The sequence below is a fragment of the Ranitomeya variabilis genome, chromosome 8 (genome assembly GCF_051348905.1).
Source record: "Ranitomeya variabilis isolate aRanVar5 chromosome 8, aRanVar5.hap1, whole genome shotgun sequence".
NCBI lineage: Eukaryota > Metazoa > Chordata > Amphibia > Anura > Dendrobatidae > Ranitomeya > Ranitomeya variabilis.
The window spans coordinates 63,503,375-63,561,390 of NC_135239.1; the positions used below are offsets into that span (position 1 = coordinate 63,503,375).

Genomic DNA, 58,016 nt, shown 5'->3' on the forward strand with positions numbered 1-58,016 from the left:
ATTTTAAAACGATGTGTAAATGACAGAGAACTGCTGTATGTAAAAGCTCATGTTAAAATTGCATTGCATGCGGATTGCATACGAATGTAATACGGATGTCATACAGATATTGCGATAAAAAATCACATTGACTTTGCATGACACTCGCTTGACAATCGCATATTTTACCTCCTTTTTTTCGGTCCGGAAATTGGACCATTTTTTTTTCTTGCAAATGGATATGAGGCCTAATCCTCATCCTCATCATCCATAAACATACGAACACCAAGGTGAACTTATTTCGTGATGCAAAAGTCACTCAATTTTTGTGCAAGGGTGTTTTTATGATGCCCGTTACTAATTTGAAACCAAAACAAATGTTACTCCCCCAAGGGAAAATGTCATAAAAATGAGATGTACGTATATTCTTCCCATTTATTCTTATATTTTCAATTTTTCCTATCTCTGAACCATCCTCTAGTGAGCTAGTGTATACCTCTACAATATAAAAATATAGAAATACTATTATATTATATTTTTATTTATATCCCTGTATCTGAGCTGTTGCTAGGGACCAACATATCTCGTTGGACACATTCTGGCTTCATATCTATGAACCTGTGTTTGCCCCTCCCTTTTGATATTTCCTTTCATAGGTGGATTCACATCCTTTATTCATTTGTTTGATTTCAGTATGTTTGATCATCAGTATGTCTCCTCATTCTCTGCCACTAGATCACCAGGGTTAACGTGTTCTTTGTTCTTTGCTGCTACAGCCAGTCCAATTTTTGACAAGGGTATCTATGATGCCCATAAAATATTTTTAAAAAATGTACCCCCCATGGGGAAATGTTTGTCAGCCCATGCACTTCGTGTATGAGCCTTACAAGTCTAGGAGACACGCTCCTTTACATTGGGCCTAGTTTTTAATGAGGCCTTCATCAATGTCTCATCATTCTCCACCACTAGAACACCATGGTGAACGTGTTCTGTGCTGCTACAGCAAGTCCAATTTTTGGCAAGGGTGTCTATGATGCCCATAAAATATTTTTTAAAAATGTACCCCCCATGGGGAAATGTTTGTCAGCCCCTGCACTTCGTGTATGAGCGTTACAAGTCTAGGAGACACACTCCTTTACATTGGGCCTAGTTTTTAATGAGGCCTTCATCAATGTCTCATCATTCTCCACCACTAGATCACCAGGGTTAACGTGTTCTGTGCTGCTACAGCAAGTCCAATTTTTGGCAAGGGTGTCTATGATGCCCATAAAATATTTTAAAAAAATTTACCCCCATGGGAAAATGTTTGTCAGCCCATGCACTTAGTGTATGGTCATTACGAGTCTAGGAGACACACTCCTTTGTAATGGGAATTTTTTTTTTATGAGGTACTCCTCCATGATTCTTCCAAGGGGAAATTGTGTTGCGTGCAAATTTGAGTCAAGGCAGCCCTTGCATTCCATGCATAAGAAAACAGTATGGCAGGACCAACTGAAGAATGTGAAGTGGGTTTTCCTGTGGCCATCCAGTACCTGGGTTCAAAGGCTTATTGGGGTGTATATGACTTGATAGCAGGGCAGGCCTTACATTCAATGCAACATTTTTTCTGGAAGCCCTCCTGTACCTCTCGTGAAATGGGTATTGGGGTGCGTTGTACTTGTTGGCAGCCCAGCCACTCACTGCATAGGCAATAACAGCATAGGAGACCCACTGTTTAATAATGGCCCTTTAAGAATATTAATGCCGCCTGATGCCCCTCTAAAAGTAGGCTTTGTGACTTTAAGAGTCCCTCCTTTATAAATGAAACAAGATGTGTCTCCTTATGTGTCACACACCACATGGCCAGCTAGGGTTGTTACATGTTACAATGACATTTCCCAGTGAATGCATATAAATGGTTGAAAGCAATGTTAAAGTTGAAAAACGCATCAAAAACGCTGCGTGTGGACATACCCCAAGTAGTGGAGGAACATTTTGGTCTGGGGTTAATTATTTTGCCTTATATACAAGTCATTACCCTGGAAAGGATGTACCTTAACATATTTCCCAGCAAAATCCATTTTGGTTTCGTTTTTGTATGTTTTTTGGTGCACCTGTAAAAATGGCGTGAAACTCTGACAACATTGTTTACAGATGTGACCTAGGGGTCAGAAATGTTTCCAGGGGCGATCCCCATGATGTTCCTGTGTCATTTGAGCAGTGTTTCCATCATTTTCTGATGTTTTTAGACCTTAAAATGACCCCCGGGGGGATCATGGTAAAAATACTCGGGTTTCCCATAGACTTACATTGGGCTTGTTGCTCAGGTCGAGTACCTGAGTATTCCAATTTGCTCGACCTGAGCAACAAGCACCCAAACATTTTAGCGCTCGCTGTTAGGGGTCAAGTTCCCATCCTTGCACAGGGGGAATCTCGGGCCATCTCTGCTGCGGTCTCCCATTCTTCTCCTGCCGCAGTGGAGTCTGCTCAGAGGAGACGTCGGTCCCAGCGTCTCGCTCAGTCTGACTCTGTACAGAGAGATGCTGCTGCTTTTCCTGCTTCTGCCATTGAAGTCAGTGCTGGGCAGCAGTGAGCAGACGTTTCTGGGACTAAGTCCTGCTTTTCTCGTTCTGAGCATGCCCAGAGTAAGATCTCTCAGTGGAGATCGAGGGTCACATGATCTGACACTGCAGCTAAGGTCCTGTAGGTGCTCACGCTCTGTGGCAGCCTCTCATTGGTCCTTCTTGGAAGGTCCTGTTCGTGCTGCAACTATTTAAGGCTCGCATGGCCGCACGGCCATGCGCTAGTATTGCTTTTATTTATGTAGTTTGCGCCAGTGTGGTCTTGCATGAGTGTGTTCAGGGACCCGGCTGAAATAAGCCCCTAGAATGCTGGCACCTCCGGCGAGGAGTTTGTATGCTTGTGTGTTCAGGGACCTGGCCGAAATAAGCCCCTAGAATGCTGGCACCTCTGGCGAGGAGTTTCGTGTGCATGCTTGACCACTGACTGCTCTTGTTTAGACAGTTAGCCTGTGCCTCTGTGGAGTCTAACAGTGCGCAGTGCTTTGAGTTCACGGCTGCTCTGTGAAGTAACAGAGTTAGCTAACACCGCCATTTAGTTCCGCTATTTGCTAGCAGCAGGTTCTCCTGCACGGTGGACCCTGGGCTGCGAACGCATCTATCCTAATAAAATATATACATTCATTAGGTGCGTTCTGCTAGCCCTAACATAATACTAGCGCCAGGGTCTGGCTAGTAAATGGCGGACATACAGCAATCTTTGCGGTATATCCAGCAGCTGGAGGGTAGGTTGGCGGCTCTCGAGAGCTCAACCTCAGCTGTGGATATTTCCGCAGTTGCTGTACAGGCTGCTAGCGTGGCTGCAGCAACCTTGTCCACTGACTTTGCACCTCGCTACTTGGGCCCTTTCAAGGTCCTCGAACAGGTTAACCCTGTGGTCTATCGTTTAGCCCTTCTGCCACGCCTTGGTATCACCGACACCTTTCATGTGTCCCTCTTGAAACCTGTATACATGTCCCGGTTTTCTGAGTCATCTTCCAGGACATCGGGTTTGTCTACGGACGATTACGAGGTAAACGCTATTTTGGGGTGCAAGGTGGTTCGTGGCAAAAAAATTTATTTGGTGGACTGGAAGGGTTACGGTCCTGAGGATAGGTCCTGGGAGCCTGCTGAGCGCATTCGGGCTCCGCAGCTCATTGCTGCCTTCGAGCGTGGCGAGGTCCAAGGAGGGGGGCCCTAGGAGGGGGGCTAATGTTAGGGGTCGAGTTCCCGTCTCTGCACAGGGGGAATCTCGGGCCTGTGCCTCTGTGGAGTATAATAGTGCGCAGTGCTTTGAGTTCACGGCTGCTCTGTGAAGTAACAGAGTTAGCTAACACCGCCATTTAGTTCCGCTATTTGCTAGCAGCAGGTTCTCCTGCACGGTGGACCCTGGGCTGCGAACGCATCTATCCTAATAAAATATATACATTCATTAGGTGCGTTCCGCTAGCCCTAACACTCGCTCATCACTACTCATCACTAGTAAGAAGCTGTCCTGCTGATTGTGAGAGTCATGCATAGAGAAACAATCCATTTACTTTTTCAGTTTAATAGAGGCATAGCACAGATATCTGTTAAAAGTGAAGTTTATCGCAGCTTACTGAACGGTGATAAATATCACTGTGAAGTGAGTGACTTATATCCTTCATACTGGTTACAGAATTGTGATTTTTGGGGCTAATCAGTAGTGATGAGCAAACGTGCTTGGTTCTTATCCAAGTGTCTTGGGTGTGCTCGTATATTATGTTCATGTCCCTGTGGCTGCATGATTTGCAGCTGTTAGACAACCTGAACACATGTGGGGATTGCCTGTTTGTTAGGGAATCCCCACGTGTTCCGGCTGTCTCGGGTAAGACGTTATCAGAGCACGTTTGCCCATCACTACTAATCAGCTATAAAAAGCTAATAACTAAATCCACAATTTATGCACTCATTAGAAAGTAGAGTGGTTGAAATATCCAAAATTCTGCAAAAAAGACACATCATTTATGTCATTTAGTGTAACTCATGGAACAGTGGAGCTGGATATGCTAGACAGCACGATAAAAAGCAGAACTGGATTTTCTTCACAACATGTGGAACAGCAGATTTGGATATGCAGGCAGCTTGGATCAGCACAGAGCCAGGTATGTGTACAGGCACCTTGGAATAGAAGAGCCAAGCATGCAAGCAGACACATAGCAACAGCAAAGCTGAGTATACAAACAGGCAGCTTGGAATAATAAAAATGAGTATGCAGATAGGCACCTCAGAAAAGCAGAGATGAGCGAGTGTACTTATATGTTGGGACAGAAGAGCTGAGTGTGCGGACAGGCACATTGGGACAGCCTAGCCAAGCGTGTCAACTGACAGAGATGACTTTGTCTTGTGGCACACAGTAAAAGAATCCAGGAACAAAGAGCTGTGTTAGCTGTGTGGCACACAGTAGTAGAATCTTGGGATGAAGCTAGACTCAGAACTACCTGAATACTAAGGCTTCATATCATGGCTTATAAGGTTATGCATGTGACTCCATAGGTGAACACTGCTGCACAGGGAGCTTGAAATTGTTGCTCAGGTAGTGACCAGGAAAGCCATTACTAATGTATGTTATATATCATATGGTAAGTGTGTTCTCTATTCCTTACATGATTACACTTGCGACATCGGCTCCTTGTCTTGCCTTGGGAGGAGGTAAACTATTTAATCCTATGCTGCCCTCTCCTGCCTTGTTTTGATATTACAACTTATAGTACTATGCTGCCCTCTTCTGCCTTAGTTTGGTATTGCAACATGTTTTTCTGATTTCAAGCTAAGTGACAGTTGGAGGTGGTGCGTGCGGGAGGAAGAGAACTTTATGGACGGTTTTGGTGGGGAGAGAAGGTAGAAAATTGGGGCTCCTGGATTGGGACAAATGGGGTGTACAAATAGCACCCTATTTGGAGTGCCCCGCGTCTTACAGCAGCAGAGTTCTGAGACAAGAGAAGGAACTGCAGAACTGCATAGCAGATTCCCTGGATACCCCCATCTGATTAAGATCAGTTTGATCCTCCCCCTTCATGCAGCACAGTTAAGGCTGAGTCACACATAACAATATCGTTAATGATATCGTTGCAATGTCACGCTTTTGGTGACGTAGCAACGACCCCGCTAACGATCTCGTTATGTGTGACAGCGACCAACGATCAGGCCCCTGCTGGGAGATCGTTGGTCATTAGGGAATGATCAGGACCATTTTTTGGTCGCTGATCACCCGCTGTCATCGCTGGATCGGCATGTGTGACGCCGATCCAGCGATGTGTTCACTTGTAACCAGGGTAAATATCGGGTTACTAAGCGCTTAGTAACCCGATATTTACCCTGGTTACCATTGTAAAAGTTAAAAAAAAACAGTACATACTCACATTCTGATGTCTGTCACGTCCCCCGGCGTCCACAGTGTTAAAACTGCTTTCGGCAAGAGCGCTGCTAATATGCACGCTCTGCTGCCGAGAGCTTCCCTGCACTAACTGTGTCAGCGCCGGCCGTAAAGCAGAGCACAGCGGTGACGTCACCGCTGTTACTGCCAGCGCTGATACAGTCAGTGCAGGGAAGCTCTCGGCAGCAGCGCTCTTGCCGAAAGCAGTTTTAACCCTGTGGATGCCAGCGGGGGACGTGACAGACATCAGAATGTGAGTATGTAGTGTTTTTTTTTTTAACTTTTACAATGGTAACCAGGGTAAATATCGGGTTACTAAGCGCGGCCCTGCACTTAGTAACTTGATGTTTACCCTGGTTACCCGGGTGCTGCAGGAGGACTTCGGCATTGTTGAAGACAGTTTCAACGATGCCTAAGTCGTTCCCCTGATCGTTGGTCGCTGGAGAGAGCTGTCTGTGTGACAGCTCCCCAGCGACCACACAACGACTTACCAACGATCACGGCCAGGTCGTATCGCTGGTTGTGATCATTGGTAAGTCGTTTAGTGTGACTTAGGCTTTAGTCAAATGAAAAGTTACCACCATCCTTCCAAGGCCAGGACCGAGAAAAGGCTTTGACCTTGATTGTAAGAAAAAATTTATCGGCTACCCATAACTGTTATATTGAAAAATATAAGGATTGTTACAAGTCTTCAGTAAAGTTAATCTTTCAAGTTTGCACGAGACCTCGGTGTATGCTTCTTTCGTCCGCAGCCTCATCCCTTGTGGGCATCAACATAACTTTTAGTCTCATATATCCGTCGTCTCCACCTTTATAATTGCCACCGAACCTAGGGATTGCTAGAGCCCTCAGAGTCACCGTGACTGAACCATCCTCTGAGATACTAAGCCCTGCATCTCACAAGGCGGTGTGTCATTCATAGCTTTTTTCTTTAATATTGGTAAAATATTTCTAGTGATCACTGATAATAATCTGCATGTAGAGTTGGAAGCCATAACTTTGTACTCCTCAGAGTCCAAATATTTTTAATTCAATATGTACATTTTGGCATTAATTTCAATGAGTATAATGGTTGCAGCAAATCAAGTTTATTCAACGCATAAAAAATAGTTTTCCAGTATACACTCTATATCAATTCATCATAGATGTCACCACCCGGCTGTAAACATCTGTGTTTGGACCTTCCATTAAAGTGAAAAGGGAGTTCTAGGCGCATTCCCATCTCCCATCTCATACTCACAGGATAGCCATAAATTTATAGTAGACGAGGATCCCACCAGAGGTAGTACACTAAAATGGGAAAGGAAATTCCAACCACCTCTTCACTGACATTAGCACCCATCACGGTCCGCTCTCTAGATAAATGTGGTTCCCATTGGTGGGACCTGCATCTACTATACATTTACGGCATATCTAGTGGATCAGTTATTATTGTATGAGATTGGAATACCCCTCTAGACATAAATGTCCAGCTCTATTTTCATAGTGGCTGCAGCACCAAGCAGGATGGATGTTGAGGACCTCTGTTCTGTAGATAGGTGCGAGTCACAGAATTGAGACCAGCATCTATAAGATGCGTATTGCTTATATACAGTGGGGCAAAAAAGTATTTAGTCAGTCAGCAATAGTGCAAGCTCCACCACTTAAAAAGATGAGAGGCGTCTGTAATTTACATCATAGGTAGACCTCAACTATGGGAGACAAACTGAGAACAAAAAATCCAGAAAATCACATTGTCTGTTTTTTTATCATTTTATTTGCATATTCTGGTGGAAAATAAGTATTTGGTCAGAAACAAAATTTCATCTCAATACTTTGTAATATATCCTTTGTTGGCAATGACAGAGGTCAAAACGTTTTCTGTAAGTCTTCACAAGGTTGCCACACACTGTTGTTGGTATGTTGGCCCATTCCTCCATGCAGATCTCCTCTAGAGCAGTGGTGTTTTTGGCTTTTCGCTTGGCAACACGGACTTTCAACTCCCTCCAAAGGTTTTCTATAGGGTTGAGATCTGGAGACTGGCTAGGCCACTCCAGGACCTTGAAATGCTTCTTACGAAGCCACTCCTTCGTTGCCCTGGCGGTGTGATTTGGATCATTGTCATGTTGAAAGACCCAGCCACGTTTCATCTTCAATGCCCTTGCTGATGGAAGGAGGTTTGCACTCAAAATCTCACGATGCATGGCCCCATTCATTCTTTCATGTACCCGGATCAGTCGTCCTGGCCCCTTTGCAGAGAAACAGCCCCAAAGCATGATGTTTCCACCACCATGCTTTACAGTAGGTATGGTGTTTGATGGATGCAACTCAGTATTCTTTTTCCTCCAAACACGACAAGTTGTGTTTCTACCAAACAGTTCCAGTTTGGTTTCATCAGACCATAGGACATTCTCCCAAAACTCCTCTGGATCATCCAAATGCTCTCTAGCAAACTTCAGATGGGCCCGGACATGTACTGGCTTAAGCAGTGGGACACGTCTGGCACTGCAGGATCTGAGTCCATGGTGGCGTAGTGTGTTACTTATGGTAGGCCTTGTTACATTGGTCCCAGCTCTCTGCAGTTCATTCACTAGGTCCCCCTGCGTGGTTCTGGGATTTTTGCTCACCGTTCTTGTGATCATTCTGACCCCACGGGGTGGGATTTTGCGTGGAGCCCCAGATCGAGGGAGATTATCAGTGGTCTTGTATGTCTTCCATTTTCTAATTATTGCTCCCACTGTTGATTTCTTCACTCCAAGCTGGTTGGCTATTGCAGATTCAGTCTTCCCAGCCTGGTGCAGGGCTACAATTTTGTTTCTGGTGTCCTTTGACAGCTCTTTGGTCTTCACCATAGTGGAGTTTGGAGTCAGACTGTTTGAGGGTGTGCACAGGTGTCTTTTTATACTGATAACAAGTTTAAACAGGTGCCATTACTACAGGTAATGAGTGGAGGAAAGAGGAGACTCTTAAAGAAGAAGTTACAGGTCTGTGAGAGCCAGAAATCTTGATTGTTTGTTTCTGACAAAATACTTATTTTCCACCATAAAATGCAAATAAAATGATAAAAAAACAGACAATTTGATTTTCTGGATTTTTTTTTCTCAGTTTGTCTCCCATAGTTGAGGTCTACCTATGATGTAAATTACAGACGCCTCTCATCTTTTTAAGTGGTGGAACTTGCACTATTGCTGACTGACTAAATACTTTTTTGCCCCACTGTATTGAGGATTTGCTATAAATGTCATAAATTGGAATAACTTTTTTAACGTTTATCCCATATTGGCACGGACAGTGCTGATGTTCTTATAGTCTCATTTCTGGATTTTTTTTCTTCCTCTGGCAGCTTACAATGCAGGTCGTAATACTTATAATGATGCAGATAGCGATGACTGTGGAACATACTATCAGTGTAATTATGGCTATATCCGGTCGATCTGAGCTGTCAGATGTAGGTACAACTGTAGCTGCGTTTGTTGGTGCAGTTGATGGTGCAGTTGTGGGAGCAGGTGTTGGTGGGATGACAAGTGCCGCCTGCGCTATGTTAGAAACATCTGATCTTTTATCAACTTTATCAATAGCAACTAAAGCAAAGAAAAGAATTGTTCCATTTTCTATTACGACATTTTCTGGCACAAATGAGAAGGTTTCTCTGTTTCCAGCTTCTTGTGGGGAGTAAGTGGAAATGTTTACTTGAGTTGTTCGATCAAAGTTGTCTCTAAGGTCTTTAGGGTTGAGGCTCATTCTTAAATCATAGTTTGTAGCTGGTGATAGAAATATAAAAATACATCAGATTCATTATTCCAAAAACATTGCATTAACAATTTATATTTACTCAGAAATTTGGTAAAATACATGAAAGACCCATCCATTTTCCATTTCAATCATGTGGCCAGACACAAGGACATGACTTTTCGTCTTTGAAAGAAATTACAGAAAATACTTCCTTGTCTGGGCATTTATGTAAAATGATATCATTTTCGTCTACCCTACCCAGTTCAGATGATTAGCATCTAAGCAATCAGCCTGAATCTTGGCAAATCATGTGCCATCAGCGTCTTGCTATAATTTGTCCATATCAACACTAGTGAAGTGACAAATCCTGTGCAGTTCTAGATTCCTTAAATTCCCTATTACAGTGCCTTGAAAAAGTATTCATACCACGTGAACTTTTCTACATTTTTGTCACATTACACGCACAAAGTGAAATGTATTTTATTGTTTTTTTGTTGACATACTAGCACAAATTACCAAGTATTTATGAATTGTAAAGAAAATGATACATGGTTTTCTAATTACTTTATGTAGTCTGATACCCTTAAATGAAATCCCGAGTGACTAATTGCCTCCAGAAATCACATAAATAGTAAATAGAGTCCACCTGTGAGTAATATTACAGCTGTTCTGTGAAGGCCTTGGAGGTTTGCTCGAGAACATTAGGTATGTTTGAGAACCGCATCATGAAAGCCAAGGCAGCCAAACTAACACCAGATAACCAAACCACCATCAGACAGGTCATGGATAAGGTTTGGTAGAGAGGAAAGCTAAGTTAGTTTATAAAAAAAAAAGCCCAAGCTCTGAACATCTCAAGAAGAACTGTTCAATTCATCATCCAAAAATGAAAGTAGTGTGGCACAACTGCAAACCTACCAAGACATGGTTGTCCAATTACACTGGCCTACAAAAAATGGAGAGCACTAATTAGAGAAACAGCCAAGTGGCTGCACTATAGAGGAGCTTCAGAGTTCCACAGCTCAGGTTAGAGAATCTGTCCAGAGAACAACGATTAGGCCGGGGTCACACTAGACCGTAATACGGACGAGTGCTATGCGATAAAAAATCGCATAGCACTCAGCCCAATGTTAATCTATGGTGCAGCTCCCATCATCCGATATTTTCTCCACCGTATTTCGGATCCGAGGGAACTCACATCAGGCTGCGATTGTCAGCGTATCTCGGCCGAGACTCGCCAATGAAAGTCTATGGGTGCGAGAAAAAATCGGATTACACACGGACCATGCGTGTGCATTGCGAGAAATACGCAGCGGTGTTCTATAGAAAAGCCGGTAATTCAATTGCCGGCTTCTCATTTCTCCTTCCCAAACCCGACAGGATATGAGACATGGTTTACATACAGTAAACCATCTCATATCCCCCTTTTTTTGCATATTCCACACTACTAATGTTAGTAGTGTGTATGTGCAAAATTTCTGCGCTGTAGCTGCTAAAATAAAGGGTTAAATGGCGGAAAAAATTGGCGTGGGCTCCCGCGCAATTTTCTCCGCCAGAGTGGTAAAGCCAGTGACTGAGGGCAGATATTAATAGCCAGGAGAGGGTCCATGGTTATTGGCCCCCCCGTGGCTACAAACATCTGCCCCCAGCCACCCCAGAAAAGGCACATCTGGAAGATGCGCCTATTCTGGCACTTGGCCACTCTCTTCCCACTCCCTGTAGCGGTGGGATATGGGGTAATGAAGGGTTAATGCCACCTTGCTATTGGAAGGTGACATTAAGCCAGATTAATAATGGAGAGGCGTCAATTATGACACCTATCCATTATTAATCCAATTGTATGAAAGGGTTAAAAAACACACACACATGATTTAAAAGTATTTTAATGCAATAAACACACAGGTTGTTTTAATAATTTATTGATCTCTCAATCCATTTTCAGACTCTCGCTTGGCAAAACAATAAACACACAAGATACATACCTTCTGATGTCAGATCACGTCCCACGAGGTAATCCATCTGGAGGGGTTAACTAATATTACAGGCACGAGCTGCGATAAACCACTCGCTCGTGCCTGTAATCCCCGGGTGCTGAAAGGAAAGCAGTGATCTATACTTACATTCAGTCGCGGTGATGCGCCCCTGCTGGATGTTCTCATGAACTGCAGCCTGGGAACTTTTTCCCACGCTCCAGGTCAAATGAGGACATCCACCAGGGGGCGCATCACCGCGACTGAATGTAAGTATAGATCACTGCTTTCCTTTCAGCACCCGGGGGATTACAGGCACGAGCGAGTGGTTTATCGCAGCTCGTGCCTGTAATATTAGTTAACCCCTTCAGATGGATTACCTCGTGGGACGTGATCTGACATCAGAAGGTATGTATCTTGTGTGTTTATTGTTTTGCCAAGCGAGGGTCTGAAAATGGATTGAGAGATCAATAAATTATTAAAACAACCTGTGTGTTTATTGCATTAAAATACTTTTAAATCATGTGTGTGTGTGTTTTTTAACCCTTTCATACAATTGGATTAATAATGGATAGGTGTCATAATTGACGCCTCTCCATTATTAATCTGGCTTAATGTCACCTTCCAATAGCAAGGTGGCATTAACCCTTCATTACCCCATATCCCACCGCTACAGGGAGTGGGAAGAGAGTGGCCAAGTGCCAGAATAGGCGCATCTTCCAGATGTGCCTTTTCTGGGGTGGCTGGGGGCAGATGTTTGTAGCCACGGGGGGGCCAATAACCATGGACCCTCTCCTGGCTATTAATATCTGCCCTCAGTCACTGGCTTTACCACTCTGGCGGAGAAAATTGCGCGGGAGCCCACGCCAATTTTTTCCGCCATTTAACCCTTTATTTTAGCAGCTACAGCGCTGAAATTTTGCACATACACACTACTAACATTAGTAGTGTGGAATATGCAAAAAAAAAGGGGATATGAGATGGTTTACTGTATGTAAACCATGTCTCATATCCTGTCGGGTTTGTGAAGGAGAAATGCAAAGCCGGCAATTGAATTACCGGCTTTTCACAGATATCGCGCTGAATGAAATATAAATACAGAATATATATATATGTGTCTCAATGACATATATATATATATATATATATATATATATATATATATATATATATACTGTATATATGTTTTCCCGAACATTTGAGCACATAAATCCATTAGATGTCGGTTTTGCAAGCTTGCGAGAAAATCTCGGCATACGGATGCCATACGGATGTCACACGGATCATTTGATGCGAGGAAATCGCATCCTCGCACTGCACACGGATCACTGTTTTTGAAACATTTGTGCGATTCTCGGCCGTGAAAAACGGACCGTTTTTTTATACGTTAAGTGTGTCCCCGGCCTAAGTCGTATACTCCACAAATCTCGCCTTTATAGAAGAAAGGCAAAAAAAAGCCATTTTTGAAAGCCATAGGAAGTCAATTTTCCAGTTTGCAAAAAGCCATGTATGGGACACAGCTAACATGTGAAAGAAGGTGTTCTGTGTACATGAGACCAAAGTAGATCTTTTTTGGATAAATGCAAAATGCTATGCGTGGAGGAAAACTAACAATGCACATCACCTTGAAAACACCATCACCACAGTCAAACATGGTGGTGGCAGCATCATATTTGGGTAAGCTTTTCTTTAGCAGGTAAATAAGCTGGTTTGAGCTGATGGGAAGATTGATGGAGCTAAATACAGGGCAATCCTGTGGAAAATCTGTTAGACAATTTAATGTTTTAGATTGAAGCATATTCGTGTGTGGCCCAGTCAAAGTCCAGACCTAAATCCTACTGAGAATCTGTGGCAAGATCTGAAAATTGCTGTTCACAGACTATCCCATTTTAATCTCACTGAGCTACTTTGCAAAAGAGGAATGAGCAAAACGTTTAGCTTATAGCAAAGCTGGTAGAGACATGAATACTTTTCAAGGCACTGTCAATTCACTGTTTAATAACTTAATCACTCATTTTCTGTACTAGGTTCCCTAAGGGAGGTCCCCATCATGCTTTTTAGGGATGTTTCACCTGTATTGTTTTTTACTAATTATAATCCGATAGTGAAACATTTTTCACTACCGGATTTTTTTCTACCAAAGTCTTTCTTAAGCTAAAACACGCATAGGGGTGGTCCTCATCTGGCATTCATGGCTTAGCTTGTTTTATAAGTGCTGTTTGTTTGCAACTCTTTCACATGCACTTTGTACATATACTCTGCCTGCTCTTAGTATACATATACACTAGGACTTTATGTTTAGCATATTTTGTTTAACTCTATGTTCATATATGAATAGTTATGTTATAATACAGTTTGGGCAACAGATGTCGCCCACGTTCTCCTGGATGAACCACACACTGCTGAATACTTTTACGTTTCTAATAACTGAATTGTGAAAAAAAGATTCACATATGTATGACCATTAGGCAATATTTACAACATTTTTTGAGTAAGTTTTTTGGAACAGATCATCTCCAAAATCCTCAAGTGGCACAGAGTAACCAGAAGAGGCTAGCACGCCAATACAGTTAAGCCACAAGGGAGAGTAGGGAGACATGGTCTCCTAGCACAGCTGTTCTCGGTTCTGTAGGCTTACTTGCGGTCTATAAAATGGCTGAGGTGGCAACACAGTGCAGTAAGCCAAACACTTGGCATGGTGACGTCATTGCGCCATGCAAGGACTCTGAAGTCCTTTGCGTGTGTCAGGGCTATGACACGGTGTTGGTCCACCTGAGCCTCACTGATGGAGCCGTCATGATATTGGATTAGGTGAGTGCATAATTTTTTAAAATTTTAATTAAGACATATGTGGACATCTTAAGCAATGGGAGACCCTGAAACACTGGCGGGGCTTCATACAGTATAGAGATTACTGTAATGTGGGGGCCCTCTTAACATTTGGGAGCTATTGTGGGGCCCATTATACAATACAGTATAGGAGCTAACATTTGGCCCATTATACAGTATAGTAGCTAATGTGGGAGCCATTATACAGTGTGGGAGCTAATACAGAAACAATTTGCAGTTTGGAGGCTAATATGGGGGCCATTATACAGTTTGGGGCTTACTGTGGGGGCAATTATAGAGTTTAAGGATTAGTGTGGAGGCTACTGTGGAGGCTGTTATACAGTGTGGGGGGCATTATACAGTGTGGGTGCCATTATACAGTGTTGAGGCCATTATACAGTGTGGGGGCCATTATACAGTGTTTATTCTACTGTGGGGGCTATTATACAGTGTGCTGGCTTATGTGGGGTCATTACACTGTGTTTTGGGGTAGCAGTTGAAACATCATACTATGTATGGAGGAGCTTTGGGCCATGTAAAATAATATCTGGAGGCAGAAGTTATCGTCTGGGCAACATGCACCCCATAGCCTGGAAGATGTCATTTACATAAAGTGATAAAAGCTGATTTCTCAACAGCAAGGCATCTAATATAAGACACACAGGGAGGTATTTTTTAGCAGTCTATAACCTGTATGCCTATATTAATAGTTTACATAGGACAAATGTGGTGACAGACTCCCTTTAAGGCTGGTGGTGAAAACAGTTTCCTACAGTTGTTGTGGCTGATTAAGGTAACTTGTTCTTCTTAATAATGTATCATGTATTTCATCATCAAATATGTTATTTATTTGTCTAGGCAAACCAATATATGAATACAGATGAGTTATAGTATCAATACACTGACTGATCATTTTTTATTTGCTATTAGCCCCGAAAAATAAAAGATATATTCTATGAAAATGCCTCACCAGTTCCTTGGTCCAGTTCATCACCAGTGGCTGTCCAGGATAAAGAAACACTTTCATCCACTATCTTTGCCTCTAAATCAGTTATTTTCTCTGGTTTAAAAATGTCTGAGGGAAGTCCAGTTGTTGGTATATTGGTTATCACAAAAGATCCACCCGATGCAGTTCTGCTAAATGTATCCACTTCAAGTTGTTCTTCATCGATTACTGGTCTTGGTGGATTCATAGACACCACTCCTAAATAAACCCAAAAGTACACGTGTTAGAGTTTTGATTTTCTTTTCATATTTTCATATTTTTTTCATTGCATATTAACTTTTAGCCTCATTAAAACATTTGTGCAACATGGTCCATCTATGGGCTGTGCTGCAGGGACTGGCAGAAAGTCTCCTGACCCAAACTTGACAGCCGCATAAGAATATATGGGGCTGTCAAGTTTGGGTCAGAAGACCCATTGTCACCATTCCACCCCTCAATCTGTCTAGTATGCAGTTACTGACAGCTCAGTCGTCCAGTCTGGTGCAGGGGTGTGCTAAGCTGTCGATGTTTTGATTGACGGCTCAGTTTGCAAATCTGAGACTAGGAGGTTCTGGGATGCCTTCAGGTGTTCCCTGTCCAAGGTGATTGCCCAGCTGCTTAACTAGGCTGTCAGTCCCAGATCTCTGACAGACATACATTCAGCCTGTGTGGCTTGTCTCTCTGTGTCTTATGTTCTGTTTGTGGATCTTTCTGCTGCCTGACCTTGGACATTGTTCTGACCATTTGCCTTGCCTACATTCTTTGCTCTGATCCGCTTTCCTCCTGGCATACTGACATCGGACCGTTACCTGACTATGCCTTTATCTCTTCCCTCTGTTTATGACATTCCCTCCTGGCTTTTGATCTTGGACCCCTTAACTACCCTGACTCTCAGCTTGTCTGCGAGAAGTGACTCAGTGGCACACCGATGGCCAGTTCTTGCATCACAGGTGCTACATGGACCATGTTGCACAGACGTCTGAATGAAGCTTTAGTTTTAATCAAAGACACCTATAAGGTTCCTTTAATTTTTCTGGATATTTTTGTGAAATGAAAAACGCTGTGACCAGATGTTATATGATAATAAATAAGTAATTCTGAAACACAATCCAAAAACCATTGTCATTTTTTGCTATGTTTTGTATAACTGCAGAAAACTCTAGGTGTATTGGAAAGGGTCAATTTAATGGTTCAGTTTGATTTCCCCACTTTAATATCCTTAGTTTCAGCTTTGATTTAGTGCTTGGGAAGGGAGTTACGAAGGACTACCAGGTATCACAACATTTCTTATCTTAGGACAAATGGACTCAGCACAAACATGTTATGATTCTGGAAAGGACTACGCCTACCTTAGTTCTCCATATACAGTATATTAGGAGAAGCTAAGGAGGTATCAAAGTTAGCGTTAGACAAAGAACAGTTAAGCCAAGATGAAATTGCATCCTACAAAAGGAAGAATACTCTCATTATCAATGTCTGAGCCTGCTATATAGCAGGAGGCTGCCCGAGATATGGATGTTGAGTATATAGTACATGTTTGTTATTGTCATGTATGCAGTTGATGATAATATGTTTTGATTTGTCCTTTTCATTCTAGTAAACTGTTATTTCTTTTAGCCATTTATTATGAATCCTTTTATTCTTGCAATTTTAAATCCATTGTAAAACAATAAGCCTCTTTTAAAGAAGGTTTTCAGATAGAAAGTTTAAGGGATTGTCCAGGTTTGTGTCGAAAGTTTGCAGTCACTTTATGTAATTACAGACTTCTGAATCCTCATAGCACGCACTGCACGCTGTCAGATTGAGAACAGGGGATCTATGATGTCAAGTATGCGATATGTATACTTTCGGCCACATTACGGCTAAACATGCGCGGCCTCACTGAATTCACTTGTATTGAGCAAGGCCGTGCACATTCCGGGGCACATCGCAACTCTTTGCTATGATTTAGTTGCTTGCTGCGAATGAAGGAACTACCACTAGGTCCAAGTGATTGATACATGAAGTGGCAAATTTGTTATATCATGCGAATGTTTGATTTATTCTTCAGCCTCTATTTGTCATTGTGGCTGGGGGACTGTAAACCATGAGAATATTTGATGTATAAGAAAAATACATTCATATTTCAGTATCTAAAATATAACAATATTAACATGTCTTCTTACCATTCTCCACATATCCTGGTACATAGAGAGCACGGTTTCGAGGAAGGACCAGACGAGCATTTTTTTTGCTGCTTTCGACACGCACTTTTAAGTTGTATCTTCCATCAACTGAGAAAGCTGTGAAGTACCTTGAGTAGATGCCATCATTTTTAGCGGTATCAGGACCTTGAGGGAAAATAGAATATTTTTAGTAGTACAATAAATAAAAGTACATACAGTAACTGTTTATAGAAATACTACGTAACCCCTTAAGAACCAGGCCTAATTTAGCCTTAATGTCTAAACATTGTTTTATGAGTTTACATCATTACATTCCAGGTGCCATCATTTTTGTACTTTTTGTCAACTTAGTTGTTTGAGGGCTTTTATTTTTGCAGAATAACTTGTGTTTGCCAGTGCCATCATTTTGGGGTATAAACAGCACAATATTTAACTTTTATTAACCCTTCAAAGGAAGAAATAGAAAAACACAGAGATTCTGTTGTTTTTTGGCATTATAAATTTGACGCTTTTTATTTGCTGAGCAAATATGATGTTGACTGAATTCTGTGGGTATTACCGGTAACTTTTTTCATGGTGATACCAAGTTTGTATCATTTTATTTACTGATCGGTAGAATTTCAAAGCGCTTGTAAAAATAATCAACTATGCAATTTACTTGCTATTAAAAATCTTCTCTGTTCTCAAGAGTGTAGAAGATTTCGAAATCTTATAGTTTACTGCTTGTTGCCCAGGTTACTGTCCACCACTGCTATCTACAGCGGTGGCCGTTCTCCTAGGCAAAGAGTAATGCTTACCAAATCTTTCAAGTAGCGATTGTAAGTACTTCTATTATGCTCCACAGTCGGATGATGATGATTGCAATGTATTAAGAGGGTAAGAACTTTGATGGGAGTGCTTCCTTAATTATAATATCCTAATATTTAAGCTATACAGCTGCGATTTAGACCTATATAATAGACTACTACACACCAAACCCTGTGTAGTCTTAGCCTGTAGTCTTAATGCCTACAATCTTCAAAGGAAACTCCCAATAAAATAAATCATATCGCAAAGAAGCAAATTAAATTGTAGTTATGTTTATAATATTGACTCAGAACAAAGCAAGAATTATCAGCTCTATATAACATAAATTTAATACAGACTATTAAACCAACTTTTACTGCATCAATAATGCTCCATTGGTCTTGAGAAACACCTGTCATTTTTCTACTTTTTTTATAGCCTGTTGTGACTAGTGAAAAATATTGTTTTATCTGAGGCTGCCAAGTCAGTCCAGACCTCAATCTAAAGGAGAATTTTTAGCTAGATTTTAAGTTTCTGTTCACTCAGTATCGCCAGTCTTATGCTTTGTTGAGCTGCTCATGCTTTGTCAAGAAGTGGCATTTCTATCTACATCAGCAAAGCTAATTGCCAACCTGATTTCTTCATTTTTTTTGTTGTCAATGTATCAAGAAATTAAGAACAGTCAACATTTTATGGACATATTGGAAATGCAGAACAAATAATGATTACAATAATTTATTACTACTATGGCACAGGATCTAAGTTTGATATTAACTTTTGCTCTTTTGGTTTTTTTTCCTCTTCTTTTAAGAGCTATAAGTTTTCTATTTTTCCATTGACAGAGCCATATGTTATCTCATGCTCTTGGGGATGATTCATAGTTTTGAACGACACTCATTTTACACATATAATGTACTGAAAAATTGTAAAAAATTATTCCAATTAAGGTCAGTTGGTACGATTATGGCGATACTAAACTTACATTTTGTTAGTGACCTAAAATATTGTGTTTGTGTTGCCATTTTCTGAGACCTATGACTTTTATATTCTTCTGTCCATGAACATTAATAAGGGCTTTTTTTTGCATGTGAAGCTGTAGTTTTTATTCTTACCATATGAGAATACAAACAACATTTTGATTGCTTTTTATTGTATACTTGAGGGAAGGTGCATCTACTCTACTAAAAAAACCCTTATGAGTTAAATAATTTTATGGGATAAATAATTTTATCTTTTCTAAGACCAGACTTACTTACAGATATCAAATATGTTTATTTTTGGATAAGGAAAATGGGTGATAAAAATTTTTATTTATTTTTTAAAATTGTATAAAACATTTTTGTAGTAAAACTCACCATTTCCTAGGAAGTCTAGGAGGCCTGGCAATGCATTGGCACCAACCTCCGATTGCTCAAACTGACTCCCCACCATAACTGCGCCACTCGAAAGGCTGCTGTCAAAGCTTGACAGTGACACATTCAAGTATTTAAACAGCAGAGATCTGAGCTAGCTCCAATCTCTGCTATTGGAGGAAGGTGTCGATAAGAGTTACATAGCCTATCCTGTCCATCTGAGTCCGATCTATACACTGGTACCTACTCCATGCTGAATGTACAGAATATGTCATGGAGCTAAAAGGGGTATACAACAATATTTATGGACACTAAGAAAGCTCTCAGTTTTAGGGTGCAGACAGACGTCCATACTACTCACACGAGAATCACGTCGCAGTCCTTGAACTGGCCATCGGTTCTACTGACCTGAGCCTGACAGCTGCATAGAAATACGTGCTGTCCCATTCTATTCAGAAGAGCCGACTGCCAGTCCGAGGATTGCAATGCAATCCTAGTGCTAGTAGTACATCAATCCGACTGCCCCCTTAATGGACTGTCCAGTAAACCTAACAATGTCTTTTAGGTCAGGTGCACACATTCAGTACTTGGTCAGTCTTTTACATAAGTATTTTTAAGCCAAAATCAGGAGTGGAAAAATCAGAGGAAAAGTGTAATAGAAATTCATGCACCCCTTCCTTATTTTTCACCCACTCCTTATTTTCTCTTACAAATACTGATATAAAATACTGACGAAATGCTGAAAGTATAAATGTGGCCTTAGAGTAAGGAGTGAAAAATCAAAAATCAATTACAACGTGTTAGATTATTGCAATGAATGTAGATCATTTTGCAGGGATCTGCTTTCCCGTTGACAATTAATACATTTCTTCTAAACGCTTCATGTAAATGTAATATTACCTGCTCCATTATCTAGAAGTTCTAAGGTGTGGGAATTTCCGCTCTTTTCTTCAATGATGGCGGTAACTTTTACATTAATCACTGGCAGTAGCCCTTGACTGACAGAGGCATAGACAACTATTGGGTTAGGGTAGGTAACGGTGTCTTGATTCATATGGGCATTTACAACAACAGGAGGAACATTGGCATCCACCGCTTTGGAGGTTACAGTTATTCCAATAGCTTGTGAAGATGAAAGACCATTACAAAGACCGTAATGCCAGGCGCCCATCTAGAAAGTAAAAACAAGCAGATGATAACACTGTAAAGTACTTTTGAATGAAGCTTCCACTATCAGTTTTTGAGGGTGCGTGTTTTTGCTGTCCAAAGAAACGCAGTGTTTTACAGTCACAGCAAAGTGGATGGGATTTATAGAAATCTTGCCCACTATCCTTTATTTTCATGCTGCAAAAACTGACCTGCGATGTGTTTTTGAAATCAGCAACATGTTAATTTCTCTGCTGAGTTTTCTAAGCAGATTTTCCCAATAAAATTGCATTTAATGTGGATAATCAACAGGTAAAAATGCATTTTAGTGCATTTCCACTGCAGGTATACACTAAAAAACACTAGAAAACAAAGCAGTTTAATTTAAAAGATGACATACCAAAAAGAGACAAAAACAGCAGCATCAAAATGCAATTAAAACGTAAAACTAGGCACTAACAAAAAAATACTATGAAAAAAACTACAAGTAATCCTAAATTAGCTAATAGTTGCAGAAATGCTACAGAATATCTACAGCATCAAAAACTCAACCTAAGGTTCATTCACACGTCAGTTTTTACGTACATATGTGCAGTTCATGGTTAGTGATCGAACCTGTAATAGTCTACGGGGCTGATCGCATGTCAGTGATTTTTTTTTTTTGCTGACTGAGTGGTCCATGCAAAATTGCGGAGACATGTCTGATATTAATCCGTGCTGGATAAAACTCGGCAATGAAAGTCTATGGGTCTGTCATAAACTCAAACAGTACTTGGAGGCCATCCGTGTGCTGTGCGTTTTTCACTGACTGATTATTAGGAGACGGAGAATTTTTTTGTTTCAACTGTGAAGAAACTGATGAAACTCGCACCAAACTCTGATGAAAATCATTGATGAAACTTGTCCCGTTTTACTCGTACGTGAAAAACACTGAAGTCTGAATGAGCCCTAATACTCATCTTGTGAATGTGACCTAAGGCCACGTTCAGTATTTGGTCAGTATTTGATTTACATCAGTATTTGTAAGTCAAAACCAGGAGTGGCACAATCAGAGGAAAAGTATAATAGAAACACGTCATCACTTCTGTATTTTTCACCCACTTCTGGTTTTGGCTTACAAATACTGATGCAAAATAGTGACCAAATACTGAATGTGTGAACATGGCCTTAAAGTTTTAGTTAAAGTTGATGTTGCCAGAATAATTCATCCTCATAGAAGATAACAGTTTTGAATATGTCATAAAGGATATTTATATTTATGTCTTTACACCTTGAGCGTAATAGCCATATACTTTCTATAATTCTAGGCTATATAATGATATGTGTAATTCTCGGTTATATAATTTCTAGGTTATGTCCCGATTCATATCCACATTTTTTTTTATTGTCACAATGTATTTACCTGCAGGTAATTAATTAGTGGATAGTTGAAAGAAGTTTAGGATCAGACAACACAGTTTATTGCTTGTCTCTTACCATAGGACATATTGGCCTGCTTTGGAGCCGCAAACAAAATATTAGGATGTTTTCACCAAGAGCTATTGCATTGTTCCATGAAGTCTCATTTTAGTTATGTTGGGACAATAATAATCAGCTTTTAAATTGACTTTCTTTAATCATTTCAAGGCTGGATCACTCTTTCCCATTTATGACCAGTCTTATTTTTTTCCTTTTGTTCATGCAGTATTAAGTTTTAAAAAATAAATCATTTGGATATGTAAGGAGATGGACATGCTGCCCATGTTCCCCCATGAAGAAACAAGTTAAATTTTATGTGGGGTAATTTGAAATGTGATGTATAACGTGAATTGTGATGTGCGTTAAAGGTGTTAATAATATTGATAGTGTGTATAGTTTGACAGTAGGGATAGTGAAAGTTAATGATTGGGATTAGCCCAGAGTGGGTTGGGGCTAAGTTGAAAGGAAAGTGTTAGAAATTTAGTCAGATAGAGCCTGGAGTGCATACAAAGAGGACCTATGTTCCAGTGTGAACAGTGCCTTATTCTAGGGGTGTCCCTAAAGTGAATGGAGACTAAAAGAAAGAGAAAGCGAGATCCAAAGCAGAAATGACTGAGAGATGGTGAGATCACCCTGAGATGGGTTCTGGGTGATGATGCGGGCAGAAAGGCCCAGAGTTTAAAACACCAAGAGGGTCAGTTACATGTGGCCTGCAGGGGCATAACGCTGTCAAAGCCCCAGTCCACACACCCAGTCAGGACCTCCACTTTCATGTAAAGTGCCAGGGTATAAGAGATAAGTACCTCACCCACAGTTACCGCCCCATGCCACATTACAGATATTCTGTAGTGGTTGGAAATGGCTTACCTCAGCTGTTCCTGGAATTTGAAGTCTGGAAGATTTGGTAGTTGTGTCACTAACAAAATCTGTTGATGTATATAGTTTCCCTTTGGGATCCTGTAAGTTAATGAGAGGCACTTGCGATTGCCAAGTGATCAGGAAGAATGTTTCATTCCCCACAGTTTTATCAATGAAAACAGTGCCGTTTAAGCAATTCTTACTCGTGAGAGTTGATGCTGTGCTCTCCAGCTGTATGAAAACATTAATATATATTAAAACATTAATGAAAAATTATTGAATTGACTTTATTTGTACGAATACAGCACCTAATATTAAACTTAATGAATGAGCTTTTACAGTGACAGTAATTATCTTGTCCATGTATTGGACAAGTGGAGCAGCTCTGAAGTCTCTGGCATTGGTAGACAAATCACATTTGAGCATTTAATACTCTGTGGACTAAATAGACGAAAGTTGAACTTTTTGGAAGGTGTGTGTCCAATTACATCTGGCATAGAATTAACACAGCATTTCAGAAAAGGAACATCATGCCAACAGTAAAAAGTGGTGGCAGTATGATGGTCTGTGGCTGTTTTTCTGCTTTAGCACCTGGAAAACTTGCTATGGTAAAAGGAACCATGAGTTCAGCTGTCTACCAAAGATTCCTGTAGGAGACTATCCGGCCACCTGTTTGTGACCTCAAGCTGAAGCGCACTTGGGTTATGCAGTAGGACAATGATCCAAAACACACCATCAAGTTCACCTTTCAATGGATTGAGAAAAACAAAATTAACACTTTGGAGTGGCCTAGTGAAAGTCCTGAACTTTTAATTTTGCCTCTCGCTTGCGAAAATATTAACAATGAAAGTATTTGGCACCTAGTAAGTTAACTTTAAGTTCAAATGGGTGTTTTAACTGGGGGTATGCACTTCTTCTCCCTGTATGAGTTGCTATATGATAATACCCACTTGGACTTAACCCATCAGGTGCCAAATACTTTTGAAAAAAAAGGCTTCTTCTGCTCTTTAGTAACTATTACATGTAGCATCCAGTTCAAAATGAAGCATTCTGTGAAAGGTTCTCTTTAGGTCCAACATAGGATCAGTTCATCATCGAGAGCCGACCCATATGGAAATAGGGTCATCCAAAACCAATACATACATAATCCATAGTTATTAACAACTGGTAAAACTTCAGTCATTTGCAGCAACCAATTAATGCATACCATATCAAAGAAACAACATACAATACCTGAATAGTCTGTTTACTCATGTCCCCACTTCCAGATGCAATTGAAGCAAAAGCATCAATCAAGCCATTTGCATTAAAGCTGTCTGTAGCAAAAAACTTTAAGCCACCTGAAAAAAAAGTTTTGAATTTTTTAAAGTCCATCCATAGCATTGCAATGAATCAAGTGATCTTGTAAACTGTTAGGACACACTCAGACATCCATACAAATCTGTCTGAGATTGAAAATAGACATATATGAAGCTGTCACACTCAGGAGGGGAGACCCGTGGCCAGTCCATGCATTGTGGTCTGATCTTGGACCGATTTGTACAGACATATGAATGCACCCTTAGTCTGAAATTTCCAGAACTGATATTCATCCTGATCTGTATATAATCATCTATCTGTATCAGTAGTAACTTGAAGCTTCAAAACCCAAATTAATTTTTTTTCAAAAGCTCTATCCCACGATTCACATAATAAGTGTGTCTTATTATTTTTCATGCAAATTGGAAGTAGAAATCCTAAAAGTCAAGGGTTGATATTGACTTTTAGGATTGCTACTTCCAATAGGTGGCACTAGAGTTGAAGTCCTCTTCCTCTCTGAAGAGACAATTGCATATTTACTTTCCCGGAGGAGCATTGAAGGCTTATAAGTCTCCTTACACTGGCATATCAGACATTTAGCTCTCCAAAAGGAGAGATATTCGCCAAGGGTTGAAACAGTGCACTGAAGCTTCTTGACCAAGCCGAGGGTGTGCTGAGAATCAGAATTAACTTATGGAAATAAAAAGTGTTTTTTTGGCACAACTTGTGGACCGATTTAAAAAGTAAAGGTATGACTTTTATATGGGTCAAGTTCCCTGTAAATGAAAATGTGCCTAGTTTAAATTTGTTTTTGGTCAGCAACAGACTCCATTTAATCCTACCTGTCTTGGAAGAATGGTGGATAATTCCATCTATCTAAGTTAGCTTAATTAGGTTGGAAATTAGGTTATGATAATTCCAATTGAACAGTTTTTGGTAAGATTGATACCTAAGTACTAGAAATATTGACCTTTTATTTTAAATTCAAAATTTTTCAGCTGGTGGATAGAAGTGAGGGCATTTTAAAAAACGGTATCTGGTATATTAAGTTGGACTTTATGTATGATTAGCGGGCTAATCCAGTCAAGAGTCCCTGTGCAGAATTATTGTGGAGTGATCTTTCTGGTTAGTGAATAAGTATAATAATTAGTGTTGAGCATTCCGATACCGCAAGTATCGGGTATCGGCCGATACTTGCGGTATCGGAATTCCGATACCGAGTTCCGATACTTTTGTGGTATCGGGAATCGGTATCGGAACCATATTCATGTGTAAAATAAAGAATTAAAATAAAAAATATAGATATACTCACCTCTCCGGTGGCCCCTGGATCTTACCGCTGTAACCGGGAGCCTCCGTTCCTAAGAATGAGCGCGTGAAGGGCCTTCGATGATGTCGCGGCTTCTGATTGGTCGCGTGACCGCTCATGTGACCGCTCACGCGACCAATCAGAAGCCGCGACGTCAGCCGCGATGTCACCGAAGGTCCTTCACGGGCTCATTCTTAGGAACGGAGGCTCCCGGTTACAGCGGTAAGGTCCAGGGGCCGCCGGAGAGGTGAGTATATCCATATATATCCATATACTCACCTCTCCAGTGGCCCCTGGACCTTACCGCTGTAACCGGGAGCCTTCGTTCCTAAGAATGAGCCCGTGAAGGACCTTCGGTGACGTCGCGGCTTCTGATTGGTCGCGTGAGCGGTCACATGAGCGGTCACGCGACCAATCAGAAGCCGCGACGTCATCGAAGGCCCTTCACGCGCTCATTCTCAGGAACGGAGGCTCCCGGTTACAGCGGTAAGATCCAGGGGCCACCGGAGAGGTGAGTATATCCATATTTTTTATTTTAATTCTTTATTTTACAAATGAATATGGATCCCAGGGCCTGAAGGAGAGTTTCCTCTCCTTCAGACCCTGGGAACCATTCTGATACTTTGCGTCCCATTGAAATGCATTGGTATCGGGAATCAGTATCGGCGATATCCGATATTTTTCGGGTATCGGCCGATACTATCCGATACCGATACTTTCAAGTATCGGACGGTATCGCTCAACACTAATAATAATAATATTATAATATATTCTTATAATACTTTTTTTGTTTTTTGCATAAACGTATTTACCATCACATACATTTTTAAGACTATCATAGTGAATTTTTTTTGCTATATTTTTATATTTTAAAGTTTTTTCTTGACAGATATCACCTATTAAGCTCCCACATTGTCATGACAAACCATCAACACCCATCCTTTTGTCTAACTGATGTACAGTGGGTACGGAAAGTATTCAGACCCCTTTAAATTTTGTACTCTTTGTTTCATTGCAGCCATTTGGTAAATTCAAAAAAGTTCATTTTTTTCTCATTAATGTACACTCTGCACCCCGATTTTGCATATTTATTAAAAAAGAAAAACTGAAAAATCACATGGTCATAAGTATTCAGAACCTTTGCTCAGACACTCATATTTAAGTCACATGCTGTCCATTTCCTTGTGATCCTCCTTGAGATGGTTCTACTCCTTCACTGGAGTCCAGCTGTGTTTAATTAAACTGATAGGACTTGATTTGGAAAGGCACACACCTGTCTATAGAAGACCTCACAGCTCACAGTGCATGTCAGACCAAATGAGAATCATGAGGTCAAAGGAACTGGCCAAGGAGCTCAGAGACAGAACTGTGGCAATGCACAGATATGGCCAAGGTTACAAAATAATTTCTGCAGTACTCAAGGTTCCTAAGAGCACAGTGGCCTCCAAAATTCTTAAATGGAAAAAGTTTGAGATCACCAGAAGTCTTCCTAGACCTGGCTGTCCAGGCAAACTAAGCAATCGTGGGAGAAGAGCCTTGGTGAGAGAGGTAACGAAAAACCCCAAGATAACTGTGGCTGAGCTCCAGAGATGCAGTAGGTAGATGGGAGAAAGTTCCAAAAAGTCAACTATCACTGCAGCCCTCCACCAGTCGGGCTTTTATGGCAGAGTGGCCCAATGGAAGCCTCTCCTCAGTGCAAGACATATGAAAGCCCGCATGGAGTTTGCTAAAAAACACATAAAGGACTCCCAGACTATGAGAAATAAGATTCTCTGGTCTGATGAAACAAAGATAGACCTTTTTGGTGATAATGTGGTATGGTATGTGTGGAGAAAACCAGTCACTGCTCATCACCTGCTCAATACAATCCCAACAATGAAACATGGTGGTGGCAGCATCATGCTATGGGGGTGTTTTTCAGCTGCAGGGACAGGACGACTGGTTGCCATTGAAGGAAACATGAATGCAGCCAAATGCAGAGATATTATGGATGAAAACCTCTTCCAGAGTGATCTGGACCTCAGAGTTGCCCTAAGGTTCATCTTCCAACAAGACAATGATACTAAGCACACAGCAAAAATAACAAAGGAGTGGCTTCAGAACACCTCTGTGACAATTATTGACTGGCCCAGCCAGAGCCCTGACATAAACCCAATTGAGCATCTCTGGAGAGACCTGAAAATGGCTGTCCACCAACGTTCACCATCCAACCTGACGGACCTGGAAACGATCTGCAAGAAAGGATGGCAGAGGATCCCCAAATCCAGGTGTGAAAATCTTGTTGCATCATTCCCAAGAAGACTCATGGCTGTACTAGCTCAAAAGGTGCTTCTACTCAATACTGAGCAAAGGGTCTGAATACTTATGATCATGTGATATTTAATTTTTTTTTTAAATAAATTTGCAAAAATTTCTACATTTCTGGGTTTTCTATTCAGTCAAGATGGGGTGCAGAGTGTACATTAATGAGAAAAAATGAACTTATTTGAATTTACCAAATGGCTGCAATGAAACAAAGAGTGAAAAATGTAAACCGCTGATGTTAATGATTGTCTGTAGAGGTCAGAGACTGATGAGTAGGACGTCATCGCTTGTGGTGATGAAATGGCAGGGATTGGCGTATAAAATAACAATTATTTTTTATTTTATAACAGACTCTTGTATCGGGCTGGTTTTTATAAAAAATTGTGGAAATCACATTAATGCTTCACTCAAATGTAAGTGATTTTTTTATGGCACTCAAAGAATGGTTCGATTTTTATTTGTGTTTTGGCGCTAATTTTAATTAGAGTTCCATCAGTGATTTTCTTGTATGAACAAATAAAAAAATTACAACGTTTCTCCTATACCCTGCAATGCGAAAAACAAACAGTACAGATTGCAATGTGTACTGCTAATGATTTTTCATAGAAGCATAGACTTTCCTTGGGGAATTATTACCCGTGACTTGGATGAAAAAGAGACATGTCTTCCATTTATTTTTGAAAATCACACTGCAAAAAAGAAAGAAAGAAAAAAGGATGTAGAACACGTACGTGAAAAGAGGACTTTCGAATGATTCCTAATGACTGGATCCAGCCCCTGAGGTTTCCTCTGGTTTAGCATTGCTCACTGTTAGATGCTTTATCTGTCTCTGTGTCTGCCGTTGGGGAATGGAACTGTTAATGGGGGGAACTGAGTACTTTAATGGTGAAAGCACCTTAGATTTCTTTATGAGGACATGTATTAGTGCTTTTAGATGGTTTTGCATTAGTACAGTAATTTTAGCAAGTAACATAGTAACATAGTTAGCAAGGCCGAAAAAAGACATTTGTCCATCCAGCTCAGCCTATATTCCGTCAGAATAATTCCCCAGATCTAGGTCCTTCTAAAGAATCTAATAACTGTAATATAATACACAATATAATATTGTTACGCTCCAGGAAGACATCCTGGTGCACAGATACTTTATCATTAATTAAAATGGAGTTTGGACCTAAAAATGGAATGATTTGTGGCATTCAAGGTACAATTTAAAACACATGTGAGTTCTGCAAAAGCAAAATTACTAATGTATATTCTATGATGTATAGAATATAAATATATAAATAAATTAGACACATTCAAAACTTTCCTTCCTATTGGGTCTTACCCGTTTCTGTTGCAATTCCCTCCAGGGACGTTGCAGCATTAGGTCCAAGAGCAATCACATGAATTATTGCTCCACTGTTTAGTATTTCATTTTGGCAAGCTCCTGGAAAATTATTATCTTCGCCATCTGATAGTACGACTATTTCAGTACCATATGTGGATTTATCCTTGGAGCCCATATTTACCTAGAATATACCATTTTTTAATTAACATTTTATAGTCAATGTGCAAGTACAAACTTATTTTTCAATTTTTAGTGTAGGATTTCTCAATGAAAATATGTACTGACATACAGTACAACTGAATGATAAACTACAGAAAGAAGAATACATGGATAGACCACACACGGATCAACTGTAGCCAGAGTGTTAGTGTACATCAGCTGTACCATGCACTATTCTAGTCCATTTTACAGACCAGCATAGCACAAGCAATAGAGGGCAGCTCCTGCACAAATCATCAAAGTGGGTGAACACAGAGAGCAGAGTTATTAATGTAACTGGCCATATTTTTCAGGGGGGCTGTATTTAGCACTCATGCTGCCCTAGGAACTTTAAAAGTAATTTAAATAAAGCAGACTGACAGGGCAGAGTAGTGGGTCATGGCAGGACGGTCAGGGCAGAGCAGTGGGTCAGAGCAGAGTGGTCGGTCAGGGCAGAGCAGTCCAGGCAGAGCGGCGGGTCAGAGCAGGGCAGTCAAAGCAGAGCAGTGGGTCAGGGCAGAGTGGTCATGGAAGAGAAGAGCGGTGGGTCGAGCAGGGCAGACAGGGCAGAGCGGTGTGACAGGGCAGAGCGGTCAGGGCAGAGCGGTGTGACAGGGCAGAACAGTCAGGGCAGTGCAGTGTGATGGGGCAGAACAGTTAGGGCAGAGTGGTCAGGGCTGTCAGAGCAGAGTGGTGGCTCAGGGCAGAGTGGTGGGACTAATTCCATATCAGTATGTTTTTGGAGTATGGAAGAAAACTGGAGTACTTGGAGGAAAATTCATGAAAACACAGGGAAAAAATGGAAACTCCTTGGTGATGTTGTCCTTTCAACCCAGGACATCAATGCTGCAAAATAATAGTGCTAATACATGAGTGTGTAGAGATGGGTGAACCCGAACAGTAAAGTTCACGTCCGTACCGAACACCTACTGTCCGGCCATGGACACCGAATACGAATTTCACTAGGAAGTCCGTGTTACTGTTCAGTTTCACTTCTGATCTGTGGTAAAATCATCACCGCCGGTCAGATGGCTGTGGTTCTCACACTGTCAAATGACATCGTGAGTCCGCAGAATTAAGTTTACCTCCAGTCACTGCTGTCGACTGATGGGACTACAGCAGAGCAAAAGTGGCTGATGGGAGTGTTCATCAGCCGATGCCCGCTATGAAAATACGTAGTAAAAAAAGGGCATGGGTTCCACTGTATGTTTGATAACCAGCCAGGCAAAACTCACAGCTGGGGGCTGCAGAGGCAAGTTCACCGCTGTGATATTCTCCCAGTGAACTCGCCTCTGCACCAATAGACTTTTTCTCACTGTGGCAGCGGTGATCTCACCTGAGGTCACCGAGGTTCATTGACCAGGCTGGGAATGCAGCCTCAGTGACCTCCAGTAACCTCGATGACATCACCGCCAGTCACTGTCCAGGTTAAAAACTATTAATCCATCAGACATGGAATACGGCATGGGACAGAATGACGAACAAGTGAGGGATATTGTTATTTTTTATTTTTGTTTTATTGTAAGAGACCAAGGACTCAATGGAATGAGTGTTAGTTGAGTATATTTAAAATTTTTAAAAGTTATTTCAAATAACAGACTTTATTCTTCCTGTGTCTTTATTTACCATGCAACTAGTCAGTGGGCTTGATGCCACCGGACAATACAAATGTGACATCAACCCCCAAATATGAACCCTTCTATTCTTCATAACCAGCCTTGCTGAAACTGACAGCAGAGGGTTGCAGCCCCCAGCTGTGAGTTTTACCTGGCTAGTTATCAAAAATACATGGGAACCCACTCCTTTTTCTATTATTTACAGCGCAGGCTGATCAATACTCCCATCAGCCGCTCCTCATCTCGCTGTTATTAGTGGCAGAAGGTGTCGACTGATGGGAGCAGTAGCCCCTTCAGCCAACAGCAGTGACCAGAAGTAAACTTTATACCTCCGATCACAGCTGTGGGCTCATGTTGTCATTTGACAGCTTGGGAACAGCAGTTATCTAACCAGCGGTGATGATTTTATCACCAATCAGAAGCAGTGTCTGTCATTCTGTCATTCATATAACAGTGTGGCAAGCACTGGATGTTTGGGCCCCCCATTCAAGTGGTACCTGAACTTTTTGTAACTGTTTGGCCAAACCTGCCGGACCCGAACATCCAGGTGTCTGCCTATCTCTATCAGTGTGCTTATATATGTGCACATGCTGCTGTGTACTCTTTGTAATGTATATATACTCTGCTATATTCCCTATATAAAATGAATACATTCATATCTCTCCATCAATCTCGTCTCATCCATCCCATTTATCTATCTTGTTTATCCACCCACCCATCCATCCTACAATCCTTCAACCCATCCACCCATACATCCCATTCATCTATCCCACTCATCCATCCCATCCATCCACCTATTCATCCATCAACCCCATCCATCCCTCCATCAACCTCATCTATCCATCCTTACCATTCATCCATCCTCATCTATCCACCCATCACACCCGTCCATCCCATTCATCCATCCCATCCATTCACCCACACACACATCTATTCCATTCATCCATCCGTCAACGCTATCCATCCACTCAATCCATCCGGGTGCCATCCAACTTAAGTTCTTGTCAAAAATAAACTAGTTGACCTATGTCATCTACATTTAAGCTGTGTTCTATAATTTACTGACCGACTGACTGAGAGTCCCCATGTCTGCATGTTCGACAGTCACAACATATACAGGGATTGCCTAACAACAAGGCAATCCCTGCATGTGTTGTGGCTGTCGAACAGCCACGAGGAATGCAAGTGTGGGAATCAAACATAGTTTTTGAGCATACTGAAGACACTCAGTTAGCACACAAGCATGCTCGGATAACACCGTGACCTTATCCGAGCACTTTCGCTTATCACTACTCCAGGCAATAAGACACCAGGAGCAACATTAGAGACTCATTGCTGGACCAGTATGGGTGAGTAAGCAAACAAACTGCAAATGAGGGACACGGGTTTCCATAACCAGACAACTTTATTAAATTTAAATTAATTTGGGCTATCTTAGCAATTCTATGTATAGATTATTTCTACTATTTTATTTTCAAATATTCTAATAGCAGTACACAATATTAAACTTCATTAAAAAATATCTAAAAAAGTGGAAATAGACTTTATATTTAAAACTGTGTTTAATTACCTCAAAACCTTTCCGAATGCCATCACATATGTTTGTTCCTCCTCCAGCTTTCCTTTTCAGGAGAATTTTTAGTTGTTCACGTTTAGCATCACTAGTTATTTGCACCAGGTTTGAAATGATGGTAGCAACACTCTGAAACTCCACGAGTCCAACGAATGACCCTTGTTCTACTATCTGCATGATAAATACTTCTGCGGCCTGGACCAGTCTTAAATCTCGTTCACTCTGTAAATGCATCAATAATTGGGAACTTTTAACAAACCTTATATTAAAATTAGGTATCACTAGGAAAAATAAGCACGCCTGCACCAAACAATGTAATAATATCTCACCAACGCTGAGGGCTCGCTGTCAAGGAAAGAAAATACCCCATTGCAAACTAAATACCAAAGGCGACTGATTGACCTAAAGTGGGAGACATGAATCACAGCTATTTGCATTTGTGGGAATTTTCCAATATTGCCACACATGTTCATGTCACCTACATGTCCAAAGGTTAGTTCCTCGTCAAGTAGAAATATGCAGTTTTATTGCGTTTCCAGTACGGTTCATATTTTGTATTTTATGAGTCATTTCACTGTTAATCAACGCTATATAAATGTAATCAGTATAATAGCATCTTTAACTTTTCTACCTGAATTAATATGATTTACAAGTTGTTTAATAGTACTCCATGAATTAATACAGGAATGCTAGAGATAGGTATTATGAGATGGTCTATGATTGAGAATTACTAAACATGTTTATATTGTGTATTTACAGTAATTCAATTAGTATTTCTCCCTTGGTATCTAATTCTGTTTTAAGGTGTGTGGTTTAATAGCATGGAGGCCCCACATGAATTAACATGATTAATATACTTTATCATTTTAGAAATGCATATTAAAATACAGTTTGCATTTGAAGAGGATCAATATTGTAAGAAAAAATGAAATAATAAATACGGTAGGTTATTGTGTTTTAAACACGTTGTATCTTATGAGTATTGCACTATATAGCAGGTGCAATCTTGTACAGTGTTGAATCCGCTCCATAGTATAATGTAAATCTGGCCTAAGGTTTGTTTTCTGATCCAGTGCATGCAATTTCAGGATATATGAGATGACGGATATTTTCAAATTCGAATTCGCCAACTTCTCCAAATTTTCCCCCACAATTTGATTTGCAGTAAATAAATGTGCACGATTCTCAATACTGGAAAGCTTGCAATAGCTCAGGAAATACATATGAGGGAAAGGGGAGAGAGAGACATGCTGACCATGAAAGCTTACACTTTAGAGGAGAAAGAGAGGATGCCGCTGACCATAAGAACTTACACTTTAGAGGAGAAAAAAAAGAGAGGATCCCGCTGACCATAAGAGCTTACACTTTAGAAGAGAAAGAGAAGATCCCGCTGACCATAAGAGCTTACACTTTAGAGGAGAAAGAGAAGATCCCGCTGACCATAAGAGCTTACACTTTAGAGGAGAAAAAAAAGAGAGGATCCCTCCGACCATAAGAGCTTACACTTTAGAGGAGAAAGAAAAGATCCCGCTGACCATAAGAGCTTACACTTTAGAGGAGAAAAAAGAGAGGATCCCGCTGACAATAAGAACTTACACTTTAGACAAGAAAAAAAAGAGAGGATCCCGCTGACCATAAGAGCTTACACTTTAGAGGAGAAAGAGAAGATCCCGCTGACCATAAGAACTTACACTTTAGAGGAGAAAGAGAAGATCCCGCTGACCATAAGAACTCACACTTTAGAGGAGAAAGAGAAGATCCCGCTGACAATAAGAGCTTATACTTTAGAGGAGAAAAAGAAAGGATCCCGCTGACCATAAGAACTTACACTTTAGAGGAGAAAGATAAGATCCTGCTGACCATAAGAGCTTACACTTTTTGAAGGAGAAAAAAAAGAGAGGATCCCGCTGACCATAAGAGCTTACACCCTAGAGATGAGAGAGACTTAGTGATTTTAGAGAAAGTGGAAAGTGACTCTGCCATATGTTAGGGGTTGAGTTCCCGCCTCTACACAGGGGGAGTCTCAGGCCATCTCCACTGCGGTCTCCCATTCTTCTCCTGCCGCAGTGGAGCCTGCTCAGCAGAGACGTCGGTCCCAGCGTCTTGCTCAGTCCCACTCTGTACAAAGAGTTACTGCTGCTTCTCCTGCTTCGGCTATTGAAGTCAGTGCTGGGCAGCGGCGAGCAGACACTTCTGGGACTAAGTCCTGCTCTTCTCGTTCTGAGCATGCCCTGAGTGAGATCTCTCAGTGGAGATCAAGGGTCACATGGTCAGATGCTGCAGCTAAGTCCATTGGTCCTTTCAGGAAGGTCCTGTAGGTGCTAGGACTAAGTCCTGCTTGGCACACACTGAGCATGCCCAGGGCAAGATCTCTCAGTGGAGATTTAGGGTCACATGCTCAGGTATGGCAGCTTCTCATTGGTCCTCCTAGGAAGGTCTTTTACTTGCTGCAGCTATATAAGGCTCGCATGGCCGCACGGCCATGCGCTAGTATTGCTTTCATTTATGTACTTTGCGCCAGTGTGGTCTTGTATGTGTGTGTTCAGGGACCCGGCTGAAATAAGCCCCTAGAATGCTGGCACCTCCGGCGAGGAGTTCGTATGCTTGTGTGTTCAGGGACCTGGCCGAAATAAGCCCCTAGAATGCTGGCACCTCCGGCGAGGAGTTTCGTGTGCGTGCAAGACCACTGACTGCTCTTGTTAGACAGTTAGCCTGTGCCTCTGTGGAGTCTAACAGGGCGCAGCGCTTTGTGTTCACGGCTGCTCTGTGAAGTAACAGAGTTAGCTTACACTGCTATTAGTTCCGCTATTTACTAGCAGCAGGTTCTCCTGCACGGTGGACCCCGGGCTGCGAACGCATCTATCCTAATAAAATATAAACTTTCATTAGGTGCGTTCCGCTAGCCCAGTCATAACACCATACATACTGTGCTCCACTGGGAATTACTCATGTGTGGTGACCCAGATACTGACCTCCACTGTACAAGATATGCACCAGATGTTATAGCTGCTAGCCATTTTGAGGAAGTCCACATGGCAATGTAAATTGACATTAACCTCCTCTCTGATGCTGGGCAAACTGTGAATCGAATCTCAAAATGTTTGAATTTGCATGAAAACACAAATTTCATGAAGATTCAACTTGAACTTAATCCTCCGCAGACCAATAAGCTTATGTCTAATAAAGAGAAAATTGCCTATGTACAGACATATGCCATTCAGAAAGGAGTGAAGCAATACTCCAAATGTGTCTGCCAAATACTTTACCAAACCAACTCTTTTATTAGGAGCAGAAGAAGTTGCAATACGTTTGAGTGGACTAACATCATATCCAACTATTTTATATAAGATCGTGGAATGTAGCATGGTATTGCTCCTGGAAACACCATAGTTGGTGATGCCTTTGAATGGAGTCCATATGCTGAGATAGTTTGAACCAAGGCAGCTGACAGCCTGCGGCGAGTCATAATCATAGCCAATGACTCCATGAATCTACTTCTCTGTAACAACAGCGTTTTTCAACAATATCACAAACTGTGAGTGTTTCACACATTCAGCGTTTTTCTCTATTTATGTGATGTATATTTATATGATGTAAGACTCACAATTAGTGATGAGCGAATATACTCGTTGCTCGGATTTTCCAGAGCACGCTCGGGTGGTCTCCGAGTACCTATGACTGCTTGGAGATTTAGTTTTCCTTGCTTCAGCTGGATGATTTATGGCTGCTAGCCAGCATGAGTACATGTGGGGGTTGCCTGGTTGCTAGGGAATCCCCACATGTAATCAAGCTGTCTAACAGCTGTAAATCATCCAGCTGCGGCAAAGAAAACTAAATCTCCGAGCAGTCGCAAATAGTCGGAGACCACCCAAGCGTGCTCGGGAAAACCCGAGCAACGAGTATACTTGCGCATCACTACTCACCATGAAATCTATTTTAACAATTTATATATCTAGTACACTGGTGTGTATACGCATTTTTTGTGAAGGCCCCACTCTCAGTTTTTATTCATATTTTTTTTATATGTTTTTACTTTTTGAAACGTATTATTATTTTATATTTTTCTTTGAACCAGATCCATGTTCTAGGATTTATTGTGCATTAATATAATGTATCTTTTCAATAGCCATTTTGAAGGTACTTTTTATATAATCTATAATCACATAATAAAGAAAATATACATATTCTCCCTACACTTTGTGAGTCGCCAACTTTATATTGAAATTAAGTGCTACTTGCATGAACTTGCACCATGGTGTTAGAGATCTAAAGATATGTCAAAGGGGTTGTCCGGTCTAAAATGAAAATCTGCAGTCACTCTGTGTGCCTGCAGACTTCTGAATCCTCCCTGCGTACGCACTGTGCACTACGGGGATTCACCAGTTTCTGAGCTGGGAACAACGGTGGTATGTGCAATATGCATAGTCCTGGGCAGAAGCCGTCTAGTGGGCGAGCCCTCGCTTCTTATACTTGTATACAGCAGATGGCCACATCGCAGCCTCGCTCTATACAAGTCTGCACATATCCTGGCAAAGAGAAAAGTGCAGGAAGGTTCATATATAACATGGATATATATATAAAAGAAATCATGGATGATCTGAACACTTACTGCACTCATACTTCCAGACACATCAGACACTAAGGTGACCACTCTGTCTGATACCCGATGAAGAGTGATGGTGGGTTCAGGAATACTTGTATTAGATGCTTCGGGAGTAGTCTGGATATCAGTTGAGTTCAAGATGACTTCCCATGTACTGCGATAGTTGCACATTCTGTTTTGTAAATTTGGAGCTTCTGTGTTGTGATTTTGAGCATCACAAAATTCAGACACCTGTAATCAATTACATTTGTTAACATAAAAGGTGAAAAATTATTATATCTGAGAGTCATATGTTAGGGAATTGCAATTTTGTGTTTGTATTAAACATCACTTTCTTTTTGCATTGGTGGGATTTATGATATCCAGTAGAGATAAGTGAATCCTTTGAAAGTGGAATTTATCGATGTTGCCAAATTTTCCCCAAAAATTCAATTTGCGGCCAATAAATTTGAATGGATCTCAATACTGGAAAGCTTACTCAGAAAATACAAGTGAGGGAGAGGAGAGACAAAAAGTGAGATGACCCTGCTGACCATAAGAGCATATACTCTACAGGAGAGAGAGAGGACTCCGCTGACCATAAGAGCATATACTCTAAAGGAGAGAGAGAGAGGACTCCGCTGACCATAAGAGCATATACTCTAAAGGAGAGAGAGAGAGGACTCCGCTGACCATAAGAGCATATACTCTAAAGGAGAGAGAGAGGACTCCGCTAAACATAAGAGCATATACTCTACATGAGAGAGAGAGAGAGGACTCCGCTGGCCATAAGAGCTTACACTCTACAGGAGAGAGTTGACCACACTGACAATAAGAGCTTACTCTTTACAGGTGAGAGAGAGGACCCTGCTGACCATAAGAGCATATACTCTACATGAGAGAGAGAGAGGACTCCGCTGACCATAAGAGCTTACACTCTACAGGAAAGAGTTGACCACACTGACCATAAGAGCTTACTCTTTACAGGTGAGAGAGAGGACCCTGCTGACCATAAGAGCATATGCTCTACAGGAGAGAGAGAGCAAGGACCCTTCTGACCATAAAAACTTACATTCTACAATTGAGAGAGAGGACCCCACTGACCACTTTACAGGGGAGCGAAAGAGGACCCTGCTGAGAATAAGAGCTTACACTCTACAGGAGAGAGACATAAAGCACTCTACTGAATAGTTGCAACTTACTGTGGGTACAGCCTGCAGATACATTATGGATTGTTTGGTAGCAACATTTTTGTCAGGAACAAACACACAGCCATCTTCATAGAGTCCTGTGTCTTGGTCTCTTTTGCACTCACAATTGTGTCCTGTGCATTGTTCTTTAATATAAACACCTTTAAGTCCCACAGGACACCTGAGAAATAAAAGAGAATAAATTGTATCACACATAATGTATCCAAATGTAGTTATCTATGCCATATACAGTGCCTTGAAAAAGTATTCATACCCCGTAGACTTCACATGTTTTCACGTTACACCCACAAACTTAAATGTTTTTAACTTGGATTTTATGTGATATGTGTCATGTCGGACGCTGTTCAGACCAGGTCGTTCGACAGACAGCGGTAATTCCGCTTTTGACCACTATTTGCTCATTGGCGTCGGCTAGATTTTATCTAGCCGTTCCGGGGTTAATTTACCTGATCCTCGGATTGGAAGCTGGGCCATGCCCATTGCCTTTAAATAGCTCTCCTGATCATTGGGCGTCGCCGATTATAGCTTCTGTCTTGTGCGTTGTTATCTCGGTCTGGAGTGGAGAGCTGGTTGTTGGAGATTCGTTGCTGGCGGTGTATTTTCCTTCTTCCTATATTTGTATTTATTTTGCCCTGCACATTTATAGTGTATTCCTGAGTTACTGCGGCGTGGTGTATATTTTCCTTTATCCTTGTCTGTGCTAACTGTGGGTATTGGTGAATTACCTCTTCACTGGGTGGTGGGCTGAGGTTTCAGCCTAGGGTTGAAACAGGAGACAGGGTGAGGTTCTAGGCCTGGACATGTACACCATCAGTGTAAACTCCAGGTAGAGGGTCAGTCAGAGTTTCCCTAGTCTGAGAGAAATTGCAGGGGCCCGGGTTATTAGCTCTCGCTCACCTAGTCTCCTTGTGACAATATGTCAACATAAAGTAGCAAGTATTTGTAAAGTCTAAAGGTACATGGTTTTCTAAATATTTTAAAAACATAAAACTGAAAATTGTGATGTGAAATTGTAGTCAGGCCCTTGTAGACTGATGCCGCTAAATAAAATCCTGAGTGACCAATTGCCTTAGAGGTCACATTAGTAAACTGAGTCCACCAGTGTGTAATGTATTCTCGGTATAACTACAGTTGTTCTGTGAAGGCCTAAGAGGTTTGTTTGAGAACATTAGGGATCATGAAAACCAATGAACACACCAGACAGGTCAGGGATAAAGTTGTATATTAGAGTAAAGCAGGGTTATGGTACAAAAAAACAGCCCAAGCTCTGGATATCTGACGGAGCACTGTTCAATCCTTCATCCAAAATTAGGAGTTTGGCACAACTGTAAACCTACCAAGATATGTCCGTCCAGTCCACCTAAACTGAGATCCAAAGCAACTCTGGAATAGCTGCAGAGATCCATCTTTTCTTTGTTTTGACTTAGGCACTTGATACCGCTATACAAAAAGAGTCATTCCTGCTTGCTGGGGGGCAGTGTGCTCCTAAAACTTAAGATTTCAGATCATTGTTGCTTTTTGATGCTACTAGCTGAGACAGCTTTAACTGTGCACCATGGGAGTTACGCAGGATCACTTGTGTATGGAGGTGTCCAGAGTTTCCCTGGATGCAGTCTTACTTAACAGGTCGTATTGCGGAACCATAACATTTTGCCAACCATTGGATTGGTTCATACAGGGATAGCTGTCGATGACATATACGAACCCTAGTGAAGCATTTCTAGTTAGTCCTATTTAGCAGAGGATTGTTATGTAGTAGAAAAATAAATAAGTTTATCTATTGCTCATTTTTAATATTATGCTGACTAGTAATTATTAAATGCATTTTTCCATACCTTGTAGCTTCTATCTGACCACTATTAGCAATGTAGAATGGGGATAATGAATTGTATTCGTCAAAGACCCCCCATCTGAGGTGAGCCCATTCATGGACAAAGACTCGCCCTATAACAGAAGCAAGATTCATGAAAGTTGTACACATGCAGAAAAATTACCTTTTAACTTGTGAATATTTTATATACAGATGTGAAAATATTTAAGCCAATTTTCAAAGTCAACTTACATTAAAAAATAATAATAAATCTAGGCAGAAATTAAGTGATTGTATGTTATTCTGCATTAAATACATTTAAAGAGGAACTTTAGGTCAAAAGTGGCAGGGTTATGCTCCTATTTTTTCCTGCAGTTCCCCTGAGTATTCCATTCTTTATTTTTTGTAAATCCATTATACAGTTCCAGAGATATGGGCCTTTTTTTTAGTGCTGATTTTTCTGGTCTCTACTAAGGGGGCATCGCTCACAAGTTCCTCTGGGGCGTGTCTTTAGGCTGCTCTGCATTATTACCCTGTGAGCCACAGCCCTCTTGGTATAGACCATAAAAATTAGCACTAAATAAGAAATCCTATATCTCTTTTACCGTATGTCGGATTTACAAAAAATAAACAAAATACAGAATACTCAAAAGGGAGCAGTAGGAATAAAATAAGGGGAAGACCTGGCTGCTTTAAACCTTATAGGTTTTAGATCTGGTAATTTTAGGTGACAGATCCCCTTTAAAGAGGACTTGTATGTTTTCTTGATGTCTATATTTTAGTTAATACCTTTATGCCTTATAAATTACATATATCAGATAAACATTTCTTAGGGTATGTTTCCACGGTACGTAAACGCTGCTTGTTTGACGCTGCAGCGTCAAACAAGCAGCGTCCAGATGTTCCAGCATAGTGGAGGGGATTTTATGAAATCCCGTCTCCACTATGCGTGGAAACCCGCACGCGGAGGCCCTGCGACTCCGGACATGCTGCGCGTCTTTTCAGAACGCAGCATGTACGTACACCTTGCGGGGACGCAGCGTCCCCGCAAGGCATATCACAGGGCCCTATGGCGAGGGGTGCGATGATCCCGGATGTGTACTGTACACATCCGGCACCATCGCGTCCCATTAAGGGGCGGGGCTTAGCGCCGAGCGGCTTCGCCGCTCCGGCGATAACGCCGCGTAGCCTTAACGTGGAGACATAGCCTTAGAGTGCTCCATTATTCCTGTTATTACTCCTGGATATTTAGAATATAGATGGTAAAAAACACAATGCAGTAGGATTCTTTTTAATGTAGACAAGTTATATGGTATAGGCTGCAGTTACACAACAATAAGACATACAACGTCAAGAATAACTGCAATTGTTGAACAAGTTTTTGATTCACTTGCTGGTGTGTGAACAGTGTAAGGAAGAGTCAAACCACTCAAACAGGATCACACATCTGATGGAACAGTATAGTCTACATTAATTTTATTATTTCATAATTGCAAAAAGTTTGCAAATCTAATTAGTCCTACTTTCTAGAAATATATATCAAAAGTTTTCTTTTTACCTCTGGGTCCGTATACTGAGAGTAGTTTATCATCTACCAGGAAATCTGGGGTAAAATGAATATATATGCCTTTTTCCCCACATTGGCCGTACTGTAAAGTGTATGGGTCGTCTCCATTTTTCAAATGTGGTGTAGCAACAATGATGTCTGCCTAATTTTACAAAATATAAAAATGAGTGAAAATTTAAATGTACATATTATTCTGGAATTAATATCTTTCTGTTAACATTGTTGTTGGCTTTGGAAAATGCCTCCAAGATCATATCAATAGTAAAATATAAAAATAACAAATTAAGAAGTAATTCATAAAAATATATACCGTAATTGAGAATATTTTATTCCAAATGTTGAAAGTTTTATTCTGGAAATAAAAGCTAAAAAGACTATTGATCTTCAAAAACTTAAAAGAGTATCTGAACTTTCATAAAACTTTTAACATGACATAGAGATGTATCAGAACTTTTCATTGATGGGATTTGGGTATGGAGACTCATCCATCGTGAGCTCAATAGGAAGCCATTTTTAGTCTCTGCCGAGAGCTGTGCTTGGCTAAGCACTTCTGCCCCTTTCTTTCAGTGGTCGCTGGGAGTTTCAGAACTTGGAAGCCACCAAATAAAACTGTGAAATGTTTCACAGAGATTTTAAAAGTTCAGTTACCCCATTATATGCATTCATATAGTAAAAAATATATATTTTTAATGTTAATTAAACAATTTTAAGTCTCCTACCTTATCGTATTTTTCAGTTCTTGTTTTGAGATATGCATCGTTTTTTTTCCATGTCAGTGGAATTAAAATTTTGGCACTCTGTATGAAGAGCCTGTTTTTCGTGGCAGAGAACATATAATTTGTGGCTTCTTTTAACATGTTCTTGTTAAGACAAATTGCAAGAAGAAGAGTTAGAATTCATACAACTAAAAAATTATACAATGAGAGCAAAAAGATAAAACTAGAGCAAAAACGTACACAGCGCCTGGTTCATCAACCATGTTGGTACTTCACGGCTGCTTGGCTGCAACTCCGGGAACCTGCCCCAAATGCTCCCCCGACGCCTCTTCTGATTAGTAGGTCCGGTGTGATGTCATCATTATGGCGTAAACAGAGGCATGACATCACATCAGGGGTACTAATCGGAGTAGGCGCCAGGGATGATAGCAGGTATGAGGAGGTTCACAGCGCACTGGTCCTGCCGCCATGGAATAATGATGTGGCTGCTCAACCTGGTTCATGCATATCATTTAGTTAAACTCTATGTCCAAATTATTATGTCTTCTGAAGTACTTTTACTTTTTTCAGTATCCGTTATATTTTTACAAGTGGAATATTTTTCATTAGGCAGAAGAATTCCTTAGAATTCTTTTTTTTTTACTTCCAAAACAACAAAAAAAACTCCAGGTATACAGATTGTGTCATAAACAACTTTTTGGCTATATCGACATAATTATCTGTTTGTCAGTTTTTATTACTATGTTATTTTGTTCCAAAGTCTTTTCTTATAGTAGCAGTAAAATGTTAAATCAAATAAGGCCAGATTACTTTATTGGGAAGAACTTGGAAATTGATAAATTTCTGTAATCTGTTATAGCATGGGATCTATATAAAATAAGATTAGGTATCATTTCACAGTAAAGTCCGAAACAAATCATAAAATTGATTTGCCCAAGACAAATTCTTTAACCAATTATTGACTTTCAAGACTAGAAATAACCAATCATCCAACCTTATTCCTTAGGATATTCACTTTTGTATCAGAATATTTTAACAAATTTGCCCTTGAGATTTTCAAAAATTTTACCAAGCTTTTTTTTAACCTCTTTTTTCAGAAGTCAGTCATTGTGGTTTTTTTCCCCTAATTATTTGTTCGTGAGTTGTGTTATGGTGGCTGCAGAATTACACCATTGTTTTAATTTTCAGTCTTTATCTACAGTAAGAAATATATGTGCATCTGATTTGTCGCTTAGTTTATGGCTATTTTAAGAAAATTGGCAAACAAAATTAAAAATAAAAATGTAGGTAAATCATCATTAAGAAAATGTGGTAGGCTTCCTTCACACACATTTTTTTGTTTTTTTTGTTTTCTGGCTTTTAAAAAATATCATGAATTTCAAATGCTTTTGTTAGACTTTTTATTCGCAATTGCTTTTTGGTGTTGTTAGTGGCGTTTTTGATACTTTGTAAGCTTTTTTTCGGTATTTTTAAAGCCCTACTGAGAATTTTATGGAAGAAAAAAGATGTCAAATCTAGAATGTGCTGCATTCTGAAAACAAATGCCATTAATACTCCAAAAAAGGAAGCTAAACACTAGGAAAGTGGCAGAAACAGAGCTGCATTGATTGTACTTAGTACTATAGATTTTCATGTAACATTAGGCCACACCAATGTAAGTCATTGAAGACATTAGGAAAATATGAGGCTCACTACTATTGACATTTGTGTTTTTACTTTTTTTTTCTTAATTCTGCTTAAAAAATTCCCCAGATAGATTTTTCCATTTCTCTCCCATAGACCTCCATTGCTTTTTTTTTTTTTTAAATGCAAGTGTAAATGTGAATTCCATTTTTCTTTCACTTCTTTGTTGCAACTTTGATATTACAAATTACAACTCACGTTATTCTTTAAAAAATAGAAATGAAATCAGATGATTAGTAATTCACATGACTTCTAATGCTAAAAATGCAACAAAAATGCAGGTGCTAAAGCACATCATTTTGACACAAACCGCAAAAATAGACAAAAAATGGTTAGGAAATGCATAAAAGAGCTTTTTTATATAAAAAAAACAACAAAAAATGTTGTTTTTTTTGCATTAAAGCTGCAGAAAAAAAATTGTGCGTGCAGGTTCCCTTATAATGGGAAAGTAAAGGTGAAATCAACAGATTAACTACTGTTTCTTTGGCTATTGTCACACGACCGTATATTCTGTCATCATAGACAGTCGATCTGAATATGCTAATCACACTCTGATCAGAGTTTGATCAGAGTGTGATCGCAGTGTGGTCCGATTTTCTCGGTTGATGTGAACAAAAACTTCTCCATCTTCTCCATTGTGTTATCCGAATACAGTTCCAATTTTTCCCACAAACTCATTGACTTGCAAGGCCGAGTGCGATCCAATAATCTGATCCAATCCGGGCATTCAGTCCAAAGAAAAAAGTTGGACATGTATACAGCTCCATAGAATAACACTGGTCCGAGTCCGATCCAATATTTTGTCAAATCGCACTCAGACCGAAAATACGTGTACGAGCCCTTAGACAGACAGATTTCTTAAACTCTTACCTGTAAATTTTCAACAATTTTCTGATTTTCAGGTATTCCTGGATGGATCGCAAGGACAATATCCTGGTAACCTCCATTATTTAACTGCACTAGAGAACTGCTGCCTATGGAAAGCATGTGGAATAGTAAAGATAAATATAAAATGACACGACTTGCCATCTTCCTTCTTTTACACTCAATCCTTAGGCTAAGTTGCCTTAAGAAACCCTTTTATACTGCTTTTTCTTTATCAGTGGCTCTTTATGGACCTTGTTACTGCAGATTATTTCGCCATTCATATTATTGTAGGTAATACGGTGATTTGTAACTTATTAATGAAAGTCAGCAGTTTGCAATTGTAATAAGGAAATGGTAAACTTAAAGAACCGGAACACTTTGATTTTCGAGGAAACAGGACAGCTTAGTCACAGAAGCTATGGCTTCCATATCTTGCAGCTTTTACAACCCTGAAATGGTTATAGGCGAGGTTGAATAAGCATTTGTTATCATGTACGTAATTATCTATGCTGCAATCCAGTAGTTGCTATATATTTCTTTTGGGCGGAGAGAGGAACCTTCTAGAAAAAATTGGGTTACCACATCCAGCTTGTTGCCCTGACCCTCTGACTCCTTCTTTGGTACAGTTGGGATTTCGGAGTGGGGCACTTTGTACAAGTTCAGCTAAACCATGCCATGAGGCGCAAGTCTAGTCTGAACTGTACTCCTCTATTTTAACATCCCACAAACCAAGGACCGGATAGATTGCATTGTGTTGCCCATCGCCACTCATTTTTCTCATCTTTAGAAAAGAAACTTGAAAAGGTTTTCTGGTTTTGTGACGACAGTGCTGCAGACAATAATAGACAATGTGAGCAAACTGTACCCGGGGAACAGAAATTTTATGAAACTGTAAAACCCCTTTACCTAGATGACAAGCAGAGAACCTTATTGGATATTATCTTTGATGTCTATGGTAAAAATAAAAAAATAGTACCTAAGGTGCTGGACTTAGTCTGGATGATGTCATGTGTCTTTGTCTGATGCTCCTACTCCACTAAGTTGTAATACATAGTACCCAAAATGTTATACGTTAAAGAACAAAAATAAAACTGTCAAAAAAATAAGCTAAAGAATGAAGTTGTTTTACTTGAAAAAAGTATTCGATTGCGATACAAGCTTTGGTTTCCAAGGCTATTGGGGTCCTTGGTGCCCACTTAAATTATGACAAGTTATGCACCCTGCGTGACCACACAGGAAAGGCTCTGATTACAACAATAATATATGTCAAATTAAAGAAGTTATTAACTTGTAAAAAAAATCTTTAAGTGTGCGTTTAAAATATAAGTATTAAGAGTGACTTAAATGCTTGTATTGGGAAATACACTCCATCTGAGGAGGTATTGGAGGAAAGAATTCAGAAAAAGTGTAGGGCTATAATGATCAATAATACACACCCACTATACGAGCTGTTCTTGAAGCAGAAGAGCACATTCAGCAGCCGTCTAATCCTACTAAGGTGTAAGGAGAAATTCAGGAAATCGTTTGTACCTTCTGCTATGGGGATGTATAATAATTTCCTAAGGGTGGTAGACAACAATGACTGATTGCTGGTGTACTAATGTCAATTAACAGGGACTTATATACCTGAACTACCCACATTTATTTGTTATGTAATGTTGGTATACTTGTGCAAGATTTGTGTCCTAATATTTTATGTACTGCTGTTTGTATGGCTGCTGTAATACCGTAATTTCCCCTGGGATCAATAAAGTGTATCGTATCGTATCGTAAGAAGATATCGCACCACTCCAGGGGCCTCCATTTCCCATACCAATAGTACACATGAAAATAAGACATTTTGTAATACATTTTATCAGAGAAATCTGCTTCTTTCTCCTTCTGGATTGATATTTCACTCTCAACTCATGGATAAAATATGTACAATCTGTATTGAGTGAAGACAGATGTTTCCATTACTGAGAGAGGAGATGGCAGTTGGTGGTTTTAAAATTCTATAGAGATGGAAAGAAGAAGAATTTAGAAGCAGATACAGATATTTTGCAGCAAGCAGACTTCTGAATTCTTACAGCATGCACACTGCACAATGTCAACATTCTCCAGTATTGCCAGTGAGTGCAGATGGTCATGTGACCGTAAGTATGTGATTTGCATACGTGTGCTTACATGCCAACAAGAACCACTTGTCCTTGTTCAATACAAGTGAATTGAGCGAGGCTGAGTACATCCAGTTGGAATGTGGCTGGAACTATGCATATTACATACTTAATATTACACGACCACCCGCTATTGTGGCACCCTTGAAGGCCCAGTCACCACAGAGGTACTGCATCTCAGCCAGAGGTGTGGTTCCCCAACTCTCTGGTAAGAAGGAGACACTATACAGATCCCTAACACTAGCACCCTACACCAGATCTCTCCAGGCCAGGGAGGGATTAGGCAGAAGGTGTGGGTGGAGAGTGAGGAGTTGTCATGGGAGACAGGAGGGAGGAGGAAAGAGTGAGTAGGAGAAGCAGACAGGAGTTGGAGCTGAGGAAAGGAGATGGTAGGAGCTTGTCCCAACATGAGAGAGAGAACAGGAGAGAGAAGGGAGAGAGGCTCCCAGAAGGAATGAAGGGGTTTTAGGGGTACGGTAAGTGTAGAAACCACCCGTGGGGCCCGCATCCATGCTGACCATCGCCAGGTGGAGGGACCAGGTCGCAATAGGGGAATTGGCACATCTATTTCACCGAAAAGGTAGACACAGAGGGTAAAGGGGACAGTGAAGACGACGCCCGATAGGATCTGCGACTACTGGTTTGGGACACTGGGTGTGAAGCGCAGGGCAGGAGAGGTGAGAGCCCGCGCAGAGGATTGGCCAGGAAGGGCACATACAAAGGAGATTCTGGACAAGTGCCCCAACCTACTTGAGAGTTTCCTGGACCACTGACCTGGAGGATACAGCGCCCTGCCTGGGGAATAACATCCAAACTGTGAGTAAAAGTGTGGAAACTGCTCCCTGATGTGTCATCTCAATCATTTCTAGCATCACTGGCCCTGCACTACATCATCATTACCGTCTTTAACATCGTAAGTGCCCTGGTACTTAGCTCTACCTGTGGAGAGCTGGAACAACTGTGCTGCACCACCATGAGCCCCAATGGTCTCTTTAAGCAGCGTCGGCCATTTTGTAGCCAAATACCACAGGTGGCATCGCGAACAATCCCTTTCCCTACATAAACTTTATTTATTCCCCTATCCCTACAACATTTCCTTTTCATCACCTTTCATTGCATGCACAGGGCCACGGACTGGATCAGTGCTGTCGTGAGAACAGTCTGACCCGGTTCCCAGTGCCCCATGGCCCTAGCGGGCGTTGCACTATTACCGCAACACTGGAGAATTCTGAGAGCGTGAGGTGTGCACACTGTAAAGATTCGGAAGTCTGCAGTTACAAAAAATTATTGTAGACTTTCATCAGAAGAAGGAGAACCTATTTAGGAATTACGAACAGAAAGCAAAACAACTATTCAAAGCTTAACTAGTCTGCATCCTTCAGAGGTTAAAAAAGTGTCCTTATTTTCACAATAAATTATTATCTAGAAACTGAAACAATTTGTGCCTTCATTATGTATTAGCATGACAAATAAAAGAATTATAGTACACGTTGCTTCTAACCAATAAAGTGATGAGGTGTTTCCCGCAATTACAGAGAGACCCAGCAAGACTGGCACCAAACCAGCAAAAGCACAGCCAAAGATGCCCTTGGCACAAGCTGCCCCAGATAAGCGAGCCTTAAAGAGCTGGGATACTCTTCACCCAGATCTCAGTAACTGGGAGGGGGACCTTAGCAGAGCCCTTCCCAGGCCTGCAGTCGCTAGGCAGCTGGCGTCTGGTGACGCGGCCTAGTCAAGAATAGGTAAATTCCTCTACAAGAATCACTGGCCAATTTTACAGGCTGACCCAATTATTGAGAAGTTTGTCCCTAACAATCCATCACATTTCGCCGGGCAAGGAATTTGAGAGATCAACTTACCCGTAGGCACTATATTGGCCAGTCTGTACTCAGATTACTCGACAGTGTTCCATTATGGGGTGGCTGTGTTCCATGTGGTAAGTGCGTCTCATGTCCCAACATTGAGCGTTGCACCTCTTTCTCAAACTTTGATGGTACTAAAAGTTTTGCAATAAAACATCATATATCCTGTATTTCCAGGTATGTTATATATTATGCCGCATTGACTAATATATATAGGGTTGACTACGAGGCAATTCAAGGTTCGTGTCAGGGAGCACGTGTTGGGTATATAGGCGGTGGCTACGTGCACAGGTGTTGCCACCCTTAAAACCCTGCCACGGCATTTTAAGGAATTCCATCTATGTGATGCTACACTGTTGAGGGAATGGGGGATTGATCTTTTAAATATTAATATTAGGGGAGTGAGTCTGTCCAAACGCCTGGCCCAGCTTGAAACAAGGTGGATTTGGACCTTACATACCATTCACACAAATGGATTGAATGGAAATATATAATTTGCCCCCTTCTTGTGATCCTGCTGTGTGTTAGTGTGCGGTCCTTGCCATACACATTGCTTTTAGTCTTTTATTTTACTAATTTCCTTTTTTTGCTGTATATATCTAGTGCTGTCACTATTGGTATATTTGTGCGGATACTGAAGTTCTATTTTGAAATATTTGAAAATCGTGTGGAGTGAGTCTTCCATCGGGTCAACATGGATGTGTATATTTATTTTTATTATTTAATGTCATACATACACATTCCTAATGTTTGGTGTAATCTGATATTATGATATCTGATTGTGGTGATATGTGTACTTGCCTTCAACAATACTTTGTTATGGCTGTATTTTGAATATATTTCTATATATACATGTATATATATATATATATATATATATATATATATATATATATATATATATACGAGTATACTACATGATAGCCCGATTCTAACGCATCGGGTAATGTAGAATATGTATGTTGTTTATTTATGAAGATTTTAGAATAATATATTAAATACACAGGATTAGGCCGGCCGCGACCAATGAGCGAAGCGTGGTTAAAATCCCACGCCAATTCGTGGCCGTACTGCACTTTTCGCTGATTGTTGGCGGCCGGCCACATAGTATATAGCACAGCCATGTAGTATATAACAGCCCATGTAGTAAATAGCACAGCCACGTAGTATATTGCACAGCCACGTAGTATATAGCACAGCCACGTAGTATATAGCACAGCCACGTAGTATATAGCACAGCCCATGGAGTATATAGCACAGCCCACATAGCATATAACACAGCCACGTAGTATATAACAGCCCATGCATGCAGTATATAACACAGGCCACGTAGTTGCAGCGCCCCAGAGTCCTGGTCGTTGCAGTACTGATGCTCTGCCGCTAAGGGGGGCTATTGTACGTCTGATGGCACTGAAGGAGTTCATCTGACCAGGTATCACATACACCAATACATTTCACAAGCGGACCTCCAGGGGGAGCTAAGGGTTCTATTCATTAGGCCACTCCTCACCTTGTGGGTAAAACTGGGGGTCAGGAAGGAAGTTATTCAGAGAAAGCTGACTGGGTTGGAACCAGGCAACACCTTGTGGCAGAGGGTGTTGTGGGGGAAGATTCGGTAGGGTCCCTGTCAGGGGTGGGATCCTGACAGAGGCCTGGCAACAAGAAAGAACGTCACGGGACCGTGCCTGCTCAGCATAGCGGCGGTGCCCTAAGAAAGGATCAGAAGCGAGATATATTGTGCTGAGTGAGAAACGAGATCAAAGCAACAAGGAGAATACCAGTAGGAGTCGTGCTGTAAGACCGAGGCAACATCCTACTGAGGCGCACAGCCCGCGGCCGGAACGCCGAGGAAGTATTTATATATCTAGCTCCAAGCAATACTTCAAACCAACGGCAGGACAGTCAGTCATAGGCGGGCTGTCTCACCTAAATCACCTAAGAAGACATAGGGGGCAACCTGTGGAGAGGGGCGACTCTAGGGTCCCGGAAGAGCTCCGAGCCTACCCGTCATACGGGTGCGTCCCAACCGTAACATCAGGGAGGGACGGAGGATTAGCAGAACATCATCTAATCGAGTTGTGAGGGAACACGAGAAACAGACACAACAGTTGTGGGGACTATCCCGTAAGCACAGCAGGGGAGGACCACAATACATAGCCCTAGTAGGAAGGCACAGATTTCCACCTGCAAAGGGAACTCTGGAGGTGCCATTGGACCGGCCGGACTTGCGCAGCCTGGTTAACCGTATTCCGGACTGAGGACCCAGAGATCTTCAGTAAAGAGGTAAAGAGACTGCAACCTGGTGTCCTCGTTATTTACTGCACCGCACCACAACAACACCATCATCATTCACCACCCTTTCACTGGACGTCCCCCTGGCAGGCAGGGCCACGGACCGGGTCATGCCACCGTGACAACCCCCAGAGCAGAGACTCAGAGACCCAGTACCGGGTACCCCTCGGCCCTGCGGCAGTGGGGGCGCTCCATAGTGTACAACACAGGCCACGTAGTGTATAACACAGGCCACATAGTGTATAACACAGCCCACGTAGTGTATAACACAGCCCATGTAGTGTATAACACAGCCCACCTAGTATATAGCACAGCCATGTAGTATATTGCACAGCCCACGTAGTATATTGCACAGCCCACGTAGTATATTGCACAGCCCACGTAATATATAGCAAAGCCCATATAGTATATTGCACAGCCCACGTAGTATATAGCACAGCCCACGTAGTATATTGCACAGCCCACGTAGTATATAGCACAGCCCACGTAGTATATAGCACAGCCCACGTAGTATATTGCACAGCCCATGTAGTATATAGCACAGCCCACGTAGTATATTGCACAGCCCATGTAGTATATTGCACAGCCCCCGTAGTATATAGCACAGCCCACGTAGTATATTGCACAGCCCACGTAGTATATAACACAGCCCACACAGTACATAACAAAGCCCACGTAGTATATTGCACAGCCCATTGTCAGGACTCTGAATATTTTTTACCTTTTGTGCATTACTGCCCTTTTCCAAGATGGTGTCTTTGGTTTCATGTGCACTGTGTCTTCCTGCTATAAAACTCCACCCCAGCCTTCAGTCTGTGCTAGAGTATTCTGCCTTGCATCCAGTTCCTGACCTCTGATTACTCCCTGGCTATACACCTGCTCCTGTGAACCTGTGTGGTGATCCTGCTACTCTGCTCTGAGTTCCTGCTGCATACACCAGTGTTCAGTAATCCTCCTTCATCTGCTGTTCGTGTTTACTTCCATCTGCATTTGCTGGACATGTAAGCAGTTTCTGCTTTGCAATAACCTGAGACTATTACTGCATTCAGGACCTGAAATTACGTCACGGCTTGCTGTGATTGGTCGCGTCGCGGTCACATGGGCGGCACGCAACCAATCACAAGCCGTGATGTAATTTTAAAATGCGCGCGTTTCCTGCCTCCCATGACGTCACGGCTTGTGATTGGTCGCGTCGCCCCTGTGACCGCGACGTGACCAATCACAAGCCGGAACGTAATTTTAAAATCCTGAATGCCTAGAATTCAGCATTCAGGACCTGAAAATTACGTCACGGCTTGCTGTGATTGGTCGCGTCGCGGCCACATGGGCGGCACGCGACCAATCACAAGCCGTGACGTCACGGGAGGAAGGAAACGCGCGCATTTTAAGCAAAGAACGCTGCCGGTTCCCTCGGTGAGGTCCAGGCTGCGTCGGAGAGGTGAGTATAGCAATATTTTTTAGTTTAATTCTTTATTTTACACATTAATATGGATCCCAGGGCCTGAAGGAGAGTTTCCTCTCCTTCAGACCCTGGGAACCATCAGGAATACCGTCCGATACTTGAGTCCCATTGACTTGTATTGGTATCGGGTATCGGTATCGGATTAGATCCGATACTTTGCCGGTATCAGCCGATACTTTCCGATACCGATACTTTCAAGTATCGGACGGTATCGCTCAACACTACCTGTCACACTCAACGATATCGCTAGCCAGGACGCTGCAACGTCATGGATCGCTAGCAATATCGTTTAGTGTGAAGGTACCTTAAGACAAGGATTTATTCGTGTCAAGTATCCTCAAGAATAACTGTGCTTCATAGACTTTCTGCTTGATTGCATTTTTCCTCTGAAGTTTCCTATTGACTGCTAAGCTGCGTTTATTATTTGCACCAAGTGTTGTGGACTTGAGTTTCTCTCTGCACCTGTTTGAATCACCGTGTGATAATATAGACTTTACCACTTATAAAACTGTGTCCTGTAGTTGTCTTGTTCCATGCAAAGAGTCTCATGAGTTATCCCCTATAATTATTACAGGATACTCTAGCCTAAAAAAAAAAAAGGAGACTGCTGGAACAATGACTGCAGAAAGCAAATTAGAGCAGGTGTTTTCCATAATTAGATCACTGCAGAAAGATGTGGAAGGTCTGCAAAAGAAGTTTGGAAGCTTTGAACACAATCAATAAGTGTTTGGATGACAAACTTTGTAGGACTTGAGCAACCGCATGGCAGCCCAGGAAAACAAACTTGCTGGCATAGGGTCCCAGTATGGCCGATCTTTTCAGGACATAAGCACGCAAATAGCTGCACAAGTGACTTTACCCTCTGGGCAACCGCCACCAGCTGGCCCACCTAAGTTGCCCCCATTCAGATTTAATGGTGATTGCGACAAATTTCGTGGCTTTGTGAATCAATGTATGCTATATTTTGATGTGCATGCTGACCGTTTTCCTACTGATAGATCCAAAGTATTGTGTGTAATAATGCTACTGACCTCACGAGCGCTCACCTGGGCAAATCCGATGATTGAGTCTCGTGACCCACGGTTAAATGACTTGGATGATTTCTTAGCCGCTATGGCATTAATGTTTGATGACCCTAATCGCCGTGCAACTGCTGAATCTGCTTTGTTGTCTTTACGCCAGGCTAAACGTTCTGTTATTGAGTATGCCACTGAATTCAGGAGATTGGCGGTAGATACCAATTGGAACAGTTATGCACAATTGCCTATTTTTAAAAGGGGTCTGTCTAATATTGTAAAAGATGAACTAGCCCGCTCTGAGTCACCACAAGAGCTAGAGACATTTATACAGCATTGTGTACGCATAGACATTTGCCTTACTGAGCGTAGGCAGAAGAAATTTGCTGCATATAACCGTGTTTCTAACTTTTCCCTTCCTTCCAAAGAGCCTGCAGGTAAAACCTCTCGGGAGGTGGAGGAGGTGCCCATGCAAATTGATTCCGTTCAGAGGCGTGAGATCAATGAGCACCGGGAGCATCACCTTTGTGAAAGTCTATGTTTCTACTAGTGTAAGGATGTAATCTTTCACTTTTATGCACCTCAACATTCAATAGTAAATGCTGCATGTGCATGCTCACAGTGCAAAAATAAATTAATTTACTGAATATATTTTTGCCGGCCCAAGCAATGGGGTCCCTGGGAATCTATCCATGGCTGGAGAAAAAGTCGTTGCAGACTGTAAATGGCCCACAGGCCTGACATTTCCATGTCACGACTCTGTTGCTGTGTGTCCCGGGACCTTAATGCTAGGGGCACCTTAGCTTGATCTGATCCCTGGATTACTTCTGATGGTGAAGAAGGAGAGGCCACATACCTTGTTTTAGTTCTTGAACCTCCTCTTAGTCTGTACCCTTCCCCCACCCAGGGAAGAGGGGAGTAGTAGTGTACGATAATACACTAACCAGACTAACAAGGTGGTACGAACAGGGGTAGTGCAAAATACCAAACATACCAATATACTCCCAAGTACAACAGAAGAATGCACCGGGGACTGGAGTATTGGGTTAAACCAAAGAAGGAGAAGAAAGGGAATAATCACATACTCAAAACCTAGCAACAGTCACAGATAAATCCACCAAATTCTTTCTCCTATAATAACCACCAACGACCTCCAGCCATGCAATATAAGCTACTCTGACGATGAGTGCTAGCCAGGACCCAGTTTATATAGGAGATGGGAGTGGCTAACAGGGAACAGCTGAGACTTAATGCAGGAAAGCTTCCAGTTGCTCTCAAATGAGCAGATAATCCCCCGCATTGCTAATAGAACCTGCCCCATTTAATATGAAGGTGAGGTGCTTCTAATCAGTGCAGGAGTAGGAGAAACCAGAAGCTGTGGTCTTCTTGCTCCTCTCTGTCGCGGTAAACCCGTCACACACCACCCCTGTATAAAGGGTTCACTTAGACATCTGTGATCATCGGTCCACTCTTGGATCACAATGCATGGACTGGCCGCGTATTTCCTGACCCAAGCATGACAGCTTCATATATTTTCAGAAAGGCTGTCACGTTCAATTTGGCAGATGCACCATTGCTTTGCAATCCAAATTGTGACCGATGATTATGGATGTCTGATAAACACAACACTCAGAGGAGGACAAATGTGCTGATCCTTTCAGTGCTATCATCTGTGCTCCAAATGAGTACAATACATGTTGGTAAGGGGTTACGAACTTGATGAGAGAACTGCTGTTCTCTGTCTTTCTTAAACTAGGAATTGAAACTCAATATGTCTGATTCTTCACCCAATATCATTGATTGGTCACAGTGCTCACATGTCCTTATGACCAGAAAAGGATGTTCAGAGATCAGCTTTGTACATCTTGTACTGACAAAACAATTGGATGTTGGTATTAATTACAATAAGCCAATTGAACTATACTGCATGACCTCCAGATTGACTTGGATTGTGAACTTTGATAAGTTTAGACCAAGAGGAGGGAACATTATGATAGGATTTGATTATTTTGTGTCTGTTTCCTTCTACACTCCCAGCAGGAAAACATTTTTTTCTGATTTGTAGAGAGATTACCATGTTACTCACTGTATCATTTGCTACTAATCAGCAAAATACCTCACCTGTTATCTTCTGATTACATATTTCATTATAGTCCAATGTGCTCCATGTGTGTAATATTGTATTGGGACACTATGAATTGCAGCATTTTAGAAACATATTTATCCCTATGTGTAAAATTATTGTTAGCAGGTTAGTTATACACTGTGACTGTCTGCCAGGGGGAACTAAGAGAAGAGAACCAAGCATGACAAAAATACTACCCTATGACAGCTAACATAGCTGGCATAGAAGATGAAAGCTACTTTCTGTCTCTGAAAAGGAAGATACAAAGATAGAGATGAGTAAATCTGTTGAAATTCGAATTGGATCAAATTCGTAAGAGACATTTATTCGATGAACATCAAATGTGCCTTATTATGCTCTGAGAACCCTTATGACAATGTATAGCTTAGACAAAAAAAAATTATCTTTTTCTGGCCCTCACTTGTACCTCCAACCATTCCATCAGTCCTCCTTTAGGCTTCTCCGGTCCTGTTCTTGGGCTTCCAATTCTCTTCTGTCTTCGAGATAGTCTTCGGTCCCTCTGGTGCTGACTAGGTCTCACAACATCATAATGTTTTGGGGTGATCACGAGTTCGCGTGAGGCCTAGTCATGTGCAGGAACAGATGAGGCTCAAGGCAAACGGAATATAATATTTTTTTACCTTTCCCTGGCCTTCAGAATAAATCAAAATGGTGGCCAGCAGAAAAAATTGGCATAAATATTTTTACTAAAATTCAAATTTTTGCTGAGGCTCAAAGCTATTTGCTCATCACCATATGAAAATAATTTACTAGCAAGGTTAGATATGGAATTGTTCTCCTTAATAATAGTAAGTAAATATAATGTCAGTGGAAACATCTCAATACTTTAAATAAATTGCTATAGACAAGCTAAAAAATTGTTTCCTGGTCTTGATCTTGGTGGGATAACTTTATTCATAGGTTCTACATTAGGTTTGCTTACTGTCCAAAGACTTCTATGGACATTGGACATAACTCACATATTCCGTCTGTAAAGCAGTCGCATGTGTGAGACATTTTTTAGCTATGTCTAAAATTTTATAACATTTTCTGAAAGAAAGAAGATCAAAAAAATTAAAAGATAATGATACAAAAACCTTTGTCCATAAGAGAAAATTTTGGCCAAGTAGTAAGACATTAGGGGTTGTCCCAAAATAGTAAGTTATCAACTATAAACAGGATAGGGGACTTGTTGCTGATTGCTGGCAGTTCCGCTGGTGGGACCCTCACTAATAGCAAAAAGGGCTCTGACATGCCCCATTTGAATGGAGTGATGGCCACACATGCTCACCACATCTCCGTTCATTATCCATGCCAGTTCGGAGATAGCTGAGCTCTATACTTGGCTGAATCCAGCCGTCCCATAGACAGAGATAGAGACCCCAGCACAGTTGCTTAATGATGTAGACTCATCTAAAAGCAATTGAAATATATAGTGCACGTTCCTTGCAGAACAACTTGAAAAAAAGAATCAACAAAGACTGACCTATTGGTCTTCAGAAAAGAGTGGTTGGGAAAAAAATATCTTCTCTCCAAAAAGAATATGACAGCAAAATAGGTTTGAAAACTTTCTTCTGAAAAACCACACAAATTCTATTTTACGTAAAAACCAGTCTACTGCCACAAATACCTCAGACCACCTTCCAAGCATGGTGATGGTGGGATGATGATGTGAGTATGCTTTGCACTTATAGTATTGAGGAAATCATTGAGTTATTGATAAACTCCAAAAAGTCATAATCCAGATTTCAGCCCACTGAGAGGCTGAGGTGGGAATTTACGAGAAATGATTTTTCCCATAAGGTTTATGAGTGTTGCTAAACTTTTTTAGAAATAGATAACTAAATATTGAAATATGTTGTTTTTCT

General features: G+C 41.2%; 1 protein-coding gene across 1 annotated transcript; it reads right to left on the minus strand.

The window, feature by feature from the left end:
• Positions 1 to 6,985: 6,985 nt before the first annotated feature.
• Positions 6,986 to 45,427, minus strand: LOC143788317 (calcium-activated chloride channel regulator 1-like). The gene is made up of 14 exons (XM_077277878.1): positions 45,239 to 45,427; positions 42,689 to 42,829; positions 41,961 to 42,111; positions 40,428 to 40,536; positions 38,584 to 38,752; positions 37,409 to 37,633; positions 32,797 to 33,021; positions 29,410 to 29,593; positions 24,404 to 24,510; positions 23,180 to 23,401; positions 20,609 to 20,879; positions 17,571 to 17,735; positions 15,391 to 15,624; positions 6,986 to 9,653 (listed from the first exon to the last, which is right to left on the minus strand). The coding sequence occupies exons 1-14, from the start codon at positions 45,395 to 45,397 to the stop codon at positions 9,196 to 9,198; spliced, it is 2,820 nt and encodes a 939-aa protein (XP_077133993.1). The 5' UTR covers positions 45,398 to 45,427; the 3' UTR covers positions 6,986 to 9,195.
• Between the last annotated feature and the right edge of the window lie 12,589 nt (positions 45,428 to 58,016).

Coding starts and splice junctions, on each gene's coding strand:
- LOC143788317 (XM_077277878.1), bottom strand. CDS start 45,397: ATGGCAAGTCGTGTCATTTTATATTTATCTTTACTATTCCACATGCTT. Junction 38,753..40,427: donor GGTCAGATAGAAGCTACAAG/GTATGGAAAAAT, acceptor TTTATTTCTCAG/GTGTCCTGTGGGACTTAAAG. Junction 24,511..29,409: donor GGGAATTGCAACAGAAACGG/GTAAGACCCAAT, acceptor CTTTTTTTTCAG/GTGGCTTAAAGTTTTTTGCT.